This window comes from Rattus norvegicus, chromosome 19, assembly GCF_036323735.1.
Source record: "Rattus norvegicus strain BN/NHsdMcwi chromosome 19, GRCr8, whole genome shotgun sequence".
NCBI classification, from domain to species: Eukaryota; Metazoa; Chordata; class Mammalia; order Rodentia; family Muridae; genus Rattus; species Rattus norvegicus.
Window position 1 is genome coordinate 26,420,487 of NC_086037.1, and position 72,089 is coordinate 26,492,575.

Below are 72,089 nucleotides of genomic sequence, written 5' to 3' on the forward strand. Positions count from 1 at the left end.
CATTAAATAATACATTCATAGAGATCACTGTGTGATCTAATATTTTGTAACAAAACTTAGTAATGTTCTCTCTACTATAGAAATCAAGTTCTCTCATGTGTATTCTGGTCTTTTTCTGTCATGTCTGAGTACATCATCATGGGAATCCCAAGGAACATCAAACCTGGGCTTTTGAAATTGTTGCATGTGGCCAACCGAGAATCAAAACAACCCAGGAGACTACTGATACTTGACACACATCAATTCCCCTCCCTATTTTCATATAGTTTATGGGAAGAGGTCACCATTGCTGACCAAGTCTCATTATCCAACGTGCTACTGAATGGAACAGTTGGGGTAAAGGAGGTCACCCACAAAGCACAAAACACCCATCTCAGATAAACATGTATGGTTTATTGAATCCAAACATCAATGAATTTCAGGACACAATTAAATGTCGAAACCTAAGGATAATAGATAGAGAAGAGAATTAAGATGTCTAGTTCATAGGTCCAGTAAACACCTTCAACAAATCATAGCAGAAAACTTCCATAAGGTAAAGAAAAAAAGACCATAAAGGTAAAACAAGCTTACAGAACATCAAATTAATTATACCAGAAAGAATTCCTCCATTCACACAATAATTAAAACACTAAATGCACAGATCAAAGAAAGAACATTAAAAGGGGTAAGGTATTGAAGAGTTAAATTTCAAAAAGTCAGTCATAAACAAAGTCCTGACATGCCTGAGAGAATTTGAGATAGGGTTCACCGACCCGGCTATCAGCCCCCAAGGACACTGGCCATCTGGAGCCACCCCCTCCCCTTCCTTCACTCCCTGAGGATGAGTCATCCCCCTGCTGAGTGAGATGAGTCACCCTACCCACATTGCTGAGATGCTAGATTGCACGTATTCTTTGCTGACGTAACTCCAAGCCAAAAGTAACTGCACCATTTGAATCAGCCAATCATGTGTAACCTCGAAAATCCTCTGGCTTTCCCTATATAAACCCCTGCCTTAGAGGCTCGAGGTCGGCTCCGTGAGATACGTGTCGGCCCTAGATCTCCTTAATAAAGCTAGTCTTGTTGTTACATCAAGATCGGCTACTCGTGTTTCCTGGGGCACGACATCCGGAGACTGGAGCGAGAGTCTCCCCAAATTTGGGGTTCTTTCAGTATAAACATCCAGTAACAAAAAAAATTCAGATGTATCTGAATTACACCAGACTTCTCAACAGAGACTCTAAAGGTCAGAAAATCTTGGGCAGATGTAATGCAGACACAGGCTCCTATATCCAGCATAATCCTCAATCACCATAAACGGAGAAAACAAGATATTTCTTGTCAAAACCAAATTTAAAGAATAAATTTTTTTTTCTCCGGAGCGGAGGACCGAGCCCAGGGCCTTGAGCTTGCCAGGCAAGCGTTCTACCACTGAGCTAAAAACCCAACCCTACAAAACCAAATATAAACAATACTTTTCTCTAAGAAAGCACAACAGAGGATAATAGGAGGAAAACTCCAAGACAATGATCTAAACTATACCCAAGAAAATCCAAGAAATTAATCATCTCTCAATAATTTCAAAAAAGAGAAGCACACAAACATAATTTCACCTACAACCAGAAAAAGAAGAGAAAGCATCAATCATTGGCTTTAATATCTGACCAGATCTTCTTTCCCTAATCCCCAAGCTCCTAGGGGCCAAACTGCCAGCCAAATTGTATGCAAGGATGCTCTAAGGTTCAAGGTGAGGCTTATTGCCCCACCAAATGCAGATCCTAGAGGTGTGAGGTGGGGATGGATATGTGTGGGTGCAGGAGCACTGTCACATAGGCAAAGCTGAGCAGAAAGGGGATGTAAAGTTTGATGAGGGGAGTGTGGAAAGCAGGACAACAGTTGAAATGTAAATAAATAAAATAACTAATTAATAAAAAATGGCCAAAAATAAAATAACAGGTAAAAAGGTAAATGAAAATTAAACCAAACCAACCAAATAAACAAACAAAAATCCCTGTAGTGTATTGGCCTAATGCTGCTTGTATTTTAATGCTAATTTGTAGAACTCAAGACTGGTTAACCCCAAATAACTGACCCTGCTCCCAGTTAACTGTGATTATAAAGAAGCCAACAGCCAACAGCTGCACAGCAGAGAGATGGGGGAGGTGAGCTTTGAGGGCTTTGCTAGAGAGGATCATGAGGAGGGAAGGAGGAGGAAGAAGCTGCCATAGTATAAAGGAAGAACATGTGTGATGGAGAGGAGAGAGGAAGAGGACAGCAGCCATGGTTAAGGGAGAGGAGAGCCTGGTCCTGAGGGCTGTCCAAGTGGAACAAAGAGCAGGCAAGATGCTACACAGTCAGTAAGAGCAGGTCTCAGGCGAGCAGAGATCAGCAGAGACCCCAGACGAACAAGCTACGCAAGCATATCTCCATCCAAACTCCCTCTCAATATCCCGTGTCCTCCATGGGCCTGGCCTCATCGTGTGTCCTGTGTCAGCACATGTGTCTGTCTCAGCTGACATCACTCTGCCCATCAGCCCGAGGCCAAGGAAACAGTGAGAAACGACACAGTCCACCAGAAGGGTTTTTGCTGTAGTTCTATGAATTCCAAACAAATGCAGCTCAACTACAGAATGCAAGGCAGACCAATGCATTTGTGTCCTTAGTGCAGAACCCTTCATCACATGTCCTTTCACATGCGTGCTTTAGCAGAACATCCTTTTACCTGTGTCTTCTTCAGTGAAACATTCCTTCACACATCTGCCTTAGCCTTTCACCTGTGTCCACTTCAGAGAACCACTCCTTCAGGTGTAGAATTTCTCAAGATTAGCAAACCTCATACAGAACATTCAGAACAAAACAAGGTGTGTGATCAGCATGTCCTTGAGCCAAGTCCCTTCTCCTCCTCAGTGATGGCAGGCGTGTTACAGCAACAATATGAAATGGCTGGCAGGCATGGAACAAAATGGCAAAGGTATTCTGGGGGATGTCACACCCTACCAGCCAGCAGCTCAATTGAATTTTTAAGTTTTGATGTTACAAGTGAATATACTTGACCTTCAAAAACTGAGAGAGCCCACTTTTAATATGAACTATATAATCTAGGCCAAGACCACCTCTAGGGCAAAGGCCCTCAGCCTGGGGGTCGTGACCCACACAGGGTCTCCTATCAGACAGTTTACACTACAATAAAGATTCATTACAGTAGCAAATTTACAGTTGTGAAGTAGCGACAAAATAATTTTGTAGTTGGGGTCACCACAGCATGAGGAACTGTTCTAAAGGGTTGAGGCCATAGGAAGTTTGAGAAACACTGCTCTAGGAAATTATGTTTTCTTTCTCTTTCATATTTTTCAGACAGAATCTCAAACTGTAGCTGAGATTGGCTTGGCTTGGAACACGTGTGCAGTTCATGCTGGCATCAGACTTATGGCAATTCTCCTGCTTCAGCCTCCTACTCAGGAGCCTACCAGGGTGAGATCACAACCACGGGTAATGGGATTGCTGTTCTTGGTTGTCAACTTGAGTGTACCTGGAATCAACTAATGCCAAATGGCTTGACGCCCTGTGAGGGGGAGATCTCTCTCTCTCTCCCTCTCTCCCTCTCTCTCTCTCTCTCCCTCTCTCCCTCTCTCCCTCTCTCTCCCTCTCTCCCTCTCTCCCTCTCTCCCTCTCTCCCTCTCTCCCTCTCTCCCTCTCTCCCTCTCTCCCTCTCTCCCTCTCTCCCTCTCTCCCTCTCTCTCTCTCTCCTTCCTTCTTTCTGTTTTCCTCTCTTCAACCCCCTCCTCTTGGTCCTCCTCCTCTTCTTTGGTTTTTTTGAGACAGGGTTTCCCTGTGTAGCTCTGGCTGTCTTGGAATTCATATTGTAGACCAGGCTGGCCTTGAACTCAGAGATCCACCTGCCTCTACCTCCTGGATGCTGAGGCAAAAGGCATTAGCACCATTGGAATTTTTTTCTTAATTAAATTTTCTGAAGCAAGAAGACCTACTTGTAATCCAAATCTTGGAGATCAGAAGATAAATCTTTAATTCAGATCTTTTGAGATGGAAAGGCCCACCTCTAATCTGGACCACACCTTCTTTTTTCTTTTTATTTTTTTCATCTTTATTAACTTGAGTATTTCTTATTTAAATTTCGATTGTTATTCCCCTTCCCGATTTCCAGGCCAACATCCCTCAACCCTTTCCCCTCCCCTTCTCTTTGGGTGATCCCCTCCCCATCCTTCCCCGATAAGCGCCCTCCCCCCAACAATCATGTTCACTGGGGGTTCAGTCTTGGCAGGACCAAGGGTTTCCCAATCTGCTGGTGTACTTACTAGGCTATTCATTGCTATGTATGCAGTTGGAGTCCAGCGTCAGTCCATGTATAGTCTTTGGGTAGTGGCTTAGTCCCTGGAAGCTCTGGTTGGTTGGAATTGTTGTTCATATGGGGTCTCAACCCCCTTCAAGCTCTTCCAGTCCTTTCTCTGATTACATCAACGGGGGCCCCGTTCTCAGTTCAGTGGTTTAATGATGGCATTCGGCTACGTATTTGCTGTATTCTGGCTGTGTCTCTCAGGAGAGATCTACATCCAGTACCTGTCGGCTTGCACTTCTTTGCTTCATCCATCTTACCTAATATCTGTATAGGTATGGGCCACATGTGGGGCAGACTCTGAATGGGTGTTCCTTCTGCCTCTGTTCTAAGCTTTGCCTCCCTATTCCCTGCCAAGGGTATTCTTATTCCCCTTTTAAAGAAGGAGTGAAGCATCTGCATTTTGATCATCCTTCTTGATTTTCATGTGTTCTGTGCATCTAGGGCAATTCGAGCATTTGGGCTAATATCCACTTATCAATGAGTGCATACCATGTGTGTTTTTCTGTGATTGGGTTACCTCACTCAGGATGATATTTTCCAGTTCCATCCATTTGCCTATGAATTTCATAAAGTCATTGTTTTTGATAGCTGATTAATATACATTGTGTAGACGTACCACATTTTCTGTATCCATTCCTCTCTTTAAGGGCATCTGGGTTCTTTCCAGCTTCTGGCTATTATAAATAAGGGTGCTATGAACATAGTGGAGCATGTGTCTTTGTTATATGTTGGGGCATCTTTTGGGTATATGCCCAAGAGAGGTATAGCTGGACCCTCAGGTAGTTCAATATCCAATTTTCTGAGGAATCTCCAGACTGATTTCCAGAATGGTTGTACCAGTCTGCAATCCCACCAACAATGGAGGAGTGTTCCTCTTTCTCTACATCCTCGCCAGCATCTGCTGTCACCTGAGTTTTTGATCTTAGCCATTCTGACTGGTGTGAGGTGAAATCTAAGGGTTGTTTTGATTTGCATTTCCCTTGTGACTAAAGATGTTGAGCATTTCTTTCGGTGTTTCTCAGCCATTCGGCATTCCTCAGCTGTGAATTCTTTGTTTAGCTCTGAGCCCCATTTTTTAAATAGGGTTATTTGTCTCCCTGCGGTCTAACTTCTTGAGTTCTTTGTATATTTTGGATATAAGCCCTCTATCTGTTGTAGGATTGGTAAAGATCTTTACCCAATCCGTTGGTTGTTGTTTAGACCACACCTTCTGCTGGCTCATATCAAGGACATGGAAGAGGAAGTTTGCTTTATTAATTCGCCTACTTCTTCAGGATTCCTGCATGTACTGAAGAGCAGCTGAAATATCCAGCCTTATGGACAAAACCGTTGGGGTCCAGGAGTTGCCCCATAAACCACACAAACTCTGACCTCACTTAGAGAGGGATGGTTTTTTGAATGCCCACCGTAAGACTGATCATCAGAGACATAGCTGAGAATTTGTCAGGCTAGGACCCTGGACATTTTTCTATGCCAGTTTATAAAGCCTAAAACTGTGAGCTCATTGGCAGGTGCTGGAAGGGTTGTCTGGTTGTCAGCCCTGACTCAAGCCATTTTAGACAACAAAGGTTCATACTGACTTTTTGTCTGTTTAAAGATTTATTTATTTATATATAAGTACACTGTACCTGTCTGCAGACACACCAGAAGAGGGCATCAGGTCTCATTACAGATGGTTGTGAGCCACCACGTAGTTGCTGGGATTTGAACTCAGGACCTCTGGAAGAGCAGTCAGTGCTCTTAACCATGGAGCCATCTCTGCAGCCCTCATGTTGACCTTTAATTTTTTGGTCCTACATGAAGCTTATAATTATGAAATTTAAGATTAAGAAACCTCACAACATAAAGAACTTCCTTCCAGTGGTTCCGGAATGGGTGGGTGGGGGAGCACCCTCGAGGAGGCTGGGGAAGGGGGTGGAATGCAGGGTTATTGTAGGGGAAACTGGAAAGGGGTTAACATTTGAAATCCAAATAAACAAAATAACCGATAAAAAAAACATACACAAGTTATGTGATCATTCCTGACCCTGCTGTGAGTTAAATTATTTTCAGACAACAATGATAGGCGACATAATACAGCAAGAATATGAACTATCTAGCAGGCATGGAACAAAATGGCTACAGCTATGCTAGGGGGATTGGCTTCAACAGGGGCAACTACTGCGTTTTAGACCTTCCATTCCTTGTTGAATTAGCTGTACCACAGCCTATAAGCCATTCTAATACATTTTCTTTCTCTATATACAGAATCATTCTAGGAGGGATGATTGGTTATGCATTGTTAAATGCAATGCTGATCATGAAACCCCATCACTTCCACAGCAATATGCAAGTGTAAGTAAGTTACTGAACAATTGAACAGAAATTAAAATTTACTGCATTTCTTGCGTGTGTCAGCAGGCATAGGGAACACCTGGCTGCTTACACCTCTTGGTCTCTATAGAGTAGAGGGAGAACTGAGACCCACTGAGGAGGTCTCTTAAGCGAAGACCAAACTCCTTGCAGTGACACTGGATTCCAGGCTTGTTGTCCTGTTTAGACCTCACTGTGGTCTATGTACACTCTATGCATTCTCCCCATGCAGGTTCAGATGGACTGAACTCAGAAAGGTGGGGTTGGCAGAAAGATGCATGGTTAAATAGCCCACCAGGTTCACATTGTATCAGCTTGATTTAATCTAAGGACAAAGAAGTGGAGTTTCTCTGATGGCTTTCTTCTAAACCCTTGAAAGGATCACTGGGGTTTGACCTCAGTACTTCATACTTCTTGCTGGGTCAGCAAAACTCAAGGAAGCTTGAGATTGCCATAGGCACAGTATTATGCTGGATATAGTGAGTAGATGATACTAAGATGTTCAGATGGTCATACCCATTTGCATGAGTTCTTAATGTGCACCTAAGGAAAGAGAGATCAAGGTCTTCAGAATAGGAAGATCATTTCCAGTTCTTTTCTACAATTCCAGTCTGAAAGACTGGTAGGGAGAGAATGGTAGATAATCAAGAATTCATAGATGATGCTTTGAAGGAAGTGTGGGTTTCTGTGCTGGTTTAGACAGGGTCAAAGTATCCCATGTTGCCCTCTTCCTAGCTGGCCAGGTTCACTTTGAGCTCAGATAAACCTGCTTCTACTTTCCAGTAGACAGTCTTACAAGAGTGGCCTCCAGGGACTGTGAGAACAGCATTAGCCTTTGACAGTTGAGGTGTGTAACCCACAACTATAGTTTTAGCCACTTTGTTCCATGTCTACCAGCTATTTCAGATTGTTGCTGTCTATGGCTGACAATCACGGACACAGAAAAATAACCTGATAGAGAGCAAGGACATGGTGATCACATCCTTTCCTGTTCTGTATGTTCTGGATGAGGCTTGTTAAAATTCCAATATTGCAGAAAGCTTTATATAGGACCCATCACATTAAGCATCACTGTGCACTGTTCTATCTAAAATGGCCTAATCAGAACTGACCACCAGATCACACTTCCTTCAATCCTCATATGAGAAGCTTGAACTTTTTGTTTTGACTTTTTTCTTTCTTTCTTTCTTATTTTTTGCTGTATAAGTTGAGAGGAAGATATTTGGGGCCATGGATCTGTCCCCAAAATCTGGGGTATGGATCTGATCAATCAGTGTTAGTGTGTGCACTCAATACAGTATCCATTTTTTACTGTGACAGATGCTTTTGTGTTTGTGGGGAAGCCCATGACCCAGAGCACAAGTGCTGGGTCCTTGCTCTATCCACGTAGTGATATGTATAGCCTCGTCCTACACCTTTATCTGCACCCCCTATATCTCTTGACTATTTTATTTTTCTGATAGAAGCTCAGCTTCTGATAGAAGGCCTGTCAGCAGTGCTCCTTCGGCGACATTGGCGCAGAGATGAGAACCCCACAAGCAGCATGAGGTTCCCTTCATTGGTGGGTCCAATATTGCACTTTCCTCTGCCAACTGCTCTCCACACTGTTCCTAGCACCATAAAGACTTCAACTCTTTCAACTAAGGAATTTTCTGGCAATTGTCGATTGCTAAGCACATGACTTCATGAGTGTTCCCCTAACACACACCCATGTTGTAACCTACCATGCAGACTATTTCTTGATGTGATATAAAGCACCTGTACATAATGAGACAGGAGAACTTTTGACTGCATATTCAAGCTGGTGTGAAATCTCAGGAAGTTTTAATGGCTAACATTGGTGAATGAGGACAATTTGAGTTAGTGAGACATTTTTTGGGCAAGATTTGAAAGGAAACATTCATTTAGATGCATAAGAATTACTAAGGTTTTTAATAATCAAGCCTTGAGGAAAATTTGGCTTTGGAAGCAGGAGATGCTCAGTGGCTCTGCCCCAGGAAAGGCTCCTGGAAAGGGCACCTCTGCTTATGCTCAGTACAGGGAGAACATTAGCAGGAAGGCAAAATCTGCTCCCCATGACATCTGCTGTCCCTTCTTGGACATTCTATTGTCTCCTAGAGAGTTCTGGCATCCTCTGTGATGTCACCAGACATCAGTGACAACCAGTGCCCTAGTTTCTCTCAGTCTGAGTCTGGCGGTTACAAGCTAAGACATGTTTTCCCGTCTTCGCAAGCGTTTTGGGAGGGGGAACGTCGATTCTGGAGAGACTAGAGTGAAGGAGTCTGGCCTTTCGTCTCAAAGTAATGATGGACAAAGACAGCCCTTCTGGGGAATGTGGAGTAAGTTCTGGGCAGTGTAATTTTAGCTTCCTGCCAGGGGTGCTGCAGGCTTAAGCTGACCTCTCTAGCCATGGGCCACAACAACTGGAGCATCTGAAAAGGAATTGAATTTCCATGAATATCACAATTCCTTAAAGTCAAGGATTTCAGAACTTTAGGTTCCCCATCCCCACTGGGAGGATATGGTAAGGCCAATGCTATTATACTGTGAACTTCTGGTCTTTACTTTTCAGTTTATTTGTTCTGTTACATTGATATAATAACACCATCAGGAGTCATGGAGGGTCCACCTTTTCTGAGTTTAGACAGGGCAGCAATGTATTTCACTATCATTGCTTCTTTAAATACAGTGGGTATCTGACAGTAGTAACAGGGAGAGATTGTGCTCCAGGCAATAACCTTATGTTCTTAGACCTTCTCTGATTTCTTCTAACTGGCAGGGTCATCGTTAGCTTTATATATTAGAGGTTGTGTGTTGCAAACATGTTTCTAAAATACCAAAACTATTTGGAACGTGTAGACCAAGATTCAGCCTGTAACCTATTCGCACTTCTGGGGCATTTGGTATTTCACATAGGGACACTGATAAGTCTGTTGAACATATCCTCCCCGGAAATGCGTTTTAAATCCAAAGTTGTTGGCTTAGAGTATCAGGGTAGGAAATCTGAGTGTCTCCAATCACTCAAGTTTTCTGGATGGTGAATTTATCATCTGAGTTCTGAAGCCACAGGAGTGAGGGTCCTGAAACCAAGCTGTACCCTGTTCAGCTGATAATAATCCTGGAGAAGCCATCTCCGTGGTCCATGTAAGCACGTGATGTCCGGCATAGGGAACACCTGGCTGCTTACGTCTCTTGGTCTCTATAGAGTAGTGGGAGAACTGAGATCCCCTGAGGAGGTCTCTTAAGCATAGACCAATCGCCTAGCAGTGACACTGAGTTCCTGGCTTGTTCTCCTGTTTAGGCCTTACTGTGGTCTATGTACACTCTATGCATTCTCCCCATGCAGGTTCACTTGTGTTCTTCTACCTACAGACGCTGGGAGAGAAACATCTTCCCCTGAAACTGCTCTAAGCGAGAAGCAGGCCAAGAAGGAAAAGGAGAGGCTGACTAAAGAGCTGCAGCTCATTACTGAGGAGAGAAATGACCTGAGAGATCGCCTGAGGTTCCTGACAGAGAGATCCATGAAGAACAGGTATGAATCGCTCCAAATGCTCTTGTTTCATTCCTGGGTCTGCAAGGTCACCTTCTTATCCTATTAAGGTTTTGGGTTCTAGAAAGCTGTGCCTCCCTAACCACCCTGTGCTAAACCTCAACTCCCGTATAGTGGAGATTCACAACCTGACCCTTCCTGAGGAGTGAGATTGAAAACGGACTCATCTGCTTCCATTTATTTAAAAGCAGAACTTGTGGTCTGATAGAAGAATTCAGGGATAAAGTCAGGGAGAGTGAGTGCCCAGTGTGCATTTGCAAAGCCCTTGACAGCTGGTGGCTTTGCAAGATTGTAATTGCAGTGAGTTTCTGGTGAGTCTCTGTACTTGCTAGGCAGGGGACTGAGTGCTGGAAGATCCAGGCAGCAGCATGGGGTAATATAGGACCCACCCTGAGTTCATATATTCCTAAATGCCGATGTTCATTGTATTCTATCATTTCGGGCCAGGCCACACTTCAGGCCAAATCCATATTATGAAGACCTGGAGAGAATGGAGGAGGCGGTCATGTCAATTCTGCACAACTTAGAGATGGAGAACACTGAGGTCCATGAGAACAACCATAAGCTGAAGAAGGAGATTACCTTCTCTAGGTAAGTCCTGGTCAGAAAGGCTATCACTTGTGGAATGGCCATTTCTGACTTTCTTTGTTCTGGATTGGACGGTCTTCAGCTCTGGTTCTATCTCTTGTGCTATTTACCCATCAGTGTTCCAGGGTCATTAGGACTCAGTTTTCAGTTCCATAAAAGACTGTTCCTCATCCCAGGATTGTCTAGGCATCTTCAGAAGGCTCTAGAGAGAACAGCACTGATTGAAGGCAGCAGAAGTTTATTAGGCTGACCTGGACCTATGGTGTCACACCAGGTTTTACAAAACTCAGTGGGTGGACCACATGGTTAGCATGACCTTCTCTTGGTTCTACTGACCTCTTTTGAGTGTGTTGGCCCAGTACTAATTGATGTTGCCCCCATGCATTGGGCTTTCATGGATAGTTGTAGATCCATGTTCTTTCTCAGAGGTGTGGACACTAATTGGTGTCAGGCCAAGCAAACAATTTATTCTTCCCCGAATTAACTCTTTATGGTTTGTGCAGCAGCCTTATATGTATCAAGATGCATTTTATTAAGTCTTCATGGGTTGTGGGACCTGGTAGAGTTAGTGGGATTTGGGAGTAGGAATGGGAGAAAGGGCCAGCATGATCTTACTATGCAGACTGTATTTCCAGAAACCTGCTCAGCCAGCTCTTGATGGAGAACACATGTAGGAAGAAGTTGGTCCCACTGAAGCAGGAGAGCAAGGAGGTACATCTTGATTGTGCACTGAACCAGAAATATTTGGTTGACTTCAACAAGAAAGATAAAGACCATCAACGGCCAGAATCAGCATTATCAGGTAGGGACGTGTTAGCTTAACAATATCTGATAAAATTTGCCAATTTGATACATCTTTGCTTCTCTTACCACCTTTCTAATTTACACTCACAACCAGCCAAGCACCTCATGTAATGGAATTGTTCATTGCTCTGCCTATGCACAAGTATTCTGGGAAGTTAACCACTTTTCAGAAACTGAATTATTGTGCAAGCATATTTTGCTGCTCTTTTTGAAGCTGCAGTCTAGAAATGGTGACAGATGAATAACATATCATATTATTGCATATCCATGTGATACATTGGATCCTATGTAGAGTTTTGAACAATTTCTTGGTTCTTTGACAAATGACACTCTGTGGTCATGTGATCTCTTGTGTAGGAAGCACCTTTGGGATAAGAACCAAGTGCAAATGTCAAATTAGTACTTGTCATTGGCTTTAACCTTGGTGACATATGGACATCTCCTTTCTTCCTGCAACCTGATGAGGTCTCTTGCCATTGCCCTGTTCTTGGTTTGCACTGGTATAAGTCTGGGTCCCATGTTGGCAGCCCACATTACTGTGAGGCTCTCTGGAGATTTTGCCCTGCCCACAGAGTTAGCAACAATGATATCACTTAAAATGTCCATGTTGACTGTCCAATAGAACTGAGGTGGTAGAAGGCAGCATTCTGACAGCTGGCTTGCATTTCCCCACCAAATCAGTGTCTGAAAAACTGCCTTCCTCTCCCAGGTCTCAGAAAGTGCAAGAGAGCTGGAATTGGACACACAGCAGTAAGAGAGCTTCCTGAAGAATAAGTTGCTTTCTCAGGAGTCCCTGATGACCAACATCCTGAATGGTAACAACATTTTTTGGATGAGTATTCATCCTCTGAGTTAATTTGTCTTTTCTTAGAGACCCTAAATTTATATACCACTAAGCCAGCCTGACTGATTGAAGTCTTACTTTCTTCTCAGAAAACAGCACTTGAGAGACAACTTGGGGGACCGCCTTTCATTATGTGTTCTAGAGGAGAAACAGCAATACGTCTGTGCTTCTAAATGTTCGTTAAGAATATGCTTTTAGAAATATTTTTGTTATGATTTTAATTGAAGTTTTCTTTTTGTTGTTTCATATTTATATGTTCTTGTTACTATTTTTACTTTCAAATATTTTTAAATATTTTTATTCATTTTAATCCTGTTTTGTTGTAAAAATGTATTTGTTATGAATAAAAATTGAATTCTATCTCTTGACTCTTAAGACCATCATTCTTACTCAAGGGTTCTGTCCCCTCCTGTGGACTTAGAACTGACAGCTACAGATGGATCTCTGCATGTTCCATGGATCCTGGGCTAATAAGTGAATTCAAAGTCACCAAGGGGTACTCAGTGTGACAGTGTCTTTTGTGTGGAGAATGTGGCTGTTCCTCGGACACACACTTTATGATGTAATCACTGACACACTTTACCCAATTGTTAGGGTCCATGTGGTTCTTCTGAGAGAGCAGCAGGTGCTCTACCCTGTGAGTCATCACCACAGCTCCTGCAGGTGGCTTTTGTTATTCCACATGAGGTGCTTTATTAGGTGGACAGGATCACCTATGATTAAATAGAGAGATCTCAGGAGATGTGTGTTCACAGGGAACTTACTGAGCCGTGCGTGCTCAACGTGTTAGGTTGCCAGGCATCCCTACAGGGCTCTGGTGTTCCCACTGCTCATTATTGGTCAGGATCGTCCTCCAGCATCACTTAGTGTCCATATTAGAGCAGATCTTTCACCTATTATCAATGATGACCATATGTATTCTGCACATCTGATAAAATACAGAATAGAAACTAGCTTCTTGTAGGCCAGGTTGGCATAATCAGTTTTTTGATTGTTAGCAAGAAAATTATTGTAATCTAATCAGTTTAGGAAGGAACCTCAAGAGCATCCATAGTGAATGCTGCCTATAGCTGTGAACACAGGTTTCTTTTGGAGAGCAGGCCTGTGCAAGCCCAACCTAGGTGGGACAGTTCAAGCTGCCCTTTTTCCATGGCCAAACTGGGATCGTATTGAGAATGTATTTTTTCCAGGTGACTCATTTCCAATTTGTGGAATTGATCTAACTTGCTGAGAGTGGAGGTGACTCAGAGAGTTAAAGTACAGAAGAACCAATCCAGTATGTCCACAAAAGCTTGCTGTCACCCCAGGGCTTTTAAAAGCTCAGCAGCTAGAGAAGCAATGTAGTATTTGGTTACTCTCATGCTTAGGTCTAGTCATTCATTATAAGCTGACCATGACACAAAAAGTGTCATCTGTGTCAAAACTAGTTGTAACTAGATTCACCCCACACTATCACATCACTACCGTATTTGAGGTTCTCAGTTGCTATCTAAGGACCTTGAAGAGGCCTGGGTCTTGCTACACAAACTCCTAATTTATGTCTTCATGACACTGTGTGCTTTGTTCTGTTAATGCTACCATTGGCATACAATACCTTGGATACTTTGTGCTGACATCTGTGACATGAGACAATAGTTCATGTCATCCTATCCTGAATAAAATGTCCTTAGAGTACAGTGTAGTGGGAGGGGCCTTCTTTTCCTGTGAGATAGCAAAACATTTCCAGTCTTCAGTCAAGTCTGACAGCCATTGTCCAGTGCCTGTCTTGAGATGTCCACATTTTCAGCTGAGAGTCTTCATCCAGGCTGCTCTGTAATTCTGTAGAAGATTAATAGGGTTCAAGCCCTAGTATTTAATTCAGTGTGACTGCACTTGCCGAACATGCTCAAAGCCCTGTGATCCACCCTAGCCCTCTGTGCTTTAGAGAAAGAAAATAAAGAACCACATTGCAGTTGAAGTTTCTCCTCCAACAAAAGGAGAGCCTGCATAGGGCCTTTAAGTAACTCTAAACCCCAGCTTCCGCCCACAGCTCCCTCCATCAATTCCATGATTGGTGTGTTTTCACTACTACTCACTTTCTTCTGTGTGCAAAGAATGTGCACCATGTCAGTAAAGTGTGTGTGTGTATGTGTGTGTTTATGTGTGTGTGTGTGTGTGTGTGTGTGTGTGTGTGTGTGTGTGTGTAGTCCCTAGTGAAAACTGTCGAGATACATGCAGACTCATGCTACTACTGTCCCATGGCACCTTGCAGGGAACCCTGAAATGGAGGCTACTTTAATACAGTCTAAACCGTGTGTGCATGGTTTCTGTAAGGTCACCACTACAGAGAGCAGGAAAAGCTTCAGTAGTCACATGGATGTGATCAATCAGTGTTAGTCATGCCCTTCCAGCATGGTAGACTGCAGGTTGTCTGTCCCCATCACTTTGCTCTCTTGTGCCCAAACAATGCTAAGGTCAGGGCCGTTGAGCCGTGAGGCAGAGGCTCACCACCCTCAGTGCTGCCTACGACCCCTAAGACTGTCTCTTTCAGGTGTGTGCGAGCTGGACACTCATGGATCCTGAGATCTCCGCAGCTGAGGTGAAACAGTACCGGAGCCATTGCAATGTGGGTACACATTTGGTTGTGGAGCTGGGCCACTCTTTGACTTTTGGTGAGTGGAGAGACAACTGTTGGCTGAGCCTTTGGTGAACCAGATGGCCCCTGGCCACGTCAGCAGTCAGCAGTATCAAAGCTGAGCAACCAGTGTTTTATGTTCCATTTTGTCATCGCTGGTCAGTGTTCTGATGCCACAGCACATGGCTGGTCTCACTCTCCCCATGTGGCCACAATCCGGAATTGATATTGCCTCCACTTCCCAAGTGCCACTGGGATTTCTGTAGAACCCCTAAGGCAGCAGCAAGCAGGAGCTCCTGGCTATTCCCTCCCTGCTTTCTGGATCTGCAAGTCGTTCTGTGTACATATGGCTATGTCCTCATATACTCTTGATGCCATGATACCTTAATAAACACTTGAATCATGCCCTGATGGCCAGTTTTCAACTGCTACCTGACACAATTTATAATCGCCTGGGAAATGAGGGACAGTCTGGATCAGACTGGCCTTTGAGCATGACTATGCGTGACTGTCTTCATTGCTGTGGGAGATGCCAGACAGCCTCTTTTCTGATCCTAGAGTCCCTATACCCAGTCACTTGTCCCCTCTACAGCCAGACCCTACTTCTGCTCCTAGGCACTGTCTTGGACTTCCTTCCCTCAGGTGGCTTCTCTCCTTTGGTTGCTACAGAAACCTGTTATGAGGACAGGAACAGGGAGTTAAGAGTTCAAAGCCATCTTCCCATTGATGTTCTTTCTCAGAGGTCAGTGGGACACTTAAAGAGTTTTGTGTATACATTTTATTAAGCAAGGGACAATCATGCATCAGACACAGGAAACTAACAGCACATCTACCGGACCTCTTTCAACACCTGGGCATCTCTTCTGGCCTGTGCTGCTGTGTGCTGAAACCTGGGGACCAACTTCCTGTGGTGTTTCCCAGGATGCCTACGCACATTACTACACTGACGTAAATCCTCAAAACTCACAAACAGCAACAGGACCGACCGCCACAGGAACGGTTCTCCATCAACAGATACCACAGACCAGCAAGCAGAAGCATGGGCGGGTGGTGCTGTGGTTCACACACTTCTCTTTCCTCACTAGGGCAGGTGACCCGCTGAAGAAAACAAGGAGGCAGCAGGATGGAAGAGGAAATCTACAACCCAGTCCTTGCATTAAACACCCAAGCACATTTAGACTAGAAGAGAGAAGTTTGCCAAGAATGAGGGCCACTTTGGGCATCCATCATCAATAGCCCTGGCTGTCTAGGCCAGCATCAGATCCAGCCGTCTCCAGGCAGGTGTCCACCAGGCCCTCAAGGGCACTAAGAGCATTAACCATGAAGAACAGAACAAGATCTCTGCCTCTTGCCTGCCTGACAGCCAAGCATGTGTATGCCCTGGCTATGCTCACGCTGGGATCCCTGCTACATATTAAGATATAGAGACCTGATAGTTGATTAGGACCCTGTTCGAAAAGGAAGACACCGGATATTTCCCTCTGGCATCCATATGTGCATGCATGGTTGTACAAGCTGGTAGAATCTCTCTCTCTCTCTCTCTCTCTCTCTCTCTCTCTCTCTCTCACACACACACACACACACACACACACACACATTCAAAGTTTTGAAGCACAGCAGAAGAATCTCTGGGACTCTAAGCCTGAGCAACTTCATCTGTGAGCCACAGCTTCTGTGTGAGAGCTCCTTTGTGTGAGAGGCATAGGGTGACTGAGGAAGGTTGCTGGTGTCCATCCCTGGCCTGTATGTGCATGCATACAGAGACATGGACACATGCACATGCTGAGTACCCCTCATCCAATCCTGAAATCTGAAAACACTGAATTTCAAATCCAGGCGTTCTCCTAACCTACACCTTCCCTCAGGAATTGGAGATGAGGCCTTGCAAGAATCCTCAACCAGTGAGACTGGCCCAGACCTTCTGAGATCCATTCTGACCCAGGAGGAAACAGCAGGTGTTATCAGGACAACACAGAAACTCAAAACTCCACCCTGATTCAGGGACCGTCTGCTGGGTTAGGAGAAGACTCAGCATCAGGGTTCCTGAATGAAAACATCACGTGTGAACACATGGGGGCGCTGTGCCTATGCCTTCAAGGCATCTTCAGCAGCAGCTTAAATGGACTAGGGATGACTAAGGGAATCTGCCTGCAGGGTGATGTGAGAATCCTTTTGCTAAGGCTTGGTCACTAGATGTTGCCACAGAAACCCTTGAACTCTTCTTGGAGTACAGTCCAGGCAGAGGCTGAACACAAAACATTCTGATTATGAACTGAGTTTAACAGATAATCTGGAACCTGAAGGCCACAGGCCCAAAGGTCTGCACTGCAGGGGTGAGGTGTCACTGCAGGGATGACCACACACTGCAGGGGTGAAGTGTGACTGCAGGGATGACCACACAGTGCAGGGTTGAGGCGTCACTGCGGGGATGACCACACACTGTAGGGGTGAGGTGTCACTGCGGGGATGACCACACACTGCAGGGGTGAGGTGTCACTGAGGGGATGACCACACACTGCAGAGGTGAGGTGTCACTGCAGGGATGACCACACACTGCAGGGGTGAGGTGTCACTGCGGGGATGACCACACACTGCAGGGGTGAGGTGTCCCTGCAGGGATGACCAGGAAGCTGACTGAGCTCCTCAGGGCTCTCCCTGTCCTGAATGTGCTTCCTTCTAGGTGAGCACTTCAGCTCTCAGGGTGCTGGAGGCCTGTGTGGGCAGCAGTAGAAACTGCTAGCCTTGTTATTCACAGCTGAAACTATCACACAGGACATTCCAGAAGTGACCACCACCAAAGTGGGGCCTTTCACAGCATTCTGGGTAGGATGGCACAAAGCCCCATGACAATTTCGCCTGCGATCCATACCAAATGTCTGCTGTCAGTGCCTGTCTCTTAGGAGCCACCTGGATGATCCAGGGGATGGTCCTGAAGAAAAGGCTTGGCAAAATTGAGGTCCCCAAAGCCAGAGGAGCAGTGAAGAGGTGCAGGGGCCGTAGACCATGGAGACTGACATATGCTGATGCTAGACTACCCAGACTCATCCCTGTGTCCAAGCCTGGATGTCACAGAGGCACCTGGCAAAGGTCCCAACAGTGTCCTTCAGGATTCCACTGTCTCCCTACTTGCCCTCCACCTCACCCATACCCAGTGGCTCTCGGAGTCAAGGACTTCATCACCTTTTTCGTTTTCTTGTCATATTGCAGGTACTGTGACTCGACCACTCTTCCTCCTGCAGGAGACACATCATTTGTCACAGAACAGGACTGCTGCACCAGGAAGACCCAGAGCATAACCAGGACCCTGCAGTGAAAAGCAGGACTGGCCCTTCATGCTGAATGACAGGAAAAGAACCCGGCCTTCTCTTTGCTGCAGACTGGATTCCTCAGCCTTCCTGTTATGTACAGGGCACTAGTACCCTTCACAGGATACTTACTGTTTATAAGACATTTATAGAATTCATCTTGTATATAGGCCATTGGGCTAGGAGCCAGCATCAAGGCATCAAGTAGGAGGAAATACAGAAACATTCTAGGAAGGGACAGCCAGGGGCCAGTGGGATGGCTCAGTGATTGAGGACCAGAGTTCAGATTCTAGCACATGGATATTCACAGTCATCTCCAGAATCAGATCTAGGGGGTCCCATGGCCTCCCCAGCTCCCAAGCAGCTACATGTGTGCATCTTAGACACTTTTTACTCACCGTGAAACAACCTAAGCCACAAAACATCCCACACCTTCTTGGATGGGCCCATCCCTGGGGGAGTCTTGTGTGTTCTGGGCTTCAACTCTAGGAAGGCTTGGCCTTGTTTTATAGGATGTCTTATTCCTTATATCAGCAGAGAAAGAAAAAATAGATCCAGTCCTGGAACCCTAGAGGACACTGCCATGATGTCACTGCTGTGCTGGCATAGGCTTAGAGATATCTCCATGATCCATCCGAGTCACCTTGAGCTCAGGGAATGATGGAAAAGTCCATGTGAGTTCGCCCAGCGCTTGCAACCATGAGAAAGCTTGGAAAACACAGGGCACATGTGGTGTTTGATCCTGGGTCAGTTCAACCCTCTAGAGCCTGCAGCTAAGACAAACAGATACACTGGCCTGAGTGCACAGGCCAGATCTCAGAACCTGTTTGCCAACCATGGAACACTCTGGATTCCTCCTCTCAGCTGGACCTTGATCTGCTACACCTCTTCCACCCAAGCTTCTCAAGAAATGAAGCTACCAGGTTAATACAACCACAAACTGAAGGCAGCAAGAGCCTGCAGCCACCCAGTGGCAATGAGGTCAGTCCATAGGTCTCCTGTCCCTGCACCGTCAGTACCTGTGAGAGCCATGGCCACCTATTCCCTTCTGAGGTGAGGACAATTATGCCTACAATCTTGCTTTCAACAAATCCTGCCTTGGCCATTGGTGGGACCCTCATGAGACTCAATCTGATGCAGGCCTCCTCAGACACTTTGGCTTCCTTTCTGGCTGCTGGAGCTTGGGCCCTCTGGCCTGGCCTAATGTAGGATCAGCAACATCCAACTCTGTCGGGCCTCAGCCATCCCACATTGGGGGCCCTGCTTCACTCCTAGGTGCATTCTTTTCCCACATCTCTCCAGTCTCTCCCTCATCCCTAATTCCCCTCGCCTTTCAGGCCCAGCCCTTCAGTCTCTGATGGAGACTGTCCTGGAGGGACAGGAGCCCCTCCCCTGAGCTACTCCCCTACCCCATGCTGCTGGGCTCTGACAACTCAACCCTTGGGCTGACTCATCTCTACAGGCACAGCCTGCTGCTCCCCTGCCCCTGCAACCCATTTACTAGCTCTGCTTCACACAAACACTCTGAGATCTCTACACTGGCTTCCCACTCTATTTTGCTCCCTCTCTGTCCTCCAGAAGTTCTGCTTCTCTCTCTCACCACAGCAGGACCCACCAAGACACTGCTCCTGACCCCAGCAGCCACCAGCAGCCCAGGTCATGGGGCTACTAACAGCTTTGGCCCAGGACTCAGGGCTCCTTCCTTCTTCAGTATCGAGTCCAGGCTGAGACCATCTGGCCTGCTGCTGGGTCCTTGAAACCCTCAGTCTCACAGCCTCTGGGCACTCTGAGCCCTAGTCCTTAAGGCTAACAAGTAGCTGCCCAGTCAAGCAACATGGGCCTCACTGGCTTCCTGGTGTGCCATGATGCTTTCCCTGCATGGCCGGGGATGACTGCATGCTAGGATTATGTCTGGAACTAGACCTGCAGGTAACACCTGATGGGTTGGCCAGGCTGTCCTCCTACTCCTGTTCTCAGGAGATTCTCCTGACTAAGCCTCCCAAGTGCTGGGATGACAAGTATGTGCCACCATGCCAGCTAGGGGTCTTCAGGTGTGATGAAAGACTGGGATCTGTGGTCCTGGTTACTTCCAACAGTGGGGACACCAGTGTTCTGAGCATTCTGTCATCTAGGACTTATATTCCATGTACTTCACACGAACACTGTGAGACTTCTGCACTGGTTACCTGTTCTCTTTGAAACCTGTCTTCAGGTATCTGACAGTGGGAGTCTCCATGAAGTTTTTGTCACCCTGAGGATGTGGCTATATTAATAAGCTCAGGCAGCATGCAAACACAGCAGAGGTTACAAACAAGACTACCAGGCTGGGGCCGCTAAGTGATAGAGTGCTCCTTTGGCATGGTGAGGGCCCAAGTTCTCTTGCAACCAACATCTGCTGGGGATGTAGCTCAGTGATTAGGCACTTGCCTAGCGTATGTGAGGTCCTGGGCTCCATCTCTAGGACTAAACCCTCATCCCCTACCCTGAACTCACCAGGTCCAGGCATCACTGTCAATCCTGAGGGCTTGAGTTTGATCCTCAGGCCCTCTCTGATACAAAAAGAGAAAAAACTCCCTTGATTTGTGTTTGACCCCTACATATATCATGCCCACCCCACTTCGAGTGTACAATTAAGGAAAGCATGAGTAAGTGGTTGAGAGGCACTCACTGCCCTTGCAGGAGACCCCAGTTTGCTTCTCAGCACAAACTGCATGTGACTCAGCAGGTCTCAGTGTAGAACTGGATATGTGACCCTGTGCTAAAGCACTGTCCTGAGTGGGGACTGCAGCTTCTGAAGAGGAATGCAGGCCTGGCCTCCAGACATCCACCTTCAAGTCCTGTCTTGATGCCCTGGCAAAAGAAACTCCTTCTCTCCAGAGGAGCACTGCACTCAAATGACACCTCAGTGATGAAAACTATCTGTCCCCAAAGGCATGCCACTGAGCAGAGATAGCTTCTGTCATGCACTTCTGCCCATCCCCAGTTCCTCATGTCAATAACTCAACCTTTCATGAAGTAGATGGCAATGCATGAGGTAGGATGATCAGTAGTTTACTGGCCAGTCTGGGCTCTATGAGATGCTCTCCCTGAAATCATGCTGAAATTCAGCATGAAAGCTCTTTGTAAAGAAGCTCAATGACCCAGAGCAGAGCCTGGGACCCCGCACGGTAGGATAAAGTGACTCCCATGCTTTTTCCTCCACCTTCAACACTCATGCTTTGGCATGCACACCCCTACAAGGAGATCAATACACATGGAATAAAAAATTAAACAGAAACATTAATGAAGACAATGCATACAATGTATTAAAGGATCCCGGGAACACTCACTTAGCACTTTCCTTTCCTTTGTCTTGGGAACAGCACCTGCACCAGAGACTGGAGACTTCCTGCAAGAGAGAGAGGAGAGATGCACTGTTCATTCAGCTGGAGAGCTGTGCAAAGACCAGAGCCACCGCCTTTTTCTGACAGTGGGAGCTGGGCCCAAGTGTGGGCTGTTCCTACTAGAGGAACCACAGGAAGAGGACCACCTTCCTCAAACCTTCCTGGAAGTCAGAGCACTGGCTATGGACGTCCCTCAATCCTCAGATGACTCTCTTTCAGCGATGGCTCAGAGCCTGTTAGGACAGAGAGGGACCAGAGCTTCCCCCCAAAGCAAGATCCCTGTCTTATCTGACAGTTATGAGGGCTTAGGGATGGGACAGAGGATGTGACAAGGTTACATTTAGCACAGGGGTAGGTTAGTAAGGCAATCAAAGAGGAAAGAGACCTGGAACATTCCTCATCTGTTCTTTTTGCTCTATTCGTAGGGATGAGGTGGCAGTGTGGGGTAGAGGACTAGGACACAGCACAGCCTTCTCTGCACATGGTGAGCTTTCTAGGCTGCCTGGTCACTGTGACCAGCATCTTTTCAACTGTGTCATTCTACTACCAAGGCTGACACAACTGGTGCACCATGTAGCAATAGGACTTTACTGACTTAGCAACATTTGGAATCACACAATGATCATGTGTCACAGAAGAGTTTTTTTTTTTTTAAGAAAAGGATTTTAAAAAACTATTTATTTTGTCCATCTGAGTATGCTGTCCCTGTTTTCAGACACAACAGTAAAGGGTAGTATATGAGAGTAGAAATGGTTATGAGACACTGTGTGGTTGCTGGGAATTGAACTCAGATCCTCTGGAAGAGCAGTCAGTGGTCTTAAACACTGAGCCATCCCTCCAGCCCAAGTATATTGCATTTTCAATATTGTTTGTTTTTATTTCTTTTCTCACCTATGTCTGTATGGCGTTTCTGTGAGTACAGGTGCTCTGTGCTTGTGTAAAGGTCAGGGACAACCTGAGCACAGGTCCTCACCTTCTACCTCTCATCCATGGCTGTGTATGCTAGGCTAGCCCTTCCCCCTAATCCTAGAGACTGTCCACTTTAGGCTCCTGTCTCCCTGTAGGAAGGGCTGGATGACAGACTTTCCTGCATCCAGGTTCATGTGGCTTCTAGGGACCTAAACTGTTGTTGGGCTTGTTCAGATGAAAATAAACACCATTTCACAGCCCTGGCTGGGCCAGGCAGCACACGGGTCTTTGCTGCTCTTGCAGAAGACTTGAGTTCAGTCTCCAGCACCAGGGTCAGGTGGCTCACAACCACCTGAGACTCCAGGTCCAGGGACTTCCAAGCTCTTCTGGATAAACCTACATGGCAAAAGCAGGGCTGGGAGCTGGAGGCTTCTGATGTTGGCTTCTCCCTGTAGCAGGGGGCAAAACGTGGGCATGTGAGGTAACATGGAACCCTGTAATTCTACAAAGTCCAGAAGCTCCTGATGTCCCTCATGGTGCCCCAGAGCCTGTCCACCACTCATGGAGGCTTCAGGAACATGGCCTTGTCCTGACCTGTGTGCACTCTGCATCCTCACTCTCTACCCCCTGCTTTTCGGCGTTGGAAGTCTCAGGTGTAGGAGGCGCCAACCATAGGCCTCTTCCCTTAGCATTTCAGCATTTTACCCACTTGACCTTCACCAGGCATCCTTTGCTCTACACAGTTACCTCAGCCTGTGACCCTCATCCTCCAGACTCTAATGAAGCAAACACCCATGTGTGTGGAGCTCTCATAGTTAGCCAGGGCTAAAGGGGAAGGCAGTAAATCCTTCATGAACTCTAGACTCCTGAGGCCTAGGAAAATGTCTATACCGGTGCTAAACTCATGCTGACCTGTAAGACTACATTTTTCCTTTAAACAGAAGGATGTGTGGTGGTGGTGGCACAGGCCTTTGATCCTAACACTTGGGAGGCAGAGGCAGACAGATTTCTGAATTCTAGGCCAGCTTCCTCTACAGAGCTAATTCCAGGTCAGCTACACAAAAAACAACACTGTCTCCAAGAGTAAAACAAAAAGAGAAAGAAAGAAAGAAAGAAAGAAAGAAAGAAAGAAAGAAAGAAAGAAAGAAGTGAAAGAAAGAAAGGAAGGAAGGAAGGAAGAAAGAAGTGAAAGAAAGGAAGGAAGGAAGGATTCATATTTTGTATACAATGAGATGCCTGCCTGTCAATACCTGAACCACCATGTTAACTATAACTCTTGTCACATCTGTATTAATTCAAATACTGAAGGCCAAATGGTTAAATCTTAATGACTATACAATTGGGGGGTGGTGCTGAAGAGATGGTTGGTTTAGTGGCTAAGAGCAGAAGACCAAGGTTCAGTTCCCAGTGGCCACATGGTGGCTCCTATTAACCTGTAATTGCAATTCTAGGGAATCAGTCTGGACTTCACGGGCACCACACATACCACATGGTGCACAAGCATTTATTAGGTGAAACACTCAGGCACATAAAATAAGTAAATAAAATATATGGTTAACAGACACTGTGATTCAGGAAGTTCTTAGTGACTTTGGTTATCATTTCTCTCTCCCAGAGACCTGTCTTCCTCATGGCTCAGCCTCCCTGGCTTCTAGGACATTCCCTAGCTCTGTGGAGCATGAAGTACTCAACACCATAAGCCAAGCATTGCAAAGCAAACTGCACCTTTACTACTACACCTTCACCATGGCTGTGTCTAAAGGGAGAGACTTGGAATCCCACAGAGGCAAGGCCAAACCTGTTGGGCTATGTGAGCCCAGCCTACTCAATAGTCAGATCTATTCCTGTCCTTGGCTATGGCATGAGGCTCTTAAGACAAATTAATCTGAAGGATATCAACAGCTATGCTGTTAGACCTCTCATTGCTCTGTCCGACCTCCAAGCTTCATTTTACTGGCTCAAATTCACACCCGAACTCCTCTCCTGCCTCAGCCACCATCAGCTCTTCTACTCCTCTCCACCTGTGCTCTGAATAATCCACACTAAGGTGGACGTTAACCTCTCCATGGACCTCCAGACGTATGCTTGTGATTACTCTTCATTGGCTATTTTGTATGGGTAGGCAGGTTCTTCTAGTCTCATGCAGAACACTGCTCACACATTTTGGATCTTACAACACCCTCTTGATTGAGAATCCTGACTAATGACTGACTGAGCCTTCCATCCCTGAAGCCACCCTCTGTCTACCAGTCCAAGATGAGAATCCCCACCCTAACCCCAGGGTGTCCAGTTTCATCTCAGAAGCTAGACTCTGAACTGCCCAATATCTTTTGGATCTCTGCCTCTAATTCTCTGTTAAATCGTTCCTATTTTTTTTTTTGGTTCTTTTTTTTTTTTTCCGGAGCTGGGGACCGAACCCAGGGCCTTGTGCTTCCTAGGCAAGCGCTCTACCACTGAGCTAAATCCCCCACCCCCCCCCCACCCCCAGTCCTCTTTTCTTTAAAAAAAACACACACACACACATTTTGTTGTTTATTTTTTGAGTCAGGGTTTCTCTGTTCGGCCCTGGAAGTTCTGATATGCTCTCTGTAGACCAGACTTGTCAGGAAACCAGATATCTCCCTGCCTCGGCCTCTTAAGCACTGGGATTACTGGATTTTGCCCGAAAGTTTAATTAAAAATTATTTAGTGGCAGTGCATGTTGGCACATGCCTTTAATTCAATCCATTGGGAGGTAGAGGCATTGTGAGTTCCAGGACAGCCAGGGCTATATATTAACACCTTGTCTCAAAGAAAACAAGCCAAAAATGAAACAAAAATGTTGCAATATGGTCTTAGGTATGTAACTGAGTCTGTTCTTGAACTCTGAATCCTCCCACTTTCACTCAGGTGCTAATCAGCAGGCTTCTGTGTTGACTTTCACAGCGCACTCAGGGCTGCCAGGACTGTTACCTCTCCCAGTGTAACTCCTGACTCTCTCATCAGCATCATCACAAAACTCCTGTCAAGAATTAAGGAAACCTGAATTCTAAGGAGCTCCAGTATTTCCAAAGCTCACTCTAACACAGATGTATCCTATGCTGAAGTAAAATGGTGACAGCTGGAGGTCTTAATTCCAGGACTTGGGACAGAGGGGTTGGAGGATCTTGAATTCAAGGTTATTTTTATGTTACATTGTTGCTCAAAGCAAGTTGGGCTGCTACAAGATACCCTGTCTCAAAACTATACCAAACACACCTAAAATGAGACAGAGGAGTTTGAGTGGGCACAGATGGGAAAGCTGGGCACTTTGTGGCTAAGCCACCTGCTGCCAGCACCAAAGTCCATGCACAACCCTGATTCTGAGCTGCGTCTGGGACCCTGCTCAGGAGAATGCAGCAAAGTAGCTCAGATCCAGGGCTTTTGGTCTAAGAGGAATTCAGGCAGTCACACTTTGGATGCCAGTTCTCCAGCTCAACTGCCTGTCAGCACAGGATCTGGTCGTAGTCATGGCTTGACACCCCTAAATTCCTCCCAGCTAGCTGTGCTCTGAACTCACCCTGTGCCCTGTTCTGATGAATCTGCCATTCTCCACGGGAGTAGCCTCAAGAAGTCCCTCTCATTTGAAGCTCCACTCAGAGTGCACTAAATACTGCAGGGGAGGGGCGTGGCCAGCAGAGCACCCACCCCTTTTAGCTTTAGAACATTTAGCTCTAGAGTGAGCACTACTGTGCATTGTGGAACTTAAGCAGTATCCCAGTCTTGGCCTGGGAAGAGCCATTGACACCCACACTTTCTGGGGCGACATTGTCTCCTGAGGATAGAGTCAGGCCAGGAGCAGCAACTGATGTTCACGAGAGACAAACTTTCTTCACCTCCTGCCCATGCTGGCCCTAGGATCTGGGCTTTTTTGGTGACATGAGTGCTGAGCCTCCCAGGTAGATGGGTTTTCAGGGGTCAGGTGGTGATTGTCACCAAAGATATCCATAAGGATAAGTCATAATGTACTAATTCCCATATTAGATCCCTTCTCACAGGTCACAGAGGCCATAGTGGGTCCTAAATGTGGAGTCAGGTTCCTGTGCACTTTTGAGGAGACTGGTCAGACGTTTAGGCTTCGTGATATTTTGTTGGCATTATTTTGGGGGGATTTTATTTTTACTGTTGGGGCCAAACCTGGGGCTGCCATGTGGAGGGAAAAGGCTTTGCCATAGCTGTAGATCATCCCTAATTATAAACTCCTGAATTCTCCCAATCCTGGAACTATCTAGGTCCCTCACATGATGCAACCTTTGGGGCATTCCTCACATAGAATCATGGGGTGGACTGCATCCCAAAGAGAGACAGTGGGAAATGTTCCCCAGTGTCTCCCTGTGGCTGTGACGATGGGAGTGCTGACCAGTGGATGGCAGGCCCCATGTGAAAGCCTTTTGGTTTCTACTTGAGTGGAATCTTCACCATGCCTTTTTTTTTTTCTTGAAACACAGGTTGCCCTGGAACTTACAGTCTTCCATCACCCTGACTCAGTTTCCCATGACTGGGATCATAGGCTTAAATTACTATGCCCATTTTTCTTTTTTGTATTTATAAATCTGCTAAAAAGCCAGAAGGATCCGGAATGTAAAATGTTGCGGTCCAAGGCATTTCCAACAGGGGATTCTTGACCTAGGAGTATCCAGACCAGTGTTTATTGTGTGGCTACTTCATTCCCATAACAGCTTATATTTGACAAAGAATTCCAAGTTGTGATATCACTGGGCAGCAGGCGATATCCCACACAGCAGGACTGACTCAGGTTGTAATTAAGGCTGGAGAGACTTACTAGGACCCTGGTAATCCTACCACCCTGGGGCCTTTAGATAGCCTTAATCTGATCTTCCCCACTGTGCTATGAATCAATTGCTCTTGAAGGTAGATTTGAATTTACAGTCACTGTGAGGCAGGAGAATTAGGACCCTACGGTCACTCTGGGCTCCATAGGAGGAGCCTGTTTCAATAGTAAAAGAGGTCAACTGTGAGTTCTTACTGTCTTCCCTGAGGCCTTCCTGCTGGAGTTAGAATAGCTGTCTCACCAATTGAAGTAGAGGGCAGAATGCTGGTGCCTTCTATAGTGAGGACTAGTGACAGATAGTCTATGGAAATTCTAGAAAGGTCTACAAGTATTTATGTCCTGTGCATGGGAACTGCTGGCTTCCCTGTGTCCTTTGCCTTTATTTTGCAGTCCATGGGGCACCTGGAAATGTCCCCAAACCAGGCTGTACACAGGGCCTGTCCCGTGACTCTCACTTGCACTCAGAGCCTGCCTGATAGTCATAGGTCTGACAGAGCCCTGACACCTGCAGAGACCACTATAAGGGACCCTGCAATCCCCATACTGCCCATCAGTGTCTATAATGTCCCTATACGACACTGAGACGGTCTAAGCTCCTTCCAATCTTTATGCTGCATCAGAATCTGACCATTGCTACTTTTGCTCCTCTCATACCCACACTAGAAGCCCTGTACCCACACTAGTCCCAGCTGGCCTGTTGCCTACTGACATCTCATGGACTCTGCCCCAATATTCCCTCTTTGCCTGGGTCCCTGCAACTGTGTCCAGTTCTGGCTGTTTCCCTGCCTCCCCACTTCCATTTTCCAAATGGCCACATTGACACATGGGTTTCTGGGTCTCCCACTCCTCGGATGCTGGGAACAGGTTCATTCTTTGCTGTTTGAATGGTTGTCCTAACACTGGAGGACCTTGCTTCAAGTAGTGGCAGTCAAACCTGGTGCTGATCGTGTCAGATCTGTCCAGGCTGTCTGTGTGACTGTGGAATGCGCCTCTGTTTTGGCTGAGTGTTATTTACCTCCCTCATGGCCATGTGATAACCAGACCATGAGCATGTTCATTGTTTGGAAAGAAGGGTGTGGAGGACATATGCTCCTCATCCTAGCATTAGTGGAAAAAAGACATAGGTAGATGATGCATTCTAGACCATCCTGGGCTATAGAAACTCTGCCTCGAAGAATGCAGGTGGAGCAGGGCTGGGGTTCAGTTGGTTGCCTAGCAGCCTACCACATTGAGCAGGCACTGCTCAACCACCTGTACATACACATCTCCTGAGATCTCTCTCCTAAATGGGAGGTGATCGTGTCCACCTAGTACAGCACATGCCCTGGAAGGACAAAAGCTACCTACAGGAGCTGTGGTGATGACTCCCAGGTAAGAGCATCTGCTGCTCTCTCAGAAGAACCACATGGTCCCTAACAATCATCTACAATGGGGAATGCTATTCCCTCTTTTGGATCATGAGGGAAATGCACTCAGGAGTGGCCCAGACATACATTTGAAAAAAAAAGATCCATTGAGTTAAATGATAAAAATAAATATAATCAGCAACAATAAAAAACACAGCATATGAATGATCAAGTGAAACAGCACCTATAAAAACCTATTTCCCAAAATGACGTTGATGGTCATTATCTTTGTGGTTTAATACTAATGCTGTATTGTAAGAAAAACTGAGGCACATGGTTCTCCATTAGGATTATTCTATATTCCTTTGTGAAAGTTGTCATTTTTTCTGCAGCTCTACAGGCATGAGTGTGTGTTACTCAATATCTGGTGCACACAGTCAATAAGGAATGTGTGTTGTAGACTGATATAGACTAGGATGAGCAGAACACATGACAGCATGGATACAGTATGTCAGTGATTACATCATAAAGTGTGTGTCCATAAAAAAAGTCACATTATCCACACAAAAGACACTATCACCCTGTGTACACCTTGGTGGCTTTGAATTCCCTATTTACCCATGCTGCCTGGACCATGCAAAGATCCATATCTAGCTGTCAGTTCTAAGTCTACAGGAGGGGAAAGGACCCTTGAATAAGATGGTCTTAAGAGTCAAGAGTTACAAATCAATTTTTATTCATAAGGAATACAATTTACAAAAAACAGGCATAAAATGAACAACTAAAATGGTATAAAAAATGAAAAACAGTAACAAGAATATATAAGTATGAAATAACAAAAAGAAAACTTCAATGAAAATCATAACCAAAAACATTTCTTAACAGCATTTTCTTAATGAACATTTAGAAACACAGTTGTAGTGCTGTTTCTCCTCTAGGACAAGACGTCAAGGCAGTCCCCTCAGATGTCTCTCAAATGGTGTTGTCCGTATGAGAAAGGAGAAGGACCTCAACCAGACAGTCTGGCATACGGATACATAAATTTAGGGTCTCTATACATTGAGGAAATTATCTGAGAAGAAGAATATTCCCCCAAAAAGTCTTTGACTGTGAGGATTGTGGTCACAGGGAACTCCTGAGAGAGAAACTCACTCTTCAGGGGGCTGTCTTCCTGGGATCTGTCCTATGCCATGTCTCCTGCAGTTTCTGAGACCCGGGAGGAGAAGGCAGCTATTAAGACACTGATTTGGTGGGGACATGCATACCAGCTGTCAAGTTGCTGCCTTCTGTCCCCTCAGCTGCATTGGACAGACAGCACTGATCTTTTCACTGAAATCATTGCTGATATCTCTGCAGGCTGGGAACATCACCAGCAACCCTCACAGTACTGTGGGAGAACAAGCTGCTCCTCAGACTCTACCAGTGCAAACCAAGAATGGGGAAATGGGGAGAGACCTAATTGGGGTGCAGGAAGAAAGGAGAAGGCCACATGATACCCAGATCAAAGCCAATGACCAGGACTCATTTGCCATTTGCACTTGGTTCTTATCCCTACAAGGTGCTTCCAACCATAACATTACCCCTGTATGACCTTTGTCACACGACCAAGAACTCGTTCAAAACTCTTCATAGCATCCAATCTGTGATAGGGAGATGCAGTCATATGATATGTTATTCCTCTGTCACCATTTCTGGACTGCAGTTTCAAAAAGGGCAGAGAAGTATAATTGCCAATAACTCAGTTTCTGAAGAATGGTTAACATCCCAGAATACTTGTGCATACACAGAGCAATGAATAACTCTATCACATAAGGTGGGTGACTGACTGGGTGTGGGGAGATTAGAAAGGTGATAGGGGAAGCAAAGATGTATCCAATAGGCAAATGGTATCAGACATTGTTAATCTGACTCAGCTGCTTGTTCCTACCACATTTTGCTGGGTCTGGAGGTTGCTGGCCTTCTCCTGTTCATCTTCATCCTTCGGGTTCAACTCAAACAAATATCGCTGTAACTCCTTGCTCTCCTGCTTCAATGTGACCAACTTCTTCTTCATACATGCCTGGTCCATCAGGAGCCAGCTGTGCAGGTTGCTGGAAACACACTCTGCATAGTAAGATCCTGAAGCCTCTTCCTCCCATTCCAACTGCCAAATCCCACAAAGTCCACCAGGACCCAGATACCCATAAAGACTTCATAGAATACATCTCCATACATGTAAGGCTGCTGCACAAACAGCAAATGGCCAATCCAGGGAAGAATAAATTGTTTCTGTGACCCAAGCACCAATAAGAGTCCATGTCTGTCCAAAAGAACAAGGGATCTACAACTATCCATGAGAGCCCAATGCATCGGGGCAACATCAATTAGTAGGCGGCAAATAACCACAAGAGGACAGTAGAACCAAGGGAGGTCATGCTAACCATGTGGTCCCCACATTGAGCTTTGTTAAACCTGGTATGACCCCAGAGGCCCAGATTGGCCTAATAACACTCTGATGCCTGAATCAGTGTAGTTCTATCCAGAGCCTTGTAAAGATACATAGACACTGTGGTGAGAAGTCACAGTCTCTTAAAGAACTGAAACTGAGTCCAAAAGACCCACAGCACAGTGATATTTAAACAGCAGAAGACATGGACCCAGAGCTGCAGGCTCTCCAGTCCAGAACAAAGAGAGGCAGCAATGGCCATTCCACAAGTGAGGGGCCCTTCTGACCAGTACTTACCGATAGAAGTTAATCTCCTTCTTGAGCTCCTGAAATTTCTCACGATGTTCAATGTTCTTTGTGTCTAAGTTGTGCAGTAATGACATGACCTCTTTCTCCTTTATCTTCAAGTTTTCATAAAATGGATTTGGCCTCAAGTAGGGGCTGGCCCCAGGAAGATAGAACCCAATGAACATCGAGGTTTAGGATTATATGAACTCAGGCTGTGTCCTGTACTACCCCAGTCCTGGAAGGACACTTTCTGAATTCTACATATTTGAATTCTTCAGCTTCAGAAACTTGGAATTGTGTGCCCAGGACAACAGAAGCTAAGCACCCAGATAAAGGGTTCCCTGGCTCACTTTTTTCAATCAGGAGGGCTGGATCAGCATTCAAACCTGTTATGCTGTCAAGAGCCTAGGCCACAGAGCTTACCCAACCACACACACACACACACACACACACACACACACACACACACACACACACACACACACATCCAGAAACCTCTGATTTCATTTTTCCTGTTTTGACAAGTGGAATGCTACAAGCCGAATAACTAATATTCTAGAGGCAGACAGTACACATAATTCTGGAGATGAGACCAGATATTGCCACAAACTTATAATCTGCTCAAGGCATACAAATGTATAGACAAATGTGACCACACAGGCAAAGAACTGTACTGTTGAAAGTGGGGCTTCCAAAATAAAGTACTTACACCTCCATGAAACTATTATACAGGTATATCCTGAGGTCAAAAAACAGACCCCTAAATTCCAAGGGTGGAGGGACACAGAAACATATAAAAGTTGTGCATATGCATGCAGACCTGTGCACACACAGACACACAAACTGGGACACACCCACAAGAAAAGAAAATTAAACAGACTCAGAGAATGAGAAAGAGAGACAAATATGGAAAGAGCACAATGAGAATCATTAGAAATGTATGCACCATTACTGTCTCAGTGTTTAAGGCACACAGACAAGAAGGAACAGGCCAGAGCCTCAGGCCTTCTAGTTAAGCATGGAGATGAACAATGTGGGACCTGTTACCTAAGGGTGCTGCCATGAGATGATAGCGTTCAGTCACATTCCTAGCAAGTACAAACACTGTCCACAAACTCACAGCACCTAGAACCTTGCAAAGCTGCCACTTGTCAAGGGCTTTCCAATTGTACACTGGGAACTCATGCTCCAGTGACTTTATCCCTGAATTCTTCACTCAGATCACAAGTTCAGATTTTCAACAGGCAGAATCAGAGAGTCCATGTCCAAACTCACTCCTCAGTAAGGGTCAGGTTCTGAATCTCCTCTCTATGGGAGATGAGGTTTAGAACAAGGTCCTTTGTTTGGAGCAATGCATACCTCTTGTTCATGGATCCACCTGTCACATAAAGGAGGTGATCTGTCAGCTCATTTCTCTCCTTGGTAGTTAGCTCCAGTTCTCTATTCAGCCTCTCCTCTTCCTCGTTGTCCTGCACCTTGTTTAGGATATTTTCAGGGGATGACGTCTGTCTGCAGGCCTCTGTAGGTAGAAGAACACAAGTGAACCCGCATGGGGTGAATGCATAGAGCATACACAGACCACAGTGAGGTCTAAACAGGAGAACATGCTTGGAAGCCAGTGTCACTGCAAGAAGTTTGGTCTGTGTAAGAGGCATCCTAAGTGGATCACAGTCCCCCCACTACTATATAGAGACCAAGAGATGTAAGCAGCCAGGTGTTCCCTATGCCCGCCCACACAGGCTTACAAGTACCAGAGAGATGCCTTCTCCAGGATTATTATCAGGTACGCAGGCTACAACCTGGTTTCAGGACCCTCACCCCTCTGGTTTCAGAAGTCAGATCATCAATTCAGCATCCACAATGACTTGATTGATCAGGGAAACTCAGATATCCTACACTGTTACTCTAGTCCAATAACTTTGCATTAAAAAGTCATGTAGGGGGAGGACATGGTCAACAGATTTATTAATTCCCCCTACTGAAATGACAAATGCCCCAGAAGTGCCAATAGGTTACAGGCTCTTTCTCTACCTGCTCCATATAGTTTGGCTACTGTAGAAAAATATCTGCCACACAGAACCTCTAATATATGAAGGTAAGATTGGCCCTGTCAGCCAGAGGTAGTCAGAGGAGTTCTAAGAATATAAGGTCATGGCCAGGAGCACAGTTCTCTCCCTCTTACTACTGTCAGATAGTCACTGAATTGAAAGAAGCAATGAAAGTGAAGTACATTGATGCCCTGTTTAATTCAGAAAAGTTATACCCTCCATGACTCCTGGTGGTGTTATAATATCAATTTAACATACCGAATGCACTGTAAAAGTAAAGACTAGAAGTTCACCCAATAATAGCAGAGGCAGTGCCATATCCTCCATGTGGTTATGGAGAAACTAATGATGTGAAAACCTTGACTTTCAGGAATTGTGATAATCATGGAATTCAATATCTGTGGAGATGTTCCAGTGGTTGTGGCCCATTGCTATAAAGGCCAGCTGAAGGCCCCCACACTCACCCCTGAGAGGAAGCTCAACATACACTGCCCAGAACTTACTCCACATTCCCCATGTGTCCATCATTACATTTAGGTTTCGTTTGCTTCACTCTAGACTCTTCTCTATCAACATCAACTCTCCCAAAGCACCTACAAAGACGGGAAAACATGTCTGTGGATATATCCTTTGGACACTAAGAGAAAAAGTAGGGAATTGGTTGTCACAACGATACTGGTGACATCACAGGGATTCCAAGAAGTCTCTAGGAGACAATAGAATGTCCACGAAGGGACGGCTGATGTCATGGATAACAGACTTTGCCTCCCTGCTAATGTTCTCCCTGTACTGAGCAAAAGCTGATGGACCCTTTTCAGGGGACTTCCCTGTGGCATAGCCACTGAGCACCACATGCTTCCAAAGCCAAATTTGGCTCTAGGCTTGATTGGAAAAACCTAAGTCATTGCTATGTATCTAAATGAGTGCTTCCTCCCCAATCCCTGCACAGAAATGTTTCATCCTACCTCAAATTCTCCTCAGTCAGCAATATTACCCATTAAAGATTACTGAGAAATCACACCAGTTCCTATAAGTAGCCAAAGAGGTCTCCTGTCTCATCATGTGCAGGTGCATGAAATCACACCCAGAAATAGCCTGTAGGATAGGTGGCAATGTGGGTGTGTGTTATAGGTACAACCTGAAGCTTTGTGCTTAACATTTGACAGTTGCCACCAGATTCTTTAGGAGAAAGAATTGCATTCATTATGGTCCTGGCAACAATGTGGTGATCTGTTAGGAGAGGAAACTGAAATATTGGATCCACCAGTGAATGCACCCTCAGGCTGAGTGTGGGGCTCTCCTCTTTGCACTTAAGTTACCAAAGCAGGATTGCTTACAGGCCTCTCTAAGCTATAACGTGTGATTTCATCTGAAAAATAAAATAGTCAGCAGGTGTGGGGGGGGGTGCAGCCAAAGGAGTAGGACAAGCCTAGAGACATAACTCAGTGGACAGAGTAAGAAACAAGCATCTTCACTCCTGTTTCATGGATCACCCCACAAAACACAAAAGCATGTATCGTACTAAAAAAAAAAGCCAGTTATTTTATTGAATGCATACACTAATACTGTTTACAGTATTAGTAGCAAAGCTCAGATTTTGGGGGCAGATCCATGACTTGAACTATCTTCCTGACAACATATAAATCAATCAATCAATCAATAAATAAATAAATAAATAAATAAATAAGAAAAAAAAACCACAAAAATAAAAAACACAAAAAGCACAAGCCTCTCATGTGAAGTTACAGAAGAGTGATCCAGTGGTCACTTCTGACCAGGCCATTTTAGCTATGACAGTGCATAGTGACCCTTAATTTGATGGGTCCTATATAAAGCTTTGTGCAATATTGTCATTTTATCAAACCTCATCCAGAACATACATAACGACACAGGATATGATTGCCATGTCCTTGCTGTGTATCAAGTTATTTTTCTGTGTCCTGATTGTCAGGCATATTACACCACCAATCTGAGATGGCTGGTAGACTTGGAAGAAAGTGGATATGAAAGATCCCCGTTTGATATCAGTACAGCCATTTCGTAAGCATGAGAATCTTTTAAGCTGGCCCTCGCTTAGCCCCTAGACGTTAGACAATAGACCAGAAAGTACAGAAAGCACATTCCCACCCACTCTCTAGGAAGCTGCCCGACCATAAGAACAGAGGGTATAGAACATATTTACTGCAGGGCAATTACAAGACAGGAAACATCTCTGGGAAGCTGACTGATCACTATAGAAGTGAGATGTCCTTGGTACTGAATGCAGCTGTGCTATAGGCTGACATCGCTATAGCCTTGTCCTGGGAACCCCAGAACAGAAACACCTGCCAAGACAGATATCCTTGGTCCTTGTCCTGGGAACCCCAGGATAAGAAAACATATATCAAGTCAGACATCCTTCCTACTGAAATAGCTACATTGATGTGGTTACGGCCTTATCCCAGGACGAGAAACATCTGCCTAGTTATCCTTGGCACTGAAATAGCTGAGCTAATGAAACTGTGTGATCATAAATGACTGTTTAAGCTGTACATTTCTGTTGTTTGAGGCTCCTCACATCCCTCCTCGTGAGGACCGTGTCGAGCCCCAGTGCATTGGTATCCCAAAGTAAACCTCTTGTTTTTACATCAAGACTGAGTCCTGTGTGTTCATGGGGTGGTGATTGTCCTCAGGACTGGAGCGAGAGTCTCCTCTGTCTGAGGGTCTTTCAGATAAAGCTATAGTTGTGGGTTACACACCTCAATTCTCATTGGCTAATGCTGTCCTCACAGTCCTTGGAGGCCCCTTTGTAAGACTACCTGTTGGAAAGTAGAAGCAGCTTTATTTGAGCTCAAAGTGAACCTGACGAGCAACGTAGAGAACAAGATGGGGTAATTGAGAACCTGTCTAAAACCAGCACAGAAACCCACCCTTCATTCAAAGCATCATCTACCAATTCTTGAATTTTTACCATTCTCTGCCAACCAGTCTTTCATTCAGGAAAAGTAGAAAAAAACTGGAAATGATCTTTTTATTCTAAGGACCTTGATCTGTCTTTCCTTAGGTCCACGTCAAGAACAAATGAAATGGGTATCACCATCTGAACAACTTAGTATCACCTACTCAGCATTTCTAGCCTAATACTGTGCCTATGGCAATCTCAAGCTTCCCTGAGTGTTGCTGCCCCAGCAAGAAGAATGAAGAACTGAGGTCAAACCCCACTTAACCTTTCAAGGGGTTAGAAGAAAGCCATCAGAGATACTGCACTTCTTTGTCCTTAGATTAAATCAAGATGATACAACGTGAATCTATTGGGATATTCAACCATACATCTTCCTCACAACCCCACCTATCTGAGTTCATTGCTTGGCAGAATTCATGCCCCACCATCCTAGATATTTCTTGATTCATTGCTGCCAAGGGCCAGGTTTCCTGAATTTTGTTTTTTGTAGAATTGGGTGTAGTCAATCATAGTTGCCCTCTGTAAGAAATGACAAATATCTATAATAACTGACCACACTGGACTTGTGTATACAAGTACAGTGGTGGAAAATTCAGCATAACTGAGGAGTGGGAAATCACCACTGTGTCCTGGCCTTTCTCTGCCCATATCACAGGTCACAGGCGGCTGGGGCAAACCTTGAGTTCCTCTGTAGAAACAGAGTGATGTTGAATGGACACTGAGCAGGCAGAGCAACACAGCTGAGGCAACTCAATTCCAGCAACAAATGCATTATGTGTTTCCCATCTTAACAGCTCCTTTTGAGGACTTGTCCCCACACCTAGCTTAAACACAGCAATTTTCATACATGCCTGCCTGCTATTTCATATTGTTGCTGTAATACGCCTCCACATCATAGATTTCAAAAAAGAAAGAAAATAAACCTGACAGTGAGAAGGGTGATGCTTGTCAACATCTAGTGTGTTGGGGGCCCAGGTATGGTCACAAATAACCAGGACACAGGGGATGCAAAGCAAAGGCAGATGCAACTGCATGCAGCTGCAAGTTTATTAACCCTTATACAGGCATGAATATGGATTACCTCACTTTCCCTTTTGGCAAGATATAATAAGATCGTTATTCCCATGATATCAGGAACGACTGAGGCAAGACTAGGCAAAGAAGTGAGACTAAGCAAAGGCTTCTCCTTAAAATATCTGTATAGCAAGTCACCCCTCTTGCTAGTATCACAATCTACTTGTCATACCCCAGAGACCATGAGAGCTGCTTCCACAAAAAACGGACACAGTACAGCATAGTGTAAGGTAAAGTGAGAAAAACATTTTCTTCTCAAGGGCAGCGTTCCAGCCCCTGCTTGCATCTCTCAGCCGTCTTTCCTTGATCCTGTCTGGGAAGTGTATCTCAATGATTCCTCAATTTCTCTCTTTGTCCTTTTGTTTTAAAAGTAACACTTTCTATAACATAGCTAATTGTCCTTGAAGGGGTTTAATCATGCAAAAAGAAAGCAATATAATATATAATGTATGCAACCTTCAATGAGTGTATCTATTTTCTTAGGGGTATTATTCAGATACCTTCCCAGATCTGGATTTAACTTTGGTAATTGTTATCTGTCTACAAAATCAACAATATCGAATGAATATTCCAGTTTTCTGGCGTAAAGTCCTCGGGAGTAAGAACTAATGATTTTGGAATTTGCTCGGTGTCTATTGTTATGTCCCTCATTTCATTTCTGATTTTTAATTCATGTATTGTCTCTCTTGTGCATTGTTAGTTTGAGGAAGGGGTTGTCTCTCTTGTGGATCTTCTCAAAAAAAAAAGAGGAAGAAAAGAAAAAGACAGCTCTTGCTTTCCTTGACTTTGTATTTTTCTCTTTGTTTCTAAAGGCTTGATTTCAACCCTGAGTTTACTCCTTTCATCAGATCCTACCAGACTCTCTATGGGATGAGGCTTTGCCTCACTTGGTAACAGCAGCATGGAAAAAATGAAGCTTCTGCTGATCTCTGTTGTGGTGTTGCACATCACAATCTCACCGAAAACCATGCATAGCCTGGTTTTAGGCTCTATTAAAGCAGCCCAGTATTTCAGTGTTACCTGCAAGGTGCCATGGAACGGTAGTAACATAATTCTGCATGCACATCGACAGGTTTCTCCACGGTCTTCTGGGTCATTTGATAATAATTTATAGTGAGTTCATGGATGAACACACACACACACAAACACACACACACACTTTACTTACATGGTGCATATTCTTTGCACACCAAAAATAAAGTGAGAATTACTGAAAATGCACCAATAGTGCAATCGATGGAGGGAGCTGTGGGGAAGCTGGGGCTTAGAGTTACTTAAAAGACCGGATGCAGATTCTCCTTCTATTGGAGGAGAAACTTGATAGACAATGTGGTTCTTTATTTTCTTTCTCTTGAGCACACAGGACTAGGGTGGCAGCTAGGGCTTTGAGTGTATTCGGCAAGTACTGTAGCACTGAATTAAATCCTAGGGCTGGAACCCTATTAATCATCTACAACAATTACAGGGCAGGCTGGATGACGACACTCAGCTGACAATGTGGACATCTCAAGACAGTCACTGGACAATGGCTGACACACTTGTCTGGAGACTGGAAATGTTTCTCGATCTTGGAGAGGAAAGAAGGACCCTCCAACTACACTGTCCGCTAAGGAAGTTTATTCAGGTGAGGGATGACAGGGACTGTTTTGTCTCATGTCACACATGTCAGTAGAAAATATCCTAGGTATTGGATGCCGCTGTTAGCATTAACAGAACAAAGCCCATAGTGTTGGGAAGATTAATAAATTATGAGTAGGATTAGAAAACCCCAAGCCTCTTCCAGGTTCTAGGAGAGCAAAAAAAAAAAAAAAATACCACGAAATACAGCATTAATGTGATAGTTTGGTTAAATCTAGTTACTAGTTTCTATTGTGATACCTATTGTCAGTGCCTGCGCCGACAGTGTGTGAATATCGGGTGTAGGTTTGTGGGGTTGAAAGAAAACAGGTACACGGGTCACCCCTTTTTAGCCAGTGCCACCAAGGCTTTACTGAGATCTCCTTATATACCAGAGGCAAAAGCCGTGGAAAAACAACAAGGCAGGTGAAAATCCCCAACCAGGAAAATAGGACAAGTCTGTGTGGTGAAAGTTCCAGCCCAATCAGGGGCATAAACAGCTTCTTAAAAACAAGAAGCAGGAAAGCTCAGTGGGGAGGAAGGGTGCCATGGAAAATCCCAGCCCAAATCAGGGCTAAGAGCAGCTGTCAAAGGTGTAAACAATTTCTTCCTATAGCAGGCTGAAAGGCTCAGCGAGGGGGGAGGGAAACACCAAGGTAGGGCCCAACAGGAGTCTTCACTGGTGGCTCTAATGTTTCACTTTCCTCTGTCAACTGGCCTGCACACTGTTTCTAGCACCATAATGATTTCAAGTCTTCCTCATAAGGAAACTTGTGGCAACCGTTGAATGCTAAGCACAAGGCTTCATGAGTGTTCCCCTAACACACACCCATGTTGCAACCTTCGATGCAGGCTATTTCTTGATGTGATTTCAAGCACCTGTACATAATAAGACAGGAGAACATTTTGACTGCATATTCAAACTGGTATTATTTCTCAGGAATTTTTAATGGCTAATATTGGTGAAGAAGGATAATTTGAGTTAGGATGAGACATTTTTGGGCAGGATTTGGAAGGAAACATTCATTTAGATGCATAGGAATTACTAAGGTTTTTATAATCAAGCCTTGAGGAAAATTTGGCTTTGGAAGCAGGAGATGTTCAGTGGCTCTGCCCCGGGAAAGTCTCCTGGAAAGGGCACCTCAGCTTATGCTCAGTACAGAAAGATTATTAGCAGGGAGGCAAAGTCTGCTCCCCATGACATCAGCTGTCCCTTCTTGGACATTCTATTGTCTCCTAGAGAGTTCTTGGCGTCCTCTGTCACCAATGTTGTAGTGACAACCAGTGCCCTAGTTTCTCTCAGTCCGAGTCTGGCAGATACATCCTAAGACATGTTTTCCAGTCTTAGAAGTGTTTTGGGAGGGGGGATGTGGATTGTGGAGAGACTAGGGTGAAGGAGTCTGACATTTCGTCTCAAGGAAATGATGGACAAAGAAAGTGGTTCTGGGGAATGTGGAGTAAGTTCTGGGCAGTGTCTTTTGAGCTTTCTGTGGAGGTGGGGTGGGGGGAGGGATGGTGGGCGTCCTGCAAGCTTAAGCTGACCTTTCTAGCAATTGGCCACAACAACTGGAGCATCTGCAAAGGAATTGAATTTCAATGAATATCACAATTCCTGAAAGTCATGGATTTCAGAACATTAATTTTCCTATCCCCAAAGAAAGGATATGGTAAGGCCAATGCTACTATTCTGTGAACTTCTGGCCTTTACTTTTAAAGTTGATTTGTGGCTTGTTTTTTGTTTGTTTATTTATTTATTTAGTGGGTAATATTATTTATTGCCAAAGTCAAACATCTGGGTTACATCCTGGGACCCACATGACAGAAGGAGAGAAATGGCTCCTGAAAGTTGTTTGGTCATGTACTGCACACACACACACACACACACACACACACACTCACACACACACACAGACACTCACACTCATACACACACAAACTTTTACGCAATAGTAATTTTTCTTAGAGTCTGATATAATTGGTTCTAATACAAAGACAGCCTGAGTGTAGTTACTATATGATTAAATAGTACTCATGCTCTCAGGAACAGAGTTTAAAGTTTATAGGTACCTAATAAACTTGCATTGGGACATATAAAGAACATTTAAATGTTCAGCAGAAATACAAAGAACAACTAATTTAATTTGTTAAAAGTGAAAGCTTATACAATTCTGAAGGTTTTTATGCTGGTTTTATTATACATGTAACTATGAAAAGAAAACATACATACTTGATCAATGAAATGAGGAAGAGTGATTTAATGAACAGAAAAATGGATGGTACTTCAAAATTTCCATGATTACATATTATCTATTTAATTCCCTCCACAACAGCAAGACACGGACATTATTATTTATGCGACATTACAGATACATAAACTGAGAAAATATTGTTTGGCCTGATTTTCTGAGCTTCCTTAAAGGTTTAGTTAATTGACAGAACTGTCCTTTAAAATTAGGGTCCATATTCTTCTGTTTTAAATGTGTGACACTTTTATCTTTTTTTCTCCATCTTTATTAAATTGGGTATTTCTTATTTATATTTCAATTGTTATTACCTTTCTGGGTTTCCAGGCAAACATCCCCCTTACCCCTCCCCCTCCCCTTCTCTATTGGTGTCCCCTCCCCATCCTCCTCCCATTACCACCCTCCCCCCAACAATCCCTTTCACTGGGGGTTCAGTCTTGGCAGGACCAAGGGCTTCCCTTTTATTTCTAGTGGGTGCTGCTCTCCCTGCTCCGTGGGAAGTGGATGGGGGAAGGCCCGGGCCTGAGCTGAGTTGGAACTGGGGTAGAAAGGCATAGGGCCTCCTAGGTGAGAATGCCAAACCACCACTGCTGCTGCAGCCACCATGGAGAAGCCCTTGTTCCTGCTGCAGGGAGGAGAGTCTGGTGCCCACAAGATGGCTGAAGGGGAGCTGAGAGTGGACAGCTTCATCACCGGCCTGCTGGAGGTATGAGGGTATCGTCAGGGAAAAATTGTGCAGATGACTGGAGCAGAAGTCCGAGGGCTGTGTATCACGTCTCGTGAAATCTTTCTTAGCCAGCCAACAGCTGTGAACACAGGTTTCTTTTGGAGAGCAGGCCTGTGCAGGCCCAGAACCTAGGTGGGACAGTTCAAGCTACCCTTTTTCCATGGCCAATCTCAGATCATATTCAGAAAGTATTTCTTGGGCTAAAGAGATGGCTTAGTGGTTAAGAGCACTGACAGCTCTCCCAGAGGTCCTGAGTTCAAATCCCAGCAACCACATGATGGCTCACAACCATCTATAATGAGATATGATGCCCTCTTCTGGTGTGTCTGAAGACAGTCACGGTGTACTTGTATATAATAAATAAATACATAAATCTTTAAAAAAAAAGAGTATTTCTTCCAGGTGATGGATTTCCAATTTATGGAATTGAACTAACTTACTGATGGTGGAAGTGACACAGAGAGTTAAAGTACAGAAGGAATAATCCAGAATGTCCACCAACAGTTGCTGTCACACCAGGACTTTTAAAAGCTCAGCTGCTAGAGAAGCAATGTAGTCTTTGGTTATTCTCAAGCTTAGGTCTTCTAGTCATTATAAGCTGACCATGACACAAAAAGAGTCATCTATATCAAAATAGAGAATAGTAACTAGATTCACACCACACTATCACATCACTACTGTATTTGAGGATTTCAGTTAATATCTAAGAACCTGGAAGAGGCCTGGGTCTTGCTACACATACTCATAATTTATGTCCCCATTGTCAACTGAGATTCTTCATGCAGCCTGGGGTCAAGGAGGTCATCCCACAAAGCACAAAATACCCATCTCAGATAAACATGTATGGTTTATTGAATCCAAAACATCTATGAATTTCAGGACACAATTAAATGTTGAAACCTAAGGATAATAGATAGAGAAGAGAATTAAGATTTCTAGTTCATAGATCCAGTAAACACCTTCAACAAATCATAGCAGCAAACTTCCATAAGGTAAAGAAAGAAAAGGCCATAAAGGTACAACAAGCCTACAGAACATCAAACTAATTGTACCAGAAAAATTCCTCCATTCACATAATAATTAAAACGCTAAATGCACAGATCAAGAAAGAACATTAAAAGGGGTAAGGTATAAATATCTAGTAACAAATAAATTCAGACGTATCTGAATTACACCAGACTTCTCAACAGAGATTCTAAAAGTCAGAAAATCTTGGGCAGATGTACTGCAGACACAGGCTCCTATATCCAGCATAATCCTCAATCACCATAAAAGGAGGAACCAGGATATTTCATGACAAAACCAAATTTAAACAATTCTTTTCTGTAAGAAAGCACAACAGAGGCTAACAGGACGAAAACTCCAAGACAATAAACTGAACTATACCCAAGAAAAACCAAGAAATTAATCTTCTCTCAATAATTTATAAAAAGAGAAGCACACAAACATAATTTCACCTATAACCAGAAAAAGAAGAGAATGCAGCAATCATTGGCTTTAATATCTGAACAGATCTTCTTTCCCTAATCCCCAAGCTCCCAGGGGCCAAACTGCCAGCCAAAGTGTATGCAAGGATGCTCTATGGTTCAAGGTGAGGCCTGTAGCCCCACCAAAGGCAGATCCTAGAGGTGTGAGGTGGGAATGGATATGTGTGGGTGGGGGAGCACTGTCACATAGGCAAAGCTGAGCAGAAATGTGATGTAAATATGATGAGGGGAGTGTGGAAAGCAGGACAATAGTTGAAATGTAAATAAATAAAATAACCGATTAATAAAAAATAGCCAAAAATAAAATAACAAGTAAAAAGGTAAATGAAAATTAAACCAAACCAACCAACCAAACAAACAAAAATCCCTGAAGTGGATTGGCCTAATTCTGCTTGTATTTTAATGCTAATTTGTGGAACTCAGGACTGGTTAACCCCAAATAACTGACCCTGTTCCCAGTTAACTGTGATTATAAAGAAGCCAACAGCCAACAGCTGCACAGCAGAGAGATGGGGGAGGGGAGTTTCTGAGGGCTTTGCTAGAGAGGATCATGAGGAGGGAAGAAGGAAGAAGAAGCGGCCAAAGAATAAAGGAAGAACTTGTGTGATGGAGAGGAGAGAGGAAGAGGACAGCAGCCATGGTTAAGGGAGAGGAGAGCCTGGTCCTGAGGGCTGTCCAAGTGCAACAAAGAGCAGCCAAGATGCTACACAGTCAGTAAGAGTTGAGCGTTATTGTTTGGAAAGTAGATCTCGTACCATGGAGGGCAGGCAGCTGCACAGCTACTGTGCTTACTAATGCACACTAAAATAAATTTAACAAAATATGTATAACCAGTAAGACAACTCTGTAGAGGATCCTAAAAGGAATACTTTAGTTTGAAGGGAAGGACAAAATACCAGAGAACACAGGAGATAAATTAATAAAACTAGGAAAGTTAATCAAAGAAGACTGTGAAAACCACAAAAATTAACAAAATGACAAAATTTAATACATAGGTTTAAATAATATTTACATATCACTAAACTCAATATCTAGGGTGGTGGGGCATGAATTCTGCCATGGTCTGAACTCAGAAAGGTGGGGTTGGGAGAAACATGTCTGGTTAAATAGTCCACCCACATTGTGTCAATGTGATTTAATCTAAGGACAAAGAAGTGGAGCATCTCTCACAGCTTTCTTCTAACCCCTTGAAAGGATCACTGGGGTGTGGCCTCAGTACTTCATACTTCTTGCTGGGTCAGCGAAACTCAGGGAAGCTTGAGATTGTCATAGCACAGTATTAGGCTAGATATACTGAGTAGATGATACTAAGTTGTTCAGATGGTGATACCCATTTGCATGTGTTCTTAATGTGGACCTAAGGAAAGAGAGATCAAGGTCCTTAGAATAGAAGGAACATTCCCAGTCCTTTTCTACCATTCCAGACTGAAAGGCTGGTAGGGAGAAAGTGGTAAATAAGAAAGAATTAATAGATGATGCTTTGAATGAAGGGTTGGTTTTTGTGCTGGTTTTAGACAGGGTCTCACGTATCCATGTTGCCCTCTCCCTGGCTGGCCCGGTTCACTTTGAAGTCAGTGCTTCCATTTCCAATAGACAGTCTTACAAGAGGGGCCTCCGAGGTCTCTGAGGACAGCATTAGCCATTGACAGTTGAGGTGTGCAACCCACAGCTATAGTTTTAGCCACTTTGTTCCATGTCTACCAGCTATTTCAGATTGTTGCTGTCTATGCCTGACAATCAAGGACACAGAAAAATAACCTGATAGAGAGCAAGGACATGGTGATCACATCCTTGCCTCTGCTGTATGTTCTGGATGAGGTTTGTTAAAATTCCAATATTCCAAAAAGCTTTATATAGGGCCCATCACATTAAGGGTCACTATGCACTGTTTCATCTAACATGGCCTAATCAGAAATGAACGCCAGACAACACTTCCTGCGAAGTTCCTATGAGAAGCTTAAGTTTTTTGTGTTTTTTCTTCTTCCTTCCTTCCTTCCTTCCTTCCTTTCTTTCCTTCTTTCTTTCTTTCTTTCTTTCCTTCTTTCTTTCTCTCTCTCTCTTCCTTTCTTTCTTTCTTTCTTTCTTTCTTTCTTTCTTTCTTTCTTTCTTTCTTTCTTTCTTTCTTTCTTTCTTTCTTTGCTTTATAGGTTTAGAGGAATGTATTTTGGGCCACGGACCTGCCCCTAGTATCTTAGCTATGGATGTGATCAATCAGTGTTAGTGTATGCATTCAATAAAATGTCCATTTTTGACTAAGGTAGATGCTTCTCTGTTTTGTGGGGTGACCCATTGTCAATGTGTAGTGAGTTGGGGCCCTGGGTATGGTCACATACCCCCAGGACACAGGGGGTGCAGAGCAAAGGCATAAGAAACTGCATGCAGTTGCAAGCTTTATTAATCCTTATTAAGCTAAGAATATGCATCACTACAATTTTCATTGTGTCAAGATACCATAAGATTATTATTCCCAGGATACCAGGAACAATGAGGGAAGAATAAACAAAGAAAGACGAATAAACAAAAGCTTCTTCTAAAAATATTCATATAACAAATAAGCTCTCTTATTATAATCAAAATATACTCACCATTACCAAGAGAGCGTTAGAACCACTTCCACAGAAACGGGACACAGCAGAACATAATTTAAGGCCAAGTGAGAAAAACATTTTCTTCTCCAGGGCGGTATTCCAGCCCCTACTTGAATCTGGCACCAGGCCTTTCTTGACCCTGCCTGGGAGCTGCATCTCTATGTCTTAACAATTCCTTCTTTTTTCTTTTGTTTTAAAGTAACACTTTACATAACATAGCTAAAGGTCCTTGTAGGGGTTTAGTCATGTAAAAATAAAGCAACATAATACATAATGTACATAAGATTATGGCAAAACTAGTTCCTCCCATGTTATGGAAAATCCTTTGAAGCCAAGCCTTGGGATCTAATCCTGTCAATTGATCAGCCAATAATTTCGCTATTTCCATAGGGGTAGTATCTTCTAGCTGTTTACCAGAAGACATTCAAACATCATATTTCAAGGCATTAATTACTTTTGAAGCACTTTCATTACCCTCTAAATAGGCTTGAATAAACTTCCAATCATGTTCTGTGTCATTATCCATATATTTACTAACAGACAAGTAGTAGGATTTCATCAGGATAAGCAATATAAGCCCGATAACTGGCATTGTCCGCAGCAGAAGAAACCATGAGTAAAACACACATTGCTAAGAATAAGTGCTCAGCAGTAAAGGACTTTCCTGAAGGAGACAAAATTATTCCTTTCAGTGCTTAATCGCTTCACCTGACCCCACATAGGTAATAGGGTTGTCACTGCACGGATCCTTATCCATTGTTGTTTGTGGACACTAAGAGAAGCCAGGGCCTCAGTAATGAAGGACACCTCCTCATCTCCTGAGAACATCCATCAGGAGAAAATGTAGCTGGTTTAACTGGATTCCTTTGAGGGTAGGGAGCAGTTCTTATTATTCTGTGCTTAGATCCATCTCCCGGGTAACCAGAATAGTCTCCCATCCTGTAATGAGACAAAACCCTCTCCCCTATATACAATGATGTCCCTTCCTGCCATTCAGCATCCCGGGCAATTTTTATCCATACTGTCTGTTCCATGCCTTCTGGGGGGAAGTTCAACAAAGTGTCTATCGGCTCTTGATATAACTTCACCTTGTGGTAAATTAAGAAAATTAATAACGTATAATGCTTGTGCCAATATAGCCCTGGGACTGGTCTGCAAACTCCATTCAGGTTGCATAAGGCCATCTCTTTTCCCCCTTTTTAATTTTATAATTTGTCATTTCAGGGTATGGTGAATTCTTTCAACAAAAGCTTGTCCTTGTTTATTGTGTTCTGTACCAGTAATATGTACAATAGGATATCGTTGACAAAATTGTTTATATTGATAAGAAATATATGTTGGTCCATTATCAATTTTAATTTTAGAAGGCAGTCCCATAACAGCAAAAGTTTCCAATAGATGCTGTATAACATGAGCAGTGCGTACTCCTGGCAATGGTGTAGCCCACACAAATTTTGAAAAATTATCTATGCTTACATGTATATGTGAAAGGCGACCAAACTCAGAAATATGGGTTATATCGATCTGACACGATGTATTAAGTTGCATCCTTCTGGGATTAATTTGAGATGGAATACATTTTATACGTGAAGACTGACACATAGGACAATTAGCAATAATTTGTTTGGCTTGAGAATAGGGAAGCTTATATTTAATATGTAAATATCCTGTATTGGCATGATTATGACTGTGTTCTTCTGGGGTAGCAAATGCCACTAATTGATCTACCATATGATTGCCAAGTGTTAAAGATTCTGGAAATTTTGAATGTGATCTAGTATGTGTAATGAATATTCTAGAGTTTCATAATAACAATAGTCCTTTAATATGTGAGAATAACATTTAATATAGGCTTAGATGTAGAAACAACAGCAGTCGCAATATTCTGTACTACTCCTACAACATAAGCGGACTCAGCTATAATATTTTTACATCATGAGTAAAATCCGGCAATACATTAATTACCGCTAATAATTCATTTTGTTGTACTGACCCAAAAGAAGATTCTTGTCCCCAAAATTAATCTTTGGTCCAATAAGCCATCTTGGTGTTAGAACCATCTGTAAACACAGTAAAGGCTGATGGTAATGGATCAACAGAAATTAGTGTATTTATCAAATTTTTTTTGGTTTTTTAAAGCAATCCCACAATTTACTATGGGGAGGATGAAATTCAATATTTCCAGTGTAAGAAATCATGGCTAATTGAAAAACCTCAGACATCTGCATTAAATATTCCCCTTTATCTTTCCTTAATGGGAAAACATTAGCAGCACAATCATATCCCCACAGTGTAACAGGTCTTTGTATGCCTTGCTGAATAATTAAAGAAATTTGTTCCTCATAATTTGTTAATGTTTGGTTAAAGTTTTATTTAATTTATATCCATTCTAAAGGCAACTCATCCTGAGCGAAAGTGCCTGTAGGATATTCAAGAGTATTTAAACATATAATTTAATAACTCTATCTGGATCAATACATGCCAAATATGCATCTTTCCATTTCCAGAAAAGATACCCTTGCATGCCTTCATATAAGCATTAATATCCCCAGCCTCCTTTATAGGTAATAATGCTCTCCTGTACTCTTCATTAGCATTTTCAAAAGCAAGCATTTGCAGCAGTTGTCCTCCAGCTTCCTCTCCTACCATTGTTCTTTCCAATGTTAATTTTAATATACATAAAAACTTAATACATGGTTCATAGAAAGCTACTACCTTTTTCAACCAACCAGTATCATCCTTTATAATAAGTCGGTTGGGCCACACCTTGAATCAATGCTGGCCTAATTATAGGAAAAGAAAAAGCAGGTGAATTTGTCATCATCATCTTGTGAATCTAATGGTCAACATGCCATCCTCGGGAAACGACTTAGAAAAACCTGCTTCAGGCAGTGGTGCAGAGGGCAAAACTTTTACTTTCGTTTTGTCTTAATGAAGCTCTAGCTTCTTGTTCTGTATTCGTTATTACCCTGTCTGCATTCATGGCCTTGAACACAGTAAAAATTACAGCCCAAAGAGACCAGAAATTGGAATCTTTTTGCCCTGCCTAACAGCCTTTTTCACCTTAACTTTCACTTTGACCCAGATATCAGAATCCCTGGAACCCTCGTCAGGGAATCATAGAGTTTACTCTTGCTGTCTCTAAACACTTTTCTAAACCAGACTATGAGACATGAATTCCCTGAACTCTTAAAGATGCTTAAGCATAGCGAGATGAAGAGAAGATTTATCTTGTCCCATTTCCTTGTAATAAATTGTACTTACCTTATCTGACTGTCCAGACTTACCTTCAGGGACCCTGTTCCAGTGCCATAGGTCGACGTCTAGGGTGTTGGGAGCCCTGTGTCCGGTCGCATTCCTTTCTGTGTTTCCCGATGCTCAGTGGCCATGCCACTCCAGCATGCTTTGAAATGAACCAGTCCGGAACCACCACCACCACCACCACCACCACCACCACCACCACCACCACCACCACCAGCACCACCACCAATTTGGTTTTGTAAATAAAGTTTTATTGACATCACCATCCTCAGCATTTACATCCTGTTCAGTGCTGCTTCTGGCTGCAGCTGCAGGGCTTAGGAGCCACAGAGCCCTTTAGGCTCACAGAGCTGAGAGCATTGACCATTAGCCTTGTTTGTGAAAGAGGTGACTGACCCCTGTGCTCGAGGTGGCCTTTCCGTGCCCCTTAACCCATAGCATAGGTCTCTGTGCCATCCTCTCCCTTTGCTATGGTGTGCACTTCCTGGTACATTTCCGTTAGCTCTTGACATTTCCAGAGCATTGGTCTTGCAAATTGAATTTGCATGGCACCAGGAATAGACCTGATAGCAGGGTGTGGGACACTCCCTATGGGGACCCTGCCCAGGGGGATAAGCTTACTTTTCCAGTCAACTCCCTGAACAATGAGCCTTTGTGGGACAAGGTACTTCACGACATGACTTGACCTCTCTGCAGTGCACCCAATCCCTGCTTGGCTCAGATGTCCCCCAGAGAGATTGTGTGTGTTTCCCCAGTAGAGGCAGCACTCTGTGTGGTGGCATTGACATGGCATCCAGGAAAGTCAAAACCAGAGGGACATGTCGGGCAGTTGGAAGCAGATGTCTGTGTCCATGGAGAGAAGGATGGACTAAACACTCCTACAGGGGGTGAGCTGAGAAGCACTTCCTTGGCTTTTTCACAGCCGTGTAGGCTGCATGCCATGCTGTGTACCCATGCTGTGCTGAAGCCCCAGACTTTGAGTCTCCCACAGCTGCTGTGTCCTGGGGCCAGGGTAGGATTAAGCAGACTTCAGCAGGAGAAAGGTGAAAACCCTGGTTGCGGGGTTGGGATGGCACAGTCATAAAACTCCTGCACATGAGGCCCCTGACTTAGAGCCGTATAGCAGCTGTGACAAGCCAGCTCTGGTGACACTCATCTGCAATGCCAGGCCATGGGGGGTAGAGGCAGTAGGATCAGTTGTTTAATTATCCTTGGCTACACGGCAAGTTCGAGGCCAGCCTGGGCAACTTTGTCTATGAAAATAAGACAAAACTAGGTCTTGACTCTGAGCATCACTGCCTGTACCTGGCACGGTTGCCCCACCCCAGGTAAGAAACCCCTCTGTCCAGAGGCCATAACTGCAGGATACCCCTGGCCAAGTGTCTATACCGCGCCTTGTTTGACTGGACTGTGCTGAGGACCAACCACACTCTCAACAGGAAGGACATGGGAGAGGCTGTTTCTGTGAGGTCCCAGGCCCTGAGACGGCCAAGAATAAACCCTGTCCTTGGGAAAGCCATGGAGACTAGGAACCCACGGGATCTCTGCAAACACCAGGGCTGGCAGGGGACTCTCATCCTCTACAGCAGCTGCTCTCAATCTGTGGGTTCTACATCAGAGCTCCTGCACACCAGACATTTACATTACAGTTCCTCACAGTAACAAAGTTACACTCATGAAGTAGCTCTCCAATAAGTTTATGTTGGGATGACAACGACATGAGGAACTGAAATAAAGAGTCACAATTTTAGGAACGGTAAGAACCGCCATTATATAGGAACCCAGGCATCTGCACTCATTGCTGGAAGTGTGATAGGCTAGACTTCACCCTCAGCGATGCCAGCATGTGGGCACCAAGCCCAGGTTCCACCCCAATGTTTCCTGGATATGTGCAGGCCTGGTTCCATCAAGAAGTAATAAAGGAACCCTTGGCAATAAAACACTGGGTACCAAACAGGTCAGGAAAAGACATCCCCTCTTCTGCAACTCCTCTCAGGACGGCTAGTCTTCCCAGGAGGCCCCGGCTATATCAAAACCTTGTCTCCCAGTGCTTGCCCATTGGTGTCTTGGCCATTTTCAGATTTGAGGACTTTGAACAGAATAGCTTCCAGCAGATTTGCATCAATGAATCCAACAAGTAGTTGCAGTCCTACTTCACCCAGCACATCTTCAAGCTGGAGCAGGTGAGAGTGGACACCTATTCCCCAGCCCAGCCCAGCCATCACCCTGAATGTCAGCTGTGTCCCTCAGTATCAGCAGGATGGGGCCAGGGCACCGTAGGTTCCCCAGGACCTAAAGCTATGTCCTTGAACTCAGTGCCATGCTCAGCCCTTCCAGCCTCTTTCAACCCTTCTGGAAGCTCAACTGCTCCTGCAGCAAGGCAGCAGTGTGCACATTCTGTCACGTCATTTGTGTGTGTCTACAGGAGGTCAGAGCCTGTCCCCTCTGGTCCTTTCTTTTGCTGTATTTGCCTTTCTGAGGAGGCAGCACCCACAGGTATGGGAGGCAACCACATGCATATTCTGCAGCCATGTCTGATTCCTCTGAGGCTCAGTCCCACTTACACACCTACCCTCCAACCTCCCCCCTCCATGTCACCCCTGGGGCTCTGTAAACCTTCCTGCTTTCTGTCTTTATATAACTGGTGACACTGCAGCCCTCAGTGGTGTCATACAGTGTTAGTTTGTCTTTGCACTGCCTGGAGGTCTGACTTAGGAGAATGGCTACCATTCTCATTCCTGTTCAAGGATCAGAATCTGAATCCTATGTAAGGCTGAATAATATTCCAGCACATGGCTGGGCCATGTTGAATTCACACAGTCACCTATGGATTTTATGTTTTGGCTTGTAAACACACACATATAAGACTCAAGTGACACCCAAGTGGAGAATTGCTGGAGTCCTCCATGGCTTTCTGAACTGTCTGAGAGACCATCCTGTCCACAGTGTATAGGGCACCATCTACTCATAGCTCACACAGCATGAGAAGATTAGGGAGGGTTAACCTGGCTTCTCTGTCTCCTACTTTCTGCCACACTAGCCCTAGCATCTTTCTGTATTGCAGTGAATGTTTAGAACCCAGGAGGATGGCAGCTTCCTTGCTCAAATATAGCAAGTTCCTCCTTGCCTGCTTTGAGACTGAGTCTCATGCAGCCCAGGCTGGCTTTGATCTCACCATTAGTTACGATGGCCATGAACTCCTGGTTCTCATGCCTCAGACGTCTCTGAGCGCTGGGTGACAGGTATGCACCACTCTTAAGTCCTGCCACTGGGACAAGAGTGAGCAGAGCCAGCTCTGAAGCACACACTTTGCTGGTGTCAGGGATGACTGACTTATGATCCTGTCTTCCTTGCCCATGGCCCTTCTCCTTGGTGCATGCCATCCTTCCTCCCTGTGACTCATGGGGGACACCAAGCCTGAGGATGTCAGGAAGAAGTTTACTTACTTCACTGGGTTGGAGGCTGTTAGGTTCCTGCGTCAGTAGGTGCGATTCAAGCTAGAAGGTTTGTGGCATGAGAAACTGGAACAGAACTGGAATGGCAGGAACAATCGTCGCCTGGCTCTGAGAAGACCAGGTGGGCAGAAACTCATCGTTGGGCAGGTAGTGAGCTCAAGACCAGGCTGGGCATTGCTCAGTGCACGTGAACAGGTGTGCTTACATGGACATGTGTTTCCCCCACATGGTCACCACTTATCCAGGCACGGTGAATACTCCAAGGAGCTTTTTATGTTTTAACATTGTGTGTGTTTGTGTGTCCATACATACATATACTCACATACATTCGTACATAAACACGAATACACGTACCTGAAAACACATGCATATACATGACTATACACATTCATGCTCATGCACAGATATATACACACCTACATGCATACACACATACATACACACACATACACACATACACACATACATGCATACACACATACACATATACATACACACATACACACACATACAATACATATACACATACAAATACACCTATACACACATATAGACAGACATATACACACATATACATATACACGTATACACATACATGCATACACACATTCATATCCACACGTACATACAGACATATACATATATACTCACATACATGTAAGCACATGAGTGGAAGCCAGAGGACAGCTTGTCCCTTGGTTCTCTCCTTTTTACCACGTGGGTCCTGGGGATTGAGTCAAGCTCATCAGACTTGACAGCAAGCCCCTTTAACTGTAGAGCCCTCTCATTGGCTGCCAGTTGCCTCTTTCCACAAATTCTATCCATGGTGGAATGTTTACAGTTGTTATTCTCATGATTCCTTCAGCAATAGCGCAGACATCATTTACACTGCATTAGGAGTTATAATTCATGTAGATGTCAGGAGAGCTGGAGGCGTGCATGAAGAAGAGAGCCCACTTTCAATGTCATTATGTGGTATTGCCTTAGGCCCTTTTATACACTCCCCTGGCTTTGTCTGAGTATATGTTTGAGGTCTCTCTATGACTGTGCAAAGAAGTAAGAGCTAGGGCTGGGCCACAAAATAGGAAAGTACTTGTTCATCCAAAAACAAAAACAAAAAACAAACAAACAAACAAAAATAGCTCTAGGGTTAAATATTGGTGCTAGTACTGAACTACACAGCCAGAAGGTATTTTTCTAAGTAAATAACACAATATTGGGGATGACAATATGATCAAATATCCTACAACATAAGTTTGCAATGTTACGTACATTTTATAAATCAAGTCTGACCACCGTTTTGGTTGTTTCCAATCCTGTCTGAGTGCATCATCACGGGAATCCCAAGGAAAATCAGAAATGGGTTCTTGAAGCTGTTGCACAGGGCCAGTATAGACCTAAATACCACAGAGGAAACCTTGATTCTTATCACAAGGGATCATTCACCATCCCTCTTGTCACATAACTTATGACAAGAGGTCACCTTTCCTAAACTTAGCCTTTTTCCCGAGTGCTGCAGAAGGGAAGACCTGGTGTCAAGGGGTCTGGATTCAAACCACAGGACACTGAATTCATTTAAATAGGTGTAGTTTATTAATGCACACACCAATACAGTTCAACCAGAGCAACAGCTCACAACTGTGTACTGGACATTGCTAGGCCCCGCTCATTGCAAAATCCACATGGGCTGGTGCACAACTGTTGGAAATGCTTCGGTCTGTGGGCCCTGACTCAGGCCATTTTACACATAATTGTTCCTATTTTCCTTGAATCTATTGGGTCCTATGTGAAGAATACACTTGGGGAACTTGTTAAGATTAACAAACCTCATAACATACAGAACATAACAGGGTATGTGACCAGCACCACACAGTTCAACGTCAGAGTTTTTTGTTCTTTGTTAGTGTTTTTCTTGGCATCCATGATGTGGAGGCGTATTACAGAGCAATAGGAAAGAGCTGGCTGCTGTGTAACAAATTCACTGCTATTAAGGTAGGTATGGGGGCAAGACCTCAGCAATAGCCCTTAAGATCGGAAGGAGATGATGTGTTTAATAACTGAAAGGAGCTGCCTCAGCTGTGTTTCTCTGCCTGCTCAGTGCCCATTCAACATCACTCTGTCCCTGAAGAGGAACTCAAGGTCTGCCCCCAGCTGCCTGTGAGCCAGGAAGAGGCACAGAAAGGCAAGGCCACAGCACTGGTTTCCAATCCCTCAGTAATGCTGGATTTCCAATAATGTACTTGTATACACAAATACACTGTGGTAAGTTGCAATAGATACTAATCATTTCTCACATAGGGCAGCAGTTGATTGCCTACAACTAATTCTATTAAAAAAAAAGAAACCTGGCTCTTGTAGAAATATACAAAGAAATATCTAGGATGGTGGGGGATGAATTCTGCCATGGACTGAACTCGTGGAAGTGGGGTTGGGAGAAAGATGCTGGTTAAATAGCCCACCAGGTTCACATTGTGTCAACTTGATTTAATCTAAGGACAAAGAAGTGGAGTATCTCTGATGGCTTTCTTCTAGTCCCTTTAAAGCATCACTGGGGTTTGAACTCAGAACTTCACACTTCTTGATGGGGCAACTACACTCAAGGAAGCTTAAGACTGTCATAGGCACAGTATTATGCTATATATACAGAGTAGATAATACTAAGATGTTCAGATGGTGATGTCCATTTGTATGCACTCTTAATGTGGACCTAAAAAAAGAGAGATCAAGGTCCTTAAAATAGAAAGATCAGTTCCAGTTGTTTTCTACCATTCCAAACAGAATGACTGGTAGGGAGAGAATGGTAAATAATCGAGAATTCGTAGATGATGCTTTGAATGAAGTGTGGATTTCTGTGCTGGTTTAAAACAGGGTCTCAAGTATCACATGTTGCCCTCTACCTGGCTGGCCAGGATCACCTTGAGCTCAGATAAACCTCCTTTCAGTTTGAAATAATTAGGCTTAAAAGAGTGGCCTCCAAGGACTGTGCACACAGCATTAGCCTTTCACAGTTGAGGTGTGTAACCCACAACTATAGTTTTAGCCATGTTTTTCCATGTCTACCAGCTATTTCAGATTGTTGCTGTTCTATGCCTGACAATCAAGGATGCAGAAAAATAACCTGATACAGAGTAAGGACATGGTGATCACATCTTTGCCTCTTCCGTACATACTGGATGAGGTTTGTTAAAATTCCAATATTGCAAAAAGCTTTATATAGGGCCCATCACATTAAGGGTCACTATGCACTGTTCTATCTAAAATGGCCTAATCAGAACTGACTCCCATATAACACTTCCTGCAATCCTCATATGAGAAGCTTGAGCTTTTAGTTTTGACTTTGTCTTTTCTCGTTCTTTCTTATTTTTTGCTATATAAGTTGAGACAAAGGTAGTTAAGGCCATGAATTTGCCCCCAAAATTTGAACTACGGATGTGATCAATCAGTGTTAGTGGGTGCATTCTATAAAGTATTCATTTTTTACTATTATAAATGTGTTTTACTATGATAAATGTGTTACTACTTTTGTGTTTGGTATGGTGGCCATTTCCCAGTGTACAGGTGCTGGGACCTTGCTCTATCCACTTAATGATGTTTATAGCCTCATTTTAGACATTTCTGTGCACCCTCTATATCTCTTGTTTATTTTATTTTTCTGATAGAAGCTCATGGTACATCTTACTCAGGCCTGTGATCAGTGCTCCTTTAGTGACATTGGTGCAGAGAGCAGAACCCCACCACCAGCATGAGGTTCCCTTCACTGGTGTCTCCAATATTGCATTTTCCTCTGCCAACTGGTCTCCACACTTTTCCTAGCACCTTAAAGACTTCAACTCTTTCTCCTAAGGAATTTTCTGGCAATTGTCGATTGCTAAGCACATGACTTCATGAGTGTTCCCCTAATACACACGCATGTTGTAAACTACCATGCAGACTATTTCTTGATGTGATATAAAGCACCTGTACAGAATGAGACAGGAGAACTTTTGACTGCATATTCAAGCTGGTATGAAATCTCAGGAAGTTTTAATGGCTAACTTTGGTGAATGTGGACAATTTGAGTTAGGATGAGACATTTTTTGGGAAAGATTTGAAAGGAAACATTCATTTAGATGCATAGGAATTACTAAGGTTTTTTATAATCAAGCCTTGAGGAAAATTTGGCTTTGGAAGCAGGAGATGCTCAGTGGCTCTCCCCAGGAAAGTCTCCTGGAAAGGGCACCTCAGCTTATGCTCAGTACAGGGAGAACATTAGCAGGGAGGCAAAGTCTGCTCCCCATGACATCAGCTGTCCCTTCTTGGACATTCTATTGTCTCCTAGAGAGTTCTGGCATCCTCTGTGATGTCACCAGTGTTGTAGTGACAACCTGTGCCCTAGTTTCTCTCAGGCTGAGTCTGGTGGTTACACCCTAAGACATGATTTCCCGTCTTCACAACCGTTTTGGGAGGGGGAACGTCGATTGTGGAGAGACTAGAGTGAAGGAGTCTGGCCTTTCGTCTCAAAGTAATGATGGACAAAGACAGCACTTCTGGGGATTGTTTAGTAAGTTCTGGGCAGTATATTTTGAGCTTCCTGTCAGGGGGGCTGCAGGCTTAAGCTGACCTTTCTAGCAATGGGCCACAGCAACTGGAGCATCTGAAAAGGAATTGAATTTCCATGAATATCACAATTCCTTAAAGTCAAGGATTTCAGAACTTTAGTTTCCCCATCTCCACTGGGAGGATATGGTAAGGCCAATGCTATTATACTGTGAACTTCTGGTCTTTACTTTTCAGTTCATTTGCTCTGTTACATTGATATAAATACACCATCCGTAGTCATGGACGGTCCACCTTTTCTGAGTTTAGACAGGGCAGCAATGTATTTCACTATCATTGCTTCTTTAAATACAGTGGGTATCTGACAGTAGTAACAGGGAGAGATTGTGCTCCAGGCAATAACCTTATGTTCTTAGACCTTCTCCGATTTCTTCTAACTGGCAGGGTCATCGTTTGCTTTATATATTAGAGGTTGTATGTTACAAAAATTTTTCTACAATACCAAAACTATTTGGAACGTGTAGACCAAGATTCAGCCTGTAACCTATTCGCACTTCTGGGGCATTTGGTATTTCACATAGGGACACTGATAAGTCTGTTGAACATATCCTCCCTGGAAATGTGTTTTAAATCCAAAGTTGTTGCCTTAGAGTATCAGGGTAGGACATCTGAGAGTCTCCAATCACTCAAGTTTTGTGGATGGTGAATTTATCATCTGAGTTCTGAAGCCACAGGGGTGAGGGTCCTGAAACCAAGCTGTACCCTGTTCAGCTGATAATAATCCTGGAGAAGCCATCTCCGTGGTACATGTAAGCACGTGATGTCCGGCATAGGGAACACCTGGCTGCTTACATCTCTTGGTCTCTATAGAGTAGTGGGAGAACTGAGATCCACTGAGGATGCCTTTTAAGCATAGACCAATCACCTAGCAATGACACTGGGTTCCAGGCTTGTTCTCCTTTTAGGCCTCACTGAGGTCTATGAACACTCTATGCATTCTCCCCATGCAGGTTCACTTGTGTTCTTCTACCTACAGACTTTGGGAGAGAAACATCATCCCCTGGCACTCACCTTAGCAAGAATCAGGCCATGAAGGAAAAGGAGAGGCTGATTAAAGAGCTGCAGCTCATTACCGAGGAGAGAAATGACCTGAGAGATTGCCTGAGGTTTCTGACAGAGAGATCCATGAAGAACAGGTATGAATCGCTCCAAATGCTCTTGTTTCATTCCTGGGTCTGCAAGGTCACCTTTTTCTTATCCTGTTAAGGTTTTGGGTTCTAGAAAGCTGTGCCTCCCTAACCACCCTGTGCTAAACCTCACCTCCCATATAGTGGAGATTCAGAACCTGACCCTTCCTGAGGAGTGAGATTGAAAATGGACTCATCTGCTTCCATTTATTTAAAAGCAGAACTTGTGGTCTGAATGAAGAATTCAGGGATAAAGTCAGGGAGAGTGAGTTCCCAGTGTGCATTTGCAAAGCCCTTGACATCTGGTGGCTTTGCAAGATTGTAATTGCAGTGAGTTTATGGTGAGTCTCTGTACTTGCTAGGCAGGGCACTGAGTGCTGGAAGATCCAGGCAGCAGCCTGGGGTAATATAGGACCCACCCTGAGTTCATATATTCCTAAATGCCGATGTTCATTGTATTCTATCATTTGGGACCAGGCCACACTTCAGGCCAAATCCATATTATGAAGACCTGGAGAGAATGGAGGAGGCAGTCATGTCAATTCTGCACAACTTAGAGATGGAGAACACTGAGTTCCATGAGAACAACCATAAGCTGAAGAAGGAGATTACCTTCTCTAGGTAAGTCCTGGTCAGAAAGGCTATCACTTGTGGAATGGCCATTTCTGACTTTCTTTGTTCTGGATTGGACGGTCTTCAGCTCTGGTTCTATCTCTTGTGCTGTTTACCCATCAGTGTCCAGGGTCATTAGGACTCAGTTTTCAGTTCCATAAAAGACTGTTCCTCATCCCAGGATTGTCTAGGCATCTTCAGAAGGCTCTAGATAGAACAGTACTGATTGAAGTCAGCAGAAGTTTATTAGGCTGCCCTGGACCTATAGTGTCACACCAGGTTTTACAAAATTCAGTGCGTGGACCACATGGTTAGCATGACCTTCTCTTGGTTCTACTGACCTCTTTTGAGGGTGTTGGCCCACTACTAATTGATGTTGGCCCCATGCATTGGGCTTTCATGGATAGTTGTAGATCCATGTTCTTTCTCATAGGTGTGGACACTAATTGGTGTCAGGCCAAGCAAACAATTTATTCTTCCACGAATTAACTCTTTATGGTTTGTGCAGCAGCCTTATATGTATCACGATGCATTTTATTAAGTCTTCATGGGTATCTGGGACCTGGTAGAGTTAGTGGGACTTGAGAGTAGGAATGGGAGAAAGGGGCAGCATGATCTTACTATGCAGACTGTATTTCCAGAAACCTGCTCAGCCAGCTCCTGATGGAGAACACATGTAGGAAGAAGTTGGTCCCACTGAAGCAGGAGAGCAAGGAGGTACATCTTGATTGTGCACTGAACCAGAAATATTTGGTTGAGTTCAACAAGAAAGATAAAGAACATCAACGGCCAGAACCAGCATTATCAGGTAAGGACGAGCAGATGTGTTAGCTTATCAATATCTGATAAAATTTGCCAATTTAATACATCTTTGCTTCTCTTACCACCTTTCTAATTTACACTCACAACCAGCCGACCACCTCATGTAATGGAATTGTTCATTGCTCTGCCTATGCACAAGTATTCTGGGACGTTAACCACTTTTCAGAAACTGAATTATTGTGCAAGCATATTTTGCTGCTCTTTTTGAAGCTGCAGTATAGAAATGGTGACAGATGAATAACATGTCATATTATTGCATATCCATGTGATACATTGGATCCTATGTAGAGTTTTGAACAAGTTCTTGGTTCTTTGACAAATGACACTCTGTGGTCATGTGACTTCTTGTGTAGGAAGCACCTTTCCGGGATAAGAACCAAGTGCAAATGTCAAATTAGTACTTGTCATTGGCTTTAACCTTGGTGACATATGGACATCTCCTTTCTTCCTGCAAACCAATGAGGTCTCTTCCCATTGCCCTGTTCTTGGTTTGCACTGGTATAAGTCTGGGTCCCATATTGGCAGCCCACATTACTGTGAGGCTCTCTGGGGATTTTGCCCTGCCCACAGAGTCAGCAACAATGATATCAGTTAAAAGGTCCATGTCGACTGTCCAATAGAACTGAGGTGGTAGAAGGCAGCATTCTGACAGCTGGCTTGCATTTCCCCACCAAATCAGTGTCTGAAAAACTGCCTTCCTCTCCCAGGTCTCAGAAAGTGCAAGAGAGTTGGAATTGGACACACACCAGTAAGAGAGCTTCCTGAAGAATAAGTTGCTTTCTCAGGAGTCCCTGATGACAAACATCCTGAATGGTAACAACATTTTTTGGATGAGTATTCATCCTCTGAGTTAATTTGTCATTGCTTAGAGACCCTAAATTTATATACCACTAAGCCAGCCTGACTGATTGAGGTCTTACTTTCTTCTCAGAAAACAGCACTTGAGAGACAACTTGGGGGACCGCCTTTCATTATGTGTGCTAGAGGAGAAACAGCAATACGTCTGTGCTTCTAAATGTTCCTTAAGAATATGCTTTTAGAAATATTTTTGTTATGATTTTAATTGAAGTTTTCTTTTTGTTGTTTCATATTTATATGTTCTTGTTACTATTTTTACTTTCAAATATTTTTAAATATTTTTATTCATTTTAATCCTGTTTTGTTGTAAAAATGTATTTGTTATGAATAAAAATTGAATTCTATCTGTTGACTCTTAAGACCATCATTCTTACTCAAGGGTTCTGTCCCTTCCTGTGGACCTAGAACTGACAGCTACAGATGGATCTCTGCATGTTCCATGGATACTAGGCTAGTAAGTGAATTCAAAGTCACCAAGGGGTACCCAGTGTGATAGTGTCTTTTGTGTGGAGAATGTGGCTGTGTCTCCGACACACACTTTATGATGTAATCACTGACATGATTTACCCAATTGTTAGGGTCCATGTGGTTCTTCTGAGAGAGCAGCAGATGCTCTACCCTGTGAGTCATCACTACAGCTCCTGCAGTTGGCTTCTGTTATTCCACATGAGGTGCTGTATTAGGTGGACAGGATCACCTATGATTAAATAGAGAGATCTCAGGAGATGTGTGTTCACAGGGAACTTACTGAGCTGTGCGTGCTCAACGTGTTAGGTTGCCAGGCATCCCTACAGGGCTCTGGTGTTCCCACTGCTCAGTGTGGGTCAGGATCATCCTTCAGCATCACTTAGTGTCCATATTAGAGCAGATCTTTCACCTAATATCAATGATGACCATATGTATTATACACATCTGATAAAATACAGAATAGAAACTAGCTTCTTGTAGGCCAGATTGGCATAATCAGTTTTTTGATTGTTAGCAAGAAAATTATTTTAATCTAAGCAGTTTAGGGAGGAACCTCCAGAGCATCCATAGTGAATGTAGCCTGCAGCTGTGAACAGAGGTTTCTGTTGGAGAGCAGGCCTGTGCAAGCCCAGAACCTAGGTGGGACAGTTCAAGCTACCCTTTTTCCATGGCCAATCTGGGATCATATTGAGAATGTATTTTTTCCAGGTGACTGATTTCCAATTTATGGAATTGAACTAACTTACTGTGAGTGGAGGTGACTCAGAGAGTTAAAGTACAGAAGAACCAATCCAGTATGTCCACAAAAGCTTGCTGTCACCCCAGGGCTTTTAAAAGCTCAGCAGCTAGAGAAGCAATGTAGTATTTGGTTACTCTCATGCTTAGGTCTAGTCATTCATTATAAGCTGACCATGACACAAAAAGTGTCATCTGTGTCAAAACTAGTTGTAACTAGATTCACCCCACACTATCACCTCACTACCGTATTTGAGGTTCTCAGTTACTATCTAAGAACCTGGAAGAGGCCTGGGTCTTGCTACACAAACTCATGATTTATGTCTTCATGACACTGTGTGCTTTGTTCTGTTAATGCTACCATTGGCATACAACACCTTGGATACTTTGTGCTGACATCTGTGACATGAGATAATAGTTCATGTCATCCTAACCTGAATAAACTGTCCTTAGAGTACAATGTAGTGGGAGGGTCGTTCTTTTCCTGTGAGATATCAAAACATTTCCAGTCTTCAGTCAAATCTGTCAGCCATTGTCCAGTGCCTGTCTTGAGATGTCTACCTTTTCAGCTGAGAGTCTTCATCCAGGCTGCTCTGTAATTCTGTAGAAGATTGATAGGGTTCCAGCCCTAGGATTTAATTCAGTGTGACTGTACTTGCCGAACATGCTCAAAGCCCTGTGATCCACCCTAGCCCTCTGTGCTTTAGAGAAAGAAAATAAAGAACCACATTGCACTTGAAGTTTCTCCTCCAACAGAAGGAGAGCCTGCACAGGGCCTTTAAGTAACTCTAAGCCCAGGCTTCCGCCCACAGCTCCCTCCATCAATTCCATGTTTGGTGTGTTTTCACTACTACTCACTTTCTTCTGTGTGCAAAGAATGTGCACCATGTCAGTAAAGTGTGTGTATGTGTGTGTGTGTGTGTGTGTGTGTGTGTGTGTGTGTGTGTGTGTGTGTTTGGTCCCTAGTGAAAACTGTCGAGATACATGCAGACTCATGCTACTACTGTCCCATGGCACCTTGCAGGGAACCCTGAAATGGTGGCTACTTTAATACAGTCTAAACCGGGTGTGCATGGTTTCTGTAAGGTCACCACTACAGAGAGCAGGAAAAGCTTCAGTAGTCACATGGATGTGATCAATCAGTGTTAGTCATGCCCTTCCAGCATGGTAGACTGCAGGTTGTCTGTCCCCAGCACTTTGCTCTCTTGTGCCCAAACAATGCTAAGGTCAGGGCCATTGAGCCGTGAGGCAGAGGCTCACCACCCTCAGTGCTGCCTACGACCCCTAAGACTGTCTCTTTCGGGTGTGTGCGTGCTGGACACTCATGGATCCTGAGATCTCCGCAGCTGAGGTGAAACAGTACCGGAGCCATTGCAATGTGGGCACACATTTGGTTGTGGAGCTGGGCCACTCTTTGACTTTTGTTGAGTGGAGAGACAACTGTTGGCTGAGCCTTTGGTGAACCGGATGGCCCCTGGCCACGTCAGCAGTCAGCAGTATCAAAGCTGAGCAACCAGTGTTTTATGTTCCATTTTGTCATCGCTGATCAGTGTTCTGATGCCACAGCACATGGCTGGTCTCAGTCTGCCCATGTGGCCACAATGCCTAATTGATATTGCCTCCACTTCCCAAGTGCCACTGGGATTTCTGTAGAACCCCTAAGGCAGCAGCAAGCAGGAGCTCCTGACTATTCCCTCCCTGCTCTCTGGATCTGCAAGTCGTTCTGTGTACCTATGGCTATTCCCTCATAAACCCTTGATGCCATGATACCTTAATAAACACTTGAATCATGCCCTGATGGCCAGTTTTCAACTGCTACCTGACACCATCTATAATCGCCTGGGAAATGAGGGACAGTCTGGATCAGACTGGCCTTTGAGCATGACTATGCGTGACTGTCTTCGTTGCTGTGGGAGATGCCAGACAGCCTCTTTTCTGATCCTAGAGTCCCTATACCCAGCCACTTGTCCCCTCTACAGCCAGACCCTACTTCTGCTCCTAGGCACTGTCTTGGACTTCCTTCCCTCAGGTGGCTTCTCTCCTTTGGTTGCTACAGAAACCTGTTATGAGGACAGGAACAGGGAGTTAAGAGTTCAAAGCCATCTTCCCACTGATGTTCTTTCTCAGAGGTCAGTGGGACACTTAAAGAGTTTTGTGTATACATTTTATTAAGCAAGGGACAATCATGCATCAGACACAGGAAACTAACAGCACATCTACCGGACCTCCTTCAACACCTGGGCATCTCTTCTAGCCTGTGCTTCTGTGTGCTGAAACCTGGGGACCAACTTCCTGTGGGGTTTCCCAGGATGACTATGCACACTACTACACTGACGTAAATCCTCAAAACTCACAAACAGCAACAGGACCGACCGCCACAGGAACGGTTCTCCATCAACAGATACCACAGACCAGCAAGCAGAAGCATGGGAGGGTGGTGCTGTGGTTCACACACTTCTCTTTCCTCACTAGGGCAGGTGACCTGCTGAAGAAAACAAGGAGGCAGCAGGATGGAAGAGGAAAACTAAAACCCAATCCTTGCATTAAACACTCAAGCATATTCAAACTAGAAGAGAGAAGTTTGCCAAGAATGAGGGCCACTTTGGGCATCCATCATCAATAGCCCTGGCTGTCTAGGCCAGCATCAGATCCAGCAGTCTCCAGGCAGGTGTCAGCCAGGCCCTCAAGGGCACTAAGAGCATTAACCATGAAGAATAGAACAAGATCTCTGCCTCTTGCCTGCCTGACAGCCAAGCATGTGTATGCCCTGGCAATGCTCACGCTGGGACCCCTGCTAGATATTAAGGTATAGAGACCTGATAGTTGATTAGGACCCTGTTCGAAAAGGAAGACACCAGATATTTCCCTCTGGCATCCATATGTGCATGCATGGTTGTACAAGCTGGTAGAATCTCTCTCTCTCTCTCTCTCTCTCTCTCTCTCTCTCTCTCTCTCTCTCTCACACACACACACACACACACACACACACACATTCAAAGTTTTGAAGAACAGCAGAAGAATCTCTGGGACTCTAAGCCTGACCAGCCTAATCTGTGAGCCACAGCTTCTGTGTGAGAGCTCCTTTGTGTGAGAGGCATAGGGTGACTGAGGAAGGTTGCTGGTGTCCATCCCTGGCCTGCATGTGCATGCATACAGAGACATGGACACATGCACATGCTGAGTACCCCTCATCCAATCCTGAAATCTGAAAACACTGAATATCAAATCCAGGCATTCTCCTAACCTACACCTTCCCTCAGGAATTGGAGATGAGGCTTTGCAAGAATTCTCAACCAGTGAGACTGGCCCAGACCTTCTGAGATCCATTCTGCCCCAGGAGAACACAGCAGGTGTTATCAGGACAACTCAGAAACTCAAAACTCCAGCCTGATGCAGGGACCGCCTGCTGGGTTAGGAGAAGACTCAGCATCAGGTTCCTGAATGAAAACATCACCTCTGAACACACGGGGTCGCTGTGGCTATGCCTTCAAGGCAACTTCAGCAGCAGCTTAAATGGACTAGGGATGACTATGGGAATCTGCCTGCAGGGTGATGTGAGAATCCTTTTGCTAAGGCTTGGTCGCTAGATGTTGCCACAGAAACCCTTGAACTCTTCTTGGAGTACAGTCCAGGCAGAGGCTGAACACAAAACATTCTGATTATGAACTGAGTTTAACAGATAATCCGGAACCTGAAGGCCACAGGCCCAAAGGTCTGCACTGCAGGGGTGAGGCATCACTGCAGGGATGACCACACACTGCAGGGCTGAGGTGTCACTCAGGGGATGACCACACACTGCAGGGGTGAGGTGTCACTGCAGGGATGACCACACACTGCAGGGATGACCACACACTGCAGGGGTGAGGTGTCACTGCAGGGATGACCACACACTGCAGGGGTGAGGTGTCACTGCAGGGATTACACACATTGCAGGGGTGAGGTGTCCCTGCAGGGATGACCAGGAAGCTGATTGAGCTCCTCAGGGCACTCCCTGTCCTGAATGTGCTTCCTTCTAGGTGAGCACTGCAGCTTTCAGGGAGCTGGAGGCCTGTGTGGGCAGCAGTAGAAACTGCTAGCCTTGTTATTCACAGCTGAAACTATCACACAGGGCATTCCAGAAGTGACCACCACCAAAGTGGGGCCTTTCACAGCATTCTGGGTAGGATGGCACAAAGCCCCATGACAATTTTGCCTGTGATCCATACCAAATGTCTGCTGTCAGTGCCTGTCTCTTAGGAGCCACCTGGATGATTCAGGGGATGGTCCTGAAGAAAAGGCTTGGCAAAATTGAGGTCTTCAAAGCCAGAGGAGCAGTGAGGAGGTGCAGGGGCCGTAGACCATGGAGACCGATATATGCTGATGTTAGACTACCCAGACTCATCCCTGTGTCCAAGTCTGGATGTCACAGAGGCACCTGGCAAAGGTCCCAACAGTGTCCTTCAGGATTCAGCTGTCTCCCTACTTGCCCTCCACCTAACCCACTTCCTGTGGTTCTGGGAGTCAAGGACTTCATCACCTTTTTCGTTTTCTTGTCATATTGCAGGTACTGTGACTCGACCACTCTTCCTCCTGCAGGAGACACATCGTTTGTCACAGAACAGGACTGCTGCACCAGGAAGACCCATAGCATAACCAGGACGCTACAATGAAAAGCAGGCCTGGCCCTTCATGCTGAATGACAGGAAAAGCACCCGGCCTTCTCTTTGTTGCAGACTGGATTCCTCAGCCTTCCTGTTATAAACAGGGCACTAGTACCCTTCACAGGATACTTAGTGTTTATAAGACATTTATAGAATTCATCTTGTATATAGGCCATTGGGCTAGGAGCCAGCATCAAGGCATCAAGTAGGAGGAAATACAGAAACATTCTAGGAAGGGACAGCCAGGGGCCAGTGGGATGGCTCAGTGATTAAGGACCAGAGTTCAGATCCCAGCACATGGATGTTCACAGTCATCTGCAGAATCAGATCTAGGGGGTCCCATGACCTCCCCAGCTCCCAAGCAGCTACATGTGTGCGTCTTAGACACTTCTCACTCACCGTGAAACAACCTAAGCCACAAAACATCCCACACCTTCTTGGATGGGCCCATCCCTGGGGGAGTCTTGTGTGTTCTGGGCTTCAACTCTAGGAAGGCTTGGCCTTGTTTTATAAGATGTCTTATTCCTTATTTCAGCAGAGAGAAAAAAAAATCCAGTCCTGGAACCCTAGAAGACACTGCCATGATGTCACTGCTGTGCTGGCATAGGCTTAGAGATATCTCCATGATCCATCCGAGTCACCTAGAGCTCAGGGAATGATGGAAAAGTCCATGTGAGTTCGCCCAGAGCTTGCAACCATGAGAAAGCTTGGAAAACACAGGGCACATGTGGTGTTTGATCCTGGGTCAGTTCAACCCTCTTGAGCCTGCAGCTAAGACAAACAGTTACACTGGCCTGAGTGCACAGGCCAGATCTCAGAACCTGTTTGCCAGCCATGGAACACTCTGGATTCCTCCTCTCAGCTGGACCTTCTTCCTCTACACCTCATCCACCCAAGCTTCTCAAGAAATGAAGCTACCAGGTTAATACAACCACAAACTGAAGGCAGCAAGAGCCTTCAGCCGCCCTGTGGCAGTAAGGTCAGTCCATAGGTCTCCTGTCCCTGCACCGTTAGTACCTGTGAGAGCCATGGCCACCTATTCCCTTCAGAGGTGAGGACAATTATACCCACAACCTTGCTTTCAACAAATCCTGCCTTGGCCACAGGTGGGACCCTCATGAGACTCAATCTGATGCAGGCCTCCTCAGACACTTTGGCTTCCTTTCTGGCTGCTGGAGCTTGGGCCCTCTGGCCTGGCCTAATGTAGGATCAGCAACATCCAACTCTGTCGGGCCTCAGACATCCCACATTGGGGGCCCTGCTTCACTCCTAGGTGCATCCTTTTCCCACATCTCTTCAGTCTCTCCCTCATCCCTAATTCCCCTTGCCTCTCAGGCCCAGCCCTTCAGTCTCTGATGGAGACTGTCCTGGAGGGACAGGAGCCCCTCCCCTGAGATACTCTCCCACTCCATGCTGCTGGGCTCTGACAACTCTGCCCTTGGGCTGACTCATCTCTACAGGCACAGCCTGCTGCTCCCCTGCCCCTGCAACCCACTTCCTAGCTCTGCTTCACACAAACACTCTGAGATCTCTACACTGGCTTCCCATTCTATTTTGCTCCCTCTCTGTCCTCCAGAAGTTCTGCTGCTCTCTCTCACCACAGCAGGACCCACTAAGACACTGCTCCTGACCCCAGCAGCCACCAGCAGCCCAGGTCATGGGGCTACTAACAGCTTTGGCCCAGGACTCAGGGCTCCTTCCTTCTTCAGTATCGAGTCCAGGCTGAGACCATCTGGCCTGCTGCTGGGTCCTTGAAACCCTCAGTCTCACAGCCTCTGGGCACTCTGAGCCCTAGTCCTTATGGCTAACAAGTAGCTGCCCAGTCAAGCAACATGGGCCTCACTGGCTTCCTGGTGTGCCATGATGCTTTCCCTGCATGGCCGGGGATGACTGCATGCTAGGATTATGTCTGGAACTAGACCTGCAGGTAACACCTGATGGGTTGGCCAGGCTGTCCTCCTACTCCTGTTCTCAGGAGATTCTCTTGACTAAGCCTCCCAAGTGCTGGGATGAGAAGTATGTGCCACCATGCCACATTCTGATTATAAACTGAGTTTAACAGATAATCCGGAACCTGAAGGCCACAGGAACAAAGGCCTGCACTGCAGGGGTGAGGTGTCACTGCAGGGATGACCACACACTACAGGGGTGAGGTGTCACAGCAGGGATGACTACACACTGCAGGGGTGAGGTGTCACTGCGGGGATGACCACACACTGCAGGGGTGAGGTGTCACTCAGGGCATGACCACACACTGCAGGGGTGAGGTGTCACTGCAGGGATGACCACACACTGCAGAGGTGAGGTGTCCCTGCAGGGATGACCAGGAAGCTGACTGAGCTCCTCAGGGCTCTTCCTGTCCTGAATGTGCTTCCCTTCTAGGTGAGCACTGCAGCTTTCAGGGTGCTGGAGGCCTGTGTGGGCAGCAGTAGAAACTGCTAGCCTTGTTATTCACAGCTGAAACTATCACACAGGACATTCCAGAAGTGACCACCACCAAAGTGGGGCCTTTCACAGCATTCTGGGTAGGATGGCACAAAGCCCCATGACAATTTCGCCTGTGATCCATACCAAATGTCTGCTGTCAGTGCCTGTCTCTTAGGAGCCACCTGGATGATTCAGGGGATGGTCCTGAAGAAAAGGCTTGGCAAAATTGAGGTCTCCAAAGCAAGAGGAGCAGTGAGGAGGTGCAGGGGCCATAGACCATGGAGACTGACATATGCTGATGCTAGACTACCCAGACTCATCCCTGTGTCCAAGCCTGGATGTCACAGTGGCACCTGGCAAAGGTCCCAACAGTGTCCTTCAGGATTCCACTGTCTCCCTACTTGCCCTCCACCTCACCCACTCCCAGTGGCTCTGGGAGTAAAGGACTTCATCACCTTTTTCGTTTTCTTGTCATATTGCAGGCACCATGACTCGACCACTCTTCCTCCTGCAGGAGACACATCGTTTGTCATAGGATACAACTGCTGTACCAGGAAGACCCATAGCATAACCAGGACCCTGCAGTGAAAAGCAGGCCTGGCCCTTCATGCTGAATGACAGGAAAAGCACTCGGCCTTCTATTTGCTGCAGACTGGATTCCTCAGCCTTCCTGTTAGGCACAGGGTGATAGTAACCTTCACAGGATACTTAGTGTTTATAAGACATTTATAGAATTCATCTGGTATGTAGGCCCTTGGACTAGGAGCTAGTATCAAGGCATCAAGTAGGAAAAAATACAGAAACATTCTAGAAAGGGACAGCCAGGGGCCAGTGGGATGGCTCAGTGATTGAGGACCAGAATTCAGATCCCAGCACGTGGATGTTCACAGTCATGTGCAGAATCAGATCTAGGGGGTCCTATGGCCTCTCCAGCTCCCAAGCAGCTACATGTGTGCATATTAGTCACTTCTCACTCACCGTGAAACAACCTAAGCCATAAAACATCCCACACCTTCTAAGATGGGCCCATCACTGGGGGAGTCTTGTGTGTTCTGGGCTTCAGCTCTAGGAAGGATTGGCGCTGTTTTATAGGATGTCTTATTCCTTATATCAGCAGAGAAAGAAAAAAAAAAAGATCCAGTCCTGGAACCCTAGAGGATACTGCCATGATGTCACTGCTGTACTGGCATAGGTTTAGAGATCTCTCCATGATTCATCTGAGTCACCTAGAGCTCAGGGAATGATGGAAAAGTAACATGAGTCTACCCAGAGCTTGCAACCATGAGAAAGCTCGGAAAACACAGGACACTTGTGGTATTCTGATCCTGGGTCAATTCAAGCCTCTTGAGCCTGGAGCTAAGACAAACAGTTACACTGGCCTGAGTGCACAGGCCAGATCTCAGAGCCTGTTTGCCAACCATGGAACACTCTGGATTCCTCCTCTCAGCTGGACCTTGTTCCTCTACACCTCTTCTGCCCAAGCTTCTCAAGAAATGAAGCTACCAGGTTAATAGGACAACAAACTGAAGGCAGCAAGAGCCTTCAGCCGCCCAGTGTCAGTGACGTCTTTCTTTCTTTCTTTCTTTCTCTTTCTTTCTTTCTTTCTTTCTCTCTCTCTCTCTCTCTCCCTCCCTCCCTCCCTGCCTCCCTCCCTTCCTTTCTTTCTTCCTTTCTTTCTTTCTTTCTCTTTCTCTGTTTTAATCTTGGAGACAGGGTTTCTTTTGTGTAGCTGATCTGGAACTGGCTCTGTAGAGGAAGCTGGCCTAGAATTCACAGAGATCTGTCTGCCTCTGCCTCCAAAGTGTTAGGATCAAAGGTATGTGCCACCACCACTGCTTATCCTTCTGTTTTAAAGGAAGAATGTAGCCCTACATGGCAGCGCGAGTTTAGTCCCAGGATGGACATTCTTTATCAGCAGGTCTCAGGGTAGAACTGGATATGTGACGCTGTGCTAAAGCACTGTCCAGAGTGGGCAGTGCAGCTTCTGAAGAGGAATGCAGGCCTGGCCTCCAGACCTCCACCTTCAAGGCCTCTCTTGAGAGCCTGATGCCCTGGCAAAAGAGACTCCATCTCTCCAGAGGACCTGTGCAGTCAAATGACACCTCAGTGATGAAAACTATCAGTCCCCAAAGGCATGCCACTAAGCAGAGATAGCCTCAGTCATGCACCTCTGCCCATCCCCAGTTCCTCATGTCAATAACTCAACCCTTTCATGAACTAGATGGCAAAACTTGAGGCAGGAGGATCAGTAGTTTACTGGCCAGTCTGGGCTCTATGAGATGCTCTCCCTGAAATCAGAGCCAGCAGGAAATTCAGTTTGAAAGCTCTTTGTAGCCCAGCTCAACGACCTGGTTCAGAGCCTGGGACCCCGCACGGTAGGATAAAGTAACTCCCATGCTTTTTCCTCCACCTTCAACACTCATGATTTGGAATGCACACCCCTACAATGAGATCAATACACATGGAATAAAAAATTAAACAGAAACATTAATGAAGACAATGCAGACACTTTTTAAAAAGGATCCTGGGAGCCCTCAGATTGCACTCTCCTTTCCTTTGTCTTGGGAACAGCACCTGCACCAGTGACTGGAGACTTCCTGCAAGAGAGAGAGGAGAGATGCACTGTTCATTCAGCTGGAGAGCTGTGCAAAGACCAGACCTACCTGCCTTTTTCTGATAGTGGGAGCTGGGCCCAAGTGTGGGCTGCTCCTACTAGAGGCACCACAGGAAGAGGACCACCTTCCTCGAACCTTCCTGGAAGTCAGAGCACTGGTTATGGACGTCCCTCAATCCTCAGATGACACAATTC